Consider the following 72,089-nt stretch of genomic DNA (forward strand, 5'->3'; position numbering starts at 1 on the left):
GGGTAGTTTGTGTGTGGAATGAACTTCCTGAGGAAGTGGTGGATGCAGGTACAATTACAATGTTTAAAAGACATTTGGGAAAGTACATGGTTAGGAAAGGTTTGAACGGATATGGGCTAGGAGCAGGCAGGTGGGACTAGTTTAGGTTGGGATTGTGGTCAGTATGGTTGGACCGAAGGGTCTGTTTCCATGCTAGATGACTATGTGACTCTATGGTGTTCTTTTATTGGGCAGATGTCTCCTATTCATTTCTCTTGGCAAATGTTGGCTACCCTGTGAAGAGCATAGACTCAAGAAGAATGGAACCACGCCCTTCGGCCCAACGCATTCATGCCGACCAGGTTTCCTAAACTGAACTAGTTGCATTTGCCTCTGCTTGGCCCATATCTTTATAAACCCTTTCAATCCATGTCTCTATCTAAATGTCTTTCAAATGTTGTAATTGCAATTCCTCTGGCAGCTCATTCCGTATTCACATCACCCACTGTGTGAAAAATTTTGCCTCTCAGGTCTCTTGTAAATCTTTCTCCTCTCATCTTAAACCTCCTCCCTTTAGTTTTAGACAAACCTACCCCAGGGAAAAGACCTTATCTATTTATCCTATCCATGTCCCCTTGTGATTTTATAAACCTCTATAAGGTCACTCCTCATCCTGTGACGCTCCTAAGTTTGCTTTCAAAATCTGTCACATAGCTCTGGACAAACTACCAGATACTTTCAGGATAATGTGAGCAATGGTTAAGGGAGAACCAATGAGAGGTTTAAGGGAAAGATAGATAGATATTAAAAAATATTGAGGGATATGGGGACAGTACATGCAAAGGGCATTAACCAGATTGAATTGAACGGTGATCTATTAGAGGATCAGAATGGGCTTGATGACCCAAAGATCCTGATCTTGCTCCTAATTTCTATGTTCCTAACAATATTGAGAGAGCTAGGTTGTGCAGTTAGTATGTGTATTGATTGTAACGTGGTCACCCAGGTGGATGTCATAGAATGTGAGTTCCTTGACTGGGGCTGTTAATCTGGTCCAGTCAGGAAGCCCTTGCTGTAGGATATACACAGAAGTGTCAGGGGGTTCTGTTCAGTCTGAGAGCTGACTCTGAGGGAGCTGGATCAGTGTCAAGGACTCTCCATGTGGAAATAAAGGGTGACTTGGTGATGGGATACCGGCCTCTGTGGAGTTATATCAGGGCGTACTCCTTAAGACTAGTTAGTCATATGCCTGTCACAGCTAGACCAGCTGGTGTCTGTGAATGAACTGGGGAGACAATAGAGGGAAGTAGTTAAGAACAGGACGAGAATGTAATTGAGCACAGATATGTTGTATTGATAACGGAAAAGATTATAATTGAGGGTGGAGAAATTCTTGGTGAAGGGTGCAGTGTAAAAGGAAGGGAATGTGTTTTAAGGCTGCTCAGACTTACTGAGAGTGGAAGATGTGTGTTTTCCTGGTGCCTGACATTAATCTGACATGCCTCAGAACGAGGGTGTGAAGACATGCAAGTTGATTGGTGGTTCCCCAACCTCTGGGCCAAATGATCTGCATGCAAACCCTGCCTGTCCTGGAGATATGTCATGATGTTTGGAGACAGTGAGGAAGAACGTTTCTCCCTGCCAGAACAGGCAGAGACCAGAAGGCACAGATTAGAAGTGATTGCTGCAAGGTTCCCCAGGCGACAAAAGGGAAATAAAAGACAGCGAGTGGTTATGATCTGGAATGTGCGAACTGAACAGGTGGTGAAGGTAGATTTAGTCATGGCTTTAAAAATGGAATTAGAGAAACACCGGGATGGGAAAACAATGCAGGATGACAGGAGAATGAGACTAGCTAAATTGCTCCCATTGAGAGCTAGCATGAACGCAGTCGGGCCAAGTAGCCTCCTCCTGTGCTGTATATGGTCTAAGATTCTGTTCTATGAATGACGTTGTTTAATTAGGAATCTCAGAATGGCTGGAGTATCCTGTGTGAAAGAGTCCATCAGCGATGGGCCACGTTTCCCTTGAGTTGGAAAGTGGGGTCATGAGGGTGGTGTTTTTAAGATTTTAAGCAGAGAGACATCGAGAGCTGGTCTCTGCAGCACCTTCTCCCCAAATTCTGCAGAAGCTGGACACTCTTTACAATCCCTGAGACAATTAAACTGGCTCTGCGTGGTAAACCCTGACATAACATGGTTCCAAAATCGTCAATACACACTGGCACTTTGCCCAGTCACCCTATTTTCAGTATTGTGCCAACCCTGTGGCTGATAATGGTGCTGCGGTATTGTCTCTGCTGTAGTTTCCCAGGAGTGTTGGAGGCCGAGGGGGTGACCTTATGGAGGTTTATAAAATCATGAGGAGCATGGACGGGTTAAATAGACAAGATCTTTTCCCTGAGATGGGGGAGTCCAGAACTAAAGGGCATAGGTTTAAGGTGAGAGGGGAAAGGGACCTGTGAGGCAACTTTATCACACAGAGGGTGGTGTGTCTATGGAATGATCTGTCAGAGGAAGTGGTGGAGGCTAGTACAATTACAGCGTTTAAGAGGGCAGTTGGATGGGTATATGAATAGGAAGGGTTTAGAGGCATATGGGCCAAGTGCTGGAAAATGGGACTAGATTAGGTTAGGATATCTGGTCGGCATGGACGAGTTGAACTGAAGGGTCCGTTTCCCTGCTGTACATCTCTATGACTCTATTAGTGTAGTTTTCTGCTGGCCTAGCCTAATGGCCAGGCAGTGTTGATTCAACTCCCACCACACTAGTTATTGGAATTTAAATTTATTTAACAAAATCTGTCATGGTGACCATGAACTTGCATAAATTGTTGCAAAGACCCATGTCCTTTAGGGAAGGAAATCTGCCTTCCTTACTTGGGGTGGCCTGCATTTTTCTTTTTCACTCAAAGGATGTGGATCTCACTGGCTCGGCCAGCATTTATTGCGCATCCCTAATTGCTCAGAGAACAGTTAAGAGTCAACACATTGTTGGGGGTTTGGAGTCACATGTAGACCAGACCAGGAAAGGGCATTAGTGAACCAGATGGGTATTTCTGACAGGCAAAAGTGAGGACTGCAGATGCTAGAAATCAGAGTTTAGATCAGTGTGGTGCTGGAAAAGCACAGCAGGTCAGGCAGCATCCAAGGAGCAGGAAAATCAATGTTTCGGGCAAAAGCCTTTCATCACGAATAGAGGCAGGAAGCCTCCAGGGTGGAGAGTTAAAGTGGGTTGGGGGTGGGGGGGAGCTAGGGAGAAGGTAGCAAAGAGTACAATAGGTGAATGGGGGTGGGGATGGAGGTGATAGTTCGGAAAGGAGGTTGGGGGAAGGTAGCAAAGAGTACAATAGGGAATGGAGGTGGGGATGAAGGTGATAGGTCAGAGGGAAGGGTGGAGTGGATAGGTGGGAAGGGAGATTGGCCGGTAGGACAGGTCATGAGGATGGTGCTGAGTTGGAAGGTTGGAACCGAGGTAAGGTGGGGAGAGGGGAAATGAGGAAACTGGTGATGTCCACATTGATGCCCTGGGGTTGAAGTTTTCCGAGGCAGACGATGAGGCGTTCTTCCTCGAGGCATTGGGTGGTGAGGGAGCAGCGATGGAGGAGGCCTGGAACCTGCATGACCTCGGCAGAGTTGAAATGTTGGGCCACGGGGCAATGGGGTTGATTGGTGGCATTTGGGGTATTTCTGACAGTCAACAATGATTTGGCCCTTCATTCCTGAGCTTGTTTTCAAATTGAATTCAAACTCCACCATCTGCTGTGGTGGGATTTGAACCCAAGTTCCCAGAACATCAGCTGAATTTCTGGATTTATAGTCTAGCGCTGATACCCCTAAGCCACCACCTCCTGCTTGGCATTTGACTGCAGACCCATAGCAATATGGTTGACTCTGAACTGCCCTTTTCACACAGTTCAGGACACAATTCAGGATGGGCATCAAATGCTGACCTTACCAGCAACACCCACACCCCATGAAAGATTAAAGGAAAAATAAATACGAGTCTTGAATTGGAGATTTCCTGTTTTTGAGTCCTGTTCATATCTGTTTCCTGATACACTAAAGGAGGAAATATAAAGAGAAGCTAAGGGCAAGACCGTCACAAACAAATATGCACATTGCTTTCATAACCTCAGAATGTCCTAAAGTGCTTAATGCCAGTAAAGTATTTGTGAAATCACAGTCACTGTTGAAATTTGGCAGGAATGAGAGAGGGATGGAAGGACTCTTAGATTGAGATAGAGACTGATTGACAGAGAAGGAGAGATACAGTAACTGTGGTAGACAAAGAGAAATGGAAGAAAGTGAGCCCTGCAGATACTGGAGATCAGTGTGGAAACATGTGGCGCTAGAAAAGCACAGCCAGTCAGGCAGCATCCGAGGAGCAGGAGAATCAACGTTTCGATCATTAGCTCTGCATCAGGAATGAAGAGCTGATGAAGAAACGCTTGAAACAGTGACTCTCCTGCTCCTCAGATGCTGCCTGACCGGCTGTGCTTTCCCAACACCGCACTTTTCAATGAAAGACAAATAGAAGGATGGAGCCAGAGAAAGTATAGAGCAATAGAACATTACTCAAACCTTTTCTATCCTTTTGTGTGATGTGGCTGTCACCGTCATGCCCATCCCTAACTGCCCTTCAGAAGTTGGTGCTCGGCCGATCATCACCTTCTTGAATTATTGCAATCCACATGGTGTAGGGTTTGCACAGTGCTGTTAGGCAGGGTGTTCCAAGATTTTGACATAATGACAGTGAAAGAATTACCGGTCAGGATGGTGTATGGCTCGGAGGGGAACTCACAAGTAATCGTGTTCCCACAACTCTGCTCTCCTTGTCCTTGATGAAGAGGTTGCAGTTTTGGAAGGCGCTGTTGAGATGGTGAACTTCTGCAGTGCATCTTGTAGAGGGTGTACCCTGCTGTTAGTGGATGCTGGTGACAGAGAATTAACATTGAAGATGGTGGTCGGTGTGCCAATTAAGTGGGCCTCTTTGTCCTGGATGGCGTCAAACTTCTTGAGTGTTGTTGGAACTGCAAGTGGAGAATGAATTAAAGAGAAAAGGCGAGCAACCAACTCTAAATTGATTAATTTTGTGGATTGCAAATAGAAAATCTTTTAGTTAATGTCTATTCTGACTTCTTTCTAAAAAATATTACCAAGCCTGATCATCTGTTCTGTCATTAAGTCCTTTATTTTCTCCCACACTTTTCTAAGCAATTTGTAAGATGTTCAAAGAAGCTAAGAAAATGGCACTTAAACTCTGGATTCCCTCTGAGGGTTAAGGTGTGAAGAGACTGATGGGGACCAGCAGTCCTTGCAGTTGGGGTGAGTGGTCTGCTTCTGTCTCATGTGTACGATGTCTTTACTCCCAGTGATGAGCAACCAGCTCTGATTTCTGTGTTTGCTCAGATTCTCCCCTTTTGTGTGAAACAGTTGGCTGTATATTTTACATGTGGCATTCTATATCGATGTAAGTTGTTGCTGAAGAGTTTGTTAGTTGGCAAGCCAGCAATATAAAAGCGCTTTCCTTGCTTCAATTATTTGACATGATACTTGAGAAAGATTGCAAATCAGTAACTCTGCAAGGAAATTAAATTGATTAATTATGTGGATTGCAAATAGAAAATCTTTAATTTTATGTCTGTTCCAACTTCTTTCTGAAAAATATTACCAAGCCTGATCATCTGTTCTGTCATTAAGTCCTTTATTTTCTCCCACACTTTTCTAAGCAATTAGTAAGATGTTCAAAGAAGCTAAGAAAATGGCACTTAAACTCTGGATTCCCTCTGAGGGTTAAGGTGGGGACCAGAGGCATTTGCAGTTGGGGTAAGTGGCCTGTTTCTGTCTCATGTGTACGATGTCTTTACTCCCAGTGATGATCACAGTAAAATCAAAGATTAGATTACTTACAGTGAGGAAACAGGCCCTTCAGCCCAACAAGTCCACACCGACCCACCACCCACCCATACTCCTACATTTATCCCTTCGCCTAACACTAAGGGCAATTTAGCACGGCCAATTCACCTGACCCGCACATCTTTGGACTGTGGGAGGAAACCGGAGCACCCGGAGGAAACCCACGCAGACACGGGGAGAACGTGCAAACTCCACACAGTCAGTCGCCTGAGTTGGGAATTGAACCCAGGCCTCTGGCGCTGTGAGGCAGCAGTGCTAACCACTGTGCCACCGTGCCGCCCACAAAGAGATCCACCTGCAGTTCATGGATACTCAGGAGCAGTGATAGATTCACAAAGATCTGCAGCACAGAGAAAGGACCTTCGGCCCATTGAGTCTGTGCTGGTCCGAGAGGAGCATCTAATGATTCTAATCCCATGTTCCAGCACTTGGCTCATAACCTTATATGCCTTGGCACTGCAAGTGCACACAAAAATCCTTCTTAAACATTCGGATAGTTTCTGCCTTCATAGACAGAGAATTCCAGATTCCCACCATCCTCTGAGTGTAAAATATTTTCCTCCCATCCCCCTCTTATCCTTCCCTTAAATCCTATTCATTAATCCCTCCACCAAGATGGAAGTTCCATCCTGACTCTCCTACCTCATCATTTTATACATCTCAATCAGGTCCCCTTTCTGCTCCAAAGAAAATAATTCCAATCTGCTCAACCTCCCTTCATAACTGAAACTCTCCAGCCCTGGCAACGTCCTGGTAAATCTCCTCTGTATCCTCTCCAGTGCTTAATGTGAATCCAGCCTATAATGTGAATTCAAGAACTGCACACAATACTCTACCAGTGGCCCAACAAAACGTTTTATGCAGTCCCAGCATAACTTCCACGCTCTTAGACTTTCGACTCATAAAGGCAAATAGTCCATATGCCTTCCTGACCAATTTATTATTTTGTCCCAAATCCCCTGACCACCCTGCAACCTTCCCCCACTTCAGGGGCCCAAGCATCAAATTCAGGAATATGCTTCCTACACCTCATTTCCAACTCACTTACCATCTTTAAGACACAATATGACCCAATATCTCCTTATGTGCTGCAGAGTCATACTATGTCCTTGTGAGGGTCCCTGAGATGTTTCCTTATGTACATCCACACTGAGGACCCGCTGAGCCTTGCTGCTTCCTAAGGTCTTACTGTGTATCCTCTTGCCTGGTTTGTCCTGCCCGAGTGCATCTCCTCACTTATCTGAGTTGAATTCCATTTGTCCATCCCATCAGCCCATCTGAGTAGCCCGTGTTTATCCTCCTGAACGCTGGAGAGTTGGGAACCCTAGGCCTGAGACCTAAGCCTTGGGCCTTCTTGGTAGCTTCCGAATGGTTGCCGAGCTCAGCTCACCCCTCCTTAGTGGCTCAAATTAATTTCCAACCTCCTTTTTTAATACATCACCCTATGCTGAAATTTAATTTTAAACACGAGCTGGGAATAATCAGAGGTAGTAAATATTATCGGTCTGTGTTCAGGGTAACAGAAACCAATCAATTAAAACTCGATCTACCCAAACTAGATCTGCCCAACCCACCGACGGAAATAGATCTAAAGATCTGACAAAAAAAATTGAATCTCAGAATGCCAGTTAATGTAAAGGTCGACCTGTGCTAAAATTATCAGATTTGGTTATGATTTATTTTCTTGAATAGTTAAGCCTAGGGAATGGGGATACATTTAAAGGTCAATAGACTTATCTTCTGATTGTATTTAAAAATATAACACACACCGATGCCCTGGCATACTCCTGACATGGGAATTTGGATCTAAAATTGGTCTGTGTTGTGTCTGTTTTGCACCAGTTTTGGGACCATCACCAAAATCCCAATTTAAATTAAGGTCCCCATCTTTTCCTTCAGGGAGTGTACTTCTGTCTCACTTGAATAAAAGCGAAAAATTGTGAATCTGGAACTCTGAAGCAAGAGCAATGAGTGCTGGAGTAACTCAGCCCAGGGCTGACAGCGTCGATGGAGAGAGACATAGAGCTAAGGATTTGTCCAGTGATCCTTCTTCAGAACTTTTCTGAACAAGAGTCAGACTGGACTTGAAACGTTACCTCTGTTTCTGTCTCCACAGAGGCTGCCAGACCTGCTGAGTTTCTCTAGCATTCTCTGTGTTTGTCATAAATCTGTCTGAAATCTACCTTCTGCTGAAATCCTCACTCTCATGCCTTTGTTACCTCAAGTCTCAAGTTTTCCAGTGGGCTCTGGATTTGTCTCCTACATCCTGTCCTACATGAACCTGAGACCATCCCAGACTCTGCTATCCATGTCTTAACTCACAATACCTCATTCCGCTGGCATCCATAAGCTTGTTGACCCTCATTGGCTCCTGGTCCAGGTATGGCTTGACTTTAAACTTCTCATGCTTGTTTCCAAATCCCCTGAGTGACCAACCCCCACTCCCCCCAACCCTCATCCCTCCCTACCTCCTCCAGCCTCCCAACCCTCTGAGATATCAGCACCAATCCATTGGCTTCTTGTGTTTCCCCAGTTTTAATTGCTTCACCACTGGTCTACATACCCTAGAATATGCTTCCTACAACTCATTTCCATCTTGCTTTCCTCCCAAAACCTACCCCATGGACCAAATATTTCCCTGAGATGACCTGATATCTCCTTATGTGATTCAGAGTCACGCATTTTTTATTTACCTTACCTCAAGCGCACATATAAATACAGATTGGTGTTGCTTATGGCACCATTTGAGGTGGAGCAGAAGAACGTAGGCCATTCAGTCCATCAAGCCTGCCCCACCACTCAACTAGATCATGACTGATCGCCGCTTTCAATAATGTTTTTCAATACTAGCTCTGGATGCTTTGATACCTTTTAATATCTAAAAAAATGTATTTATCTCTGTCTTAAATGTTCTCAATGGCTGAGCCAGACTTCTGGGGGAGAGAATTCCAAAGATTTACTGTCCTCTGTGTGAAGAAATTTCTCCTCAGCTCAGTCCTAAATGATCCACCCTTTGTTATAGATCAGAGTGGTGCTGGAAAAGCACAGCAGGTCAGGCAGCATCCGAGGAGCAGGAAAATCGATGTTTCGGGCAAAAGCCCTTCATCAGGAAGCTGTTTTTGATGAAGGGCTTTTGCCCGAAACGTCAATTTTCCTGCTCCTCGGATGCTGCCTGACCTGCTGTGCTTTTCCAGCACCACTCTGATCTAAACTCTGGTTTCCAGCATCTGCAGTCCTCACTTTTGCCTACTTATTTCCACCCTTTGTTATAGACAAGACCAGACTCCCCCCCCCCCCCAAAATATTTTAAGAAGATAGCCCACACCTTAACTTATTTTAAAGGTAGGTGTGAAGTGCGTGTTCCAGATGTGATGTGACTAGCCAAACTACTTAACATGAAGCAAACACAATTTATTTTAACACTATAGTTAAAATACAAACAAAAGAAAGAGGAACTGAGAATAATCTAACTATTGGAAAGCCTAACTGAATAATAGATGCAGTACCTATTACTAGTTAACTGCTCCCAATATGTTGATAGGAAGAGAAGGGCTTATGCCCGAAACGCCGATTCTCCTGTTCCTTGGATGCTGCCTGACCTGCTGCGCTTTTTCAGCAACACATTTTCAGCACCAATATGTTGATACCCCATAAACACACAGCTTGGCAAAAAAGCAAACTCAGACACAGCTTCTCACATGCAATTCTCTAATCCGGGAGAATAAACCATCAAGAGAACTTCTAGAGAAAGTAGCAGCAAGGAATCATTCACTGAGGCTCCCAACTCTTATGGGACTCCAAACAGCTTCTGACTGCTGGAAAAACAAAACTCACAAATCCTGATCTGAGAGCTGGCCACACCATTCAGGCTGTTTAAAAAAAAGCCCAAGACCTCTCAGATTGTTTCTCTTGTGGACTGCTCGGTGCCTCTGCCTTCATCCTTTCTTCAAAATGAAACCAGGACAAAATAATCGCTTAAAGTGACAGCATTATCAAACCTTCGTTCTGTATCCCCGAGCAGGCTAAACTCCGTCTGTGCTTCCGTGCCCTATAATAATGTTGTATGCTGCACTGAGATCACCTCTTATTCTTTGAAACTCCAGAGAACAAGAGCTCAGGCTCCTCAACCTCTCTTCAAAGAATAATCCCCCATCCCCCAGATCAGCCTGGTGAACCTTTGTTGGACTCCCTCTATGGCAAGTATATCCTACCTTTGTAAAGAAATTAAAACCATGCAGTACTCAAGGTGTGGTCTTCACCAAGGCTCTTTGTACAAATCTCTACTCTTGTACTGAAATCCCCTTGCAATAAGTGCCAACTTAATATTTGCAGAACAGCCTGGGCGTACATTAATCCTGCAACCAAAACTACCAGAAACAGAGTAAGGCTTTTAGGATGTGAGTTGGCACAAAATGGCTGCCGCATTGCAGGGATTTCAACGGTAATTGTCCATCAGGTTCTTTGGACACCGTTAGGATGAGGAAGTCACTATATGAGTGCAAGAGAAGAAATTAAAAACAAGAAAATTGAAGCAGAGAGTAATACCAATTGGGGTGTCTTACAAATTTAGATTAGAGTAGAAACTAATCTGACTGTGTTATATAAACCATGAGCTAATGGGGTAAATTGAATGAGATGAGAGTATGAGTTAGTGTGCTCAGATTCCATCTCAGTAGGCAGATTTTCCAATGCGAAACAATAGGATAATGAGCAGGTGCCTGTAGAAGTGATTTTGCTGCCTGTTCAGTCCAGTTTGGGAAACAGCTTGTTTGAAACAATATTCTGCTCATTTGTCAATGTGTTTGTATCAGAATATTAGGAGCTGTGTTAAATAGTCAACTCTCAGAGGGACTTTGTAATGCAAATAGAAGGGTAAAACATGTACAGATGTTATTTCTGTGTGGATCAGTGTTTTATTAACCTTAGCAGTATTCTGCCTGTCAAACAATGCATTATATCACAGTATTGCTGAATAAACAGCACACTCTGTTTTGATATATTGTCTGTGTTTTTACAGTTACTTCATGGAATGTGGTTATTGTTAACTAAGGGAACATTTTATTAACCTTCCCTCGATCACATTTAGGCCAGACTTGGTATGAGTGGAGATTATGAACCAGATGGGTTTTTACAATTATTGGCATTGGCTTCATAATCATTACTTAAACTAGCTTTTGAATTTCAAATGTTTATCGAATTCAAATTTTAGCCACTTGCCCTGATGGGATTTGAACCCAAGTTCTAGATACATGAGCCTTGCATTCTGAATTACTAGTTTAATCATATTACTATACTACCACCCCCTTGTGTATATATAATACATAAATATTATACCTATTTAGTTAAATTTGTTATATATAGTACGATATTATACTTATTGAAATACAGCAGAGTGGACTGGGGTGTAGCAACGTACACGTTTTGTGTTAGATCTGTAAAGGTTAAGTCATGTCTGATGAAAATGTGATTAAAGTGGTAGATTGCCTATGGAAGTAACTTTTAGGGACTTCCAGAAATGCATGTGATAAAGTCCCTCATAAGAAACCATTGACGCTTCACCACATATCGAGCTGCTCAGGAGGTGAACTGAGTGGCAAGAGACAGAGGTTCCTGAGCAGTGACTCTCAGCCTGCAGGATACGATAAGCAGTGTCCCACGAGAATATTCGGGAACACGTCTTCACCACGTTTACTGGGACAGGAAGCCACATATCTAAATTGCTGATGGTACAAAGACCAGTCACATTGCAAACCATATAAATGGAACCATAGGTTGATGAAGGGATATGTTGATGGTTAAACTGTGACAGGTGCATTTCATTGTTGAAAGATGTGAGGTCATTCACTGAACTTAGAAAAGGTCAAACAAAGTGATGATTAGATTACTTACTTACAGTGTGTAAACAGGCCCTTTGGCCCAACAAGTCCACACCGACCCTTCGAAGAGCAACCCACCCAGACCCATTCCCCTACACCATAGCCAATTCACCTAACCTGCACATTTTTTGGATTGTGGGAGGAAACTGGAGCGCACCCACGCAGACACGGGGAGAATGGGCAAACTCCACACAGACAGTTGCCTGAGATGGGAATTGAACCTGGGCCTCTGGCACTGTAAGGCAGCAGTGCTAGTGGCAGCTCAAAAAGAGAATATGGAGATGATGTGGCGATGATGGTGTTGGATTGGGGTGGGCAAGGTCAGAAGTCATACAACACCAGGTTACCATCCAACAGGTTTATTTGAAATCACAAGCTTTCTTAGCGCTGCTCCTTTGTCAGGTGGAGTGAGAGGAAGCACTGAGGGACAGAGTTTATCGGCAGAGAGATCAAAAGATTGTACAAATGGTGTTAGTGTGCCCTGTCATCCTCAAATGTACATCACTGAATTGTTATGGACTAGGCCAGACCACTCAAAACATTCTTAAGCAGGCAGCCCCACACCGTAACTTTGCAATTTGTTTTGGTAAATGTACAGCGAGAATTACCCAGAGTAAGTTAGCGAGGTTGACTACTAGATTTTAAAACAGACAAAAATGTATTCACAAAATTACACAATGAAACACAAAGAATAGAATAAAGAACCGCATACAGAACTCAACGTATCCAACTAGACTTAATTATGCAGTTCTGAACATACACAACAGTCCCAGTAAGCAAACTCCCTTTAAAACCCAGTATAAGTGGAGCACGTGCTTACAGGTTGAAGTTGAAGGGCAGAAAAGAGAGAGAATGTCCGCACAGCTCCCTGTGTGGAAAACTGCTCAGTTCAGCTAGAGAGCTGACCACTTCTCTTTCTTTATAAAGGTCACTTCTAAACCACTTTGGCCTGAAGTCTCATCTGTTTACAAATAAACAAAAGGCCTCTGAAAATCCTTTTCACCTCTGTACTAAACCAGACCGATTGGAGCCCGGCCCGCTTTATTACCCCTCTGAAAAAAATCAAGGACAGAGTCTCCTTGAGGCAAGGAACAACTTTTAGAAAAAAAAGGACGAGTCCTGTGACAGAATGCAAATTGCCTCGCTATTAGCACACATGAGCTGTTTGTGGGACCATACTATACATAACTTTGCTTGAATGTTTCTAATATATTAACTGTGATTACACTTGATTGGTAGTGACGCACTTTAGAGCATGCTGTGATCCTGAATGATGCAATATAAATGCAGAGTTTTAGTTCTTCATGTTCGTTTTGAATATCACAAAATATCACACTGTCAAACTTCCATTGCTTTGTTCTATTAGTCACATTTACATCTAAAACATCTAAAGATTAAAGTGGTCAACACAAAAACAGTGCAGTTGTTCAGCAGGATAAGCTATTCACAGCAACATCTGATACACAGATTTATCAAGACACTATATAAACTGGCTTGTAGTTTCTCTGTAACTGGGAAGAGTCTATTTGAATTAGCTTTGTCTAAACTGTGGGTCATATGCATCCTGACAATCCAATATAGACATGTTGTAACTTATATTTTTCAACCTTTGGATCAACTTGATGCAATTTTGCAAACCTAAACATTTGGAAAGGGCTTTTCGCACAGAGAATTACAGCAGAGACAAGGCATTCAACCATACAGGACCATGCCAATGTTGACTCTCTACATAAACCTGCCACTGCCTTACTTCATGTACCCATCAGCATATCTTTTTTCCCCTCGCGTGTTTATTGAGCATTCCTTGCATACATCAATGTTATTCGTAATTATGGGTACCAGTACCACATTCAAACTGCTCTGTGGATGTAGGAGTCCCTTAATAATTCCATTTACTTGTGACTACATGACATTTATGATCCTTTGAGCACTGTTACGACGATGGTGGGTGTGACAGTACTTTGGCTTTAAGAGGTCCTTGTTTCTTTGAGAGAGAGATTGGGGTCAGATGTTGACCGATCTATGACAAGGTAAACAACGTGAAAGCCTTGGATCTTTTTTAAGTTGGAACAATTGAATTGTATTTATCATCATGTGTACTGAGGCACAGTGAAAAGCTTTGTCTTGTGAGCAATACAGGCAGATCACAGAGTTAAGTAGCATAGATAAATAAATAATAGGTAAAAACAAAATCACAGGTACAGGTGAATGTTAAGAGTTTGTGAGTCCATTCAGTATTCTAACAACAGTAGAGTAAAAACTGTTTTGAAAACTGGTTGGTGCATGTGTTCAGGCTTCTGTACCTTCTCCCCGATGGTAGAGGTTGTAGAAAAACATCACCAGGGTGGGATGGATCTTTGAGAATGCTGGCAGCCTTTCCTTAACAGCGGGCCTGGTAGATGGATTCTATAGATGGGAGGTTGGCCTTTGTGATTGCCCAGGCTGAGTTTACCACTCTCTGTGACCGTCTCCGACCTTGAATAGTGCAGTTGCCATACCAGGTAGTGATACATCCAGACAGAATGTTCTCGATTGCGTACCTATAAAGGTTGGCATGGGTATTCATCATCATGCTAAGTTTCCTCAGCTAGCTGAGGAAGAAAAGACATTGTTGGGCCTTTGTAACCAGTACATCCACATGAAGAGTCCAAGAAAGCTTGTTGTGGATGACCACGCCCAGGCGCTTGACACTCTCCACTCGTTCCACCTCTATGCTGTTCATGTGTAGGGGGACATGAGTAACTTCCCGCCAAAAGTCAACAATGAGTTCCTTGGTTTTGCCGGCATTGAGAGCTAGGTTGTTCTCAGTGCACCATTTTTCCAGGTCTTCCACCTCCTGTCTGTAGTCTGTTTCGTCGCCATCTGAGATTCAACCGACTATGGTGGTGTCATCAGCGAACTTGTAAATGGCATTAGTCTGGTATTTGGTGACGCAGTCATTAGTATATGGTGAGTACAGTCGGGGGCTGAGTACACACCCCTGGGGGGAGATCCAATATTGAGTGTTAGTGAGGATGAAATATTGTCCCCAGTCTTCACAGCCTGAACGGGTGTGGCCAAACTCCCACAGAATCAGGATCTTTAGTTTACCTTTCAGCAGTTGCTGTTGGGGTCATGAAATAGAAACTATTCTTTCCCAGTCTCAGCTACAGCTGTATTGGAACAGTTAATTAGTAATATTTTCTGTATCTATTATTCTGTTAAGTTTTCCAATAGAGTTAAGTTATTCCAAGTCATTGTTGCTGTTTTTGTATTTTAACTATAATATTTGAACTAGTTGTATTTTGCTTAATATCGAGTAATTTGACCAATCGAATTGCATCTCGAACTTAGCACCTCACATTTACCTTTAAAGTAAGAAAAATTTAGGTCTAGGCTACCTTTATAATATATTTTGAGGGGGTTTGGTCTGGTCAGTAACAGTTGGGTAAGTCCTAGATCAGATATGCAGTTGGGTTTTAAAATTGGTTAAATATTTGAGAGAAGACTGAAAGCGCTTGCATTGCTATAGCACATATCACATACCAAAGTTGTCCCAAAGTGCTTTGCAATCATTGAACTGTCTAGAAATGAAAACGTTGTTGCATTTCAGGTAGAAGTAGGAGGCTAAAAACTCCCATATATATGCGATAATGACCAGCCAGTCTGGTTTGGGAATATTGGAAAGAAAGAAGAACTTTCACAGCCCCAGGATATCTCAGAGTGCCCTGACATCTAGCCAGCAATGTGAAAAATTGCCCAGATAAGGTCTACACACAAAGAGCAGATCAGATCTAACCTGACCAATTACCGCCCCTTCGGTCTCCTCTCAGTCATCTAGACAGTGATGGAAGAGGTCATCAACAGTGCTCTCAAGCAGCACTTGCTTAGCAATAACCTGCTCACTGATGCACACTTTGGGTTCCTCCAGAGCCACTCAGCTCCTGACCTCATTGGAACCTTAGTTTAAACATGAGCAAAAGAGCTGAACTTCAGAGGTGAGAGTCACAGTCCTTGACATGAAGGCTACAATTCACTGAGTGTGGCATCAAGGAGTCCTAGCAAAGCTCGTGACTGACAAACTCTCTGTTAGTTGTAGATATACCTGGCACATAGGAAGATGCTTGTTGAAGTGGTTGATGGAGACCAGTCATTTCACCTCAAGAACATCTCTGCAAGGGATGTCCATCCTAGGCCCAACCATCTTTAGCTGCTTCATCAATGACCTTCCCTCCATCATAAGGTCAGAAGTGGGGATTTTCGCTGATGATTGCACAGCGTTCAGCACTATTCGTGACTCCCCAAATACTGAAACAGTCCATGTTAACATGCAGAAAACCCTGGGCAATATCCAGGCTTGAGCTGACAAGTGGCAAGTAACATCGCACAAATGCCAGCAATGAGCATCTCCAACCACCACTCATTGACATCATTGTCATTACCATTATTGAATTCCCTCCTATCAGCAGCCCTGGGCTGATTAACCAGAAGCTGAATGATTAGCCAGATAAACACTGTGGCCACAAGAATAGGTCAGAGGCTCCTACAGCAAGTAACTCACCCCCTGACTCCCCAAACCTGTTGACCATCTATAAGGCACAAATCAGGAATGTGATGGAAGGAGCTTCCAAACCCCTGGCTGCTACTATCTGCCAGGCCAAGGGTAGCAGATACATGGCAGCATCAATTCTTGCAAGCTCCTCTCCAAGCCACTCACCATCCTGACTTGGAAATGTATCACTATTCCTTCAGTGTGGCTGGATCACTATTCTGTAACTCTCTCCCCAAAAGCATATTGCATCTACCTGCATCAAATGGACTCAAGAAAGCAGTTTAGCACCATTTTCTCAGGGGCAATTAGAAACATGCAATAAATACTGGCCCAGCCAGTGATGGCCATATCTTACAAATGATTGAAAGTAATTTTGAAATATAATCACTGTTATAGGAGACATGATTATCAATTTGTGCGCAGCATGCTTCAGTAACAGCAATTTAGAAATGTGTTACTAATCGGCAAGGGAAGAGGGACAAAAATACGCAGATTGGTATTTCCCTGTTGTATAAACTGAGGAGCCAAAATTTGCTTCCAAATCAACCGTGCAAATAATACTTCAGAAAGAAAAACATTTGTGAAAATAAAAGGAATCCAACTTGTTTCATGCTGTTGAAAGGCAAAGTTAATCTTTCTGATAAATCCTGTAAGTTTTTTTTGTTTTGTTTTCTCAGGATCCTATGACCATGAACCTCTTGTGGGTCCAAGGAGATCTTTTCTCAAAGTTGCAACTGAGGGATTGAACAGTTAACGACAAAAGCGGCTTTGGATCATTCGTTTTCCCAAATTGAAAAGACCACAGGAATATAGATGAAAAACTTGACCGTTTCCTCCTTACCCAACTCTTCTGTCTTTTTGTGGCTAAGTGCTTCCATAAAGAGCAATGAAAACAGAGGTGACTAGAACTGGCGTGCAATTGCTGGTTGCATTTGAAACTAATGGCAGCTACTAGTCACTCCTAGACACTTTGCCAAGGTCAGCGACTGCGCCTGGAATAATAATGTCCCGTGTCAGCCTTTGGGCAACGATCGTTCTGCTGGCCCAGCTGGGAAAGGTCTGTGGGGATTGTTGGCTGATCGAGGGGGAGAAAGGCTACGTTTGGCTAGCCATCTGCAGCCAGAACCAGCCCCCTTACGAGGCCATCCCTCAGCACATCAACAGCACCGTGCTGGATCTCCGGCTCAACGAGAACAAGCTCAAACTCCTCCTGTACAGCTCCCTCAGCCGCTTCGGTAACCTGACCGACCTGAACCTGACGAAAAATGAGATCAGCTACATCGAAGACGGCGCCTTTTTGGTTCAGTCGAACCTGCGCGTGCTGCAGCTGGGCTACAACAGGTTGACCAACTTGACCGAGAATATGCTCCGGGGCCTCACCAGGCTGGAGTACATGTACGTCCAGCACAACCTGATCGAGAGCATCTCGGTCAACAGTTTCTGGGAGTGCCCCAACCTCATCAGTATTGACCTGTCTGCCAACCGGTTGGCGAAGCTGGAGAGCAACACCTTCACCAGTCTCAGTGGCCTTATGGTGTGCGAGCTGGCGGGTAATCCTTTCAATTGCTCCTGCGACTTGGTCGGTTTCTTGAATTGGCTCGCCGAGTTCAACAACGTCACCAAAACCTACGACAGACTTCAGTGCGAGAGCCCGGCGGAGTACGCTGGCTTCCCTCTCCTGAGCCCGAGGCCCAACAGCAACCTCAACGCCATCAGTCTCCTCGCTTCCTCCTGTCGGAATGGTGTGAAGGTCGTCCCGTTTTCCACGCCCATGGCTTCCAAAGATCCCGAAGCCTACTCGTCGGGAATCAACCCGGCGGAATTTTCCTCCACCGAGCCCATCACGGCGTACACCCTGGACACGTCGAATAGCCCCACCATTAAGCTGCACCACGTGACCATCACCGGGGCAACGCTGGTGGTTCAGATCCCCTCCCCCTACAGCAGGATGTACATTCTGGTGCAGTACAACAACAGCTACGTTTCTGATGTGACAAATCTCCGCAACAGGAAGGAATACATTAAGCTGGAGAAGCTAAAGGCGCACACGGATTACACCTTCTGCGTGGCTTCCATCCAGAAGTCCCAGAGGTTCAACCACACCTGCTTGACCTTTGCGACAAGAGGGCGTATGATAACCCAACCGTCCAACTCTTCCACCACCACCCATTACATTATGACGATCCTGGGCTGCTTGTTTGGCATGGTCATTGTCCTGGGCGTGGTTTATTACTGCTTGCGCAAGCGAAGAATTCAGGAGGAGAAGCAGAAGTCTATCAATGTCAAGAAGACCATCTTGGAGATGAGGTATGGGCCAGAGTCAGAAACGAGCAGTATGATTCACTCAATGCAGAAGTTCCACGAGCAACCTATATCAGTGTCTCGGATGTCCTCGCTCCCCTCTGTGTCTGGGGAGAAGGCACAGTTCAAGCCGCTGGAAGTCAACGAGACACCGAAAGCCACCAAGGGCAACTATATCGAAGTCCGCACAGGGGAGGCTGCTGACCGCAAAGAGGAGGAAGCAAAGCAGGCAGATAATGGAGATGGCTCAACAGCGGAAATCTCCACCATCGCCAAAGAGGTGGACAAAGTCAACCAGATCATCAACAACTGCATCGACGCCTTGAAGTTGGATTCTGCGGCTTTCATCGGCGCCGACTCCGAGATGTCGATCGACCGCCAAATCACGCCGAGCACGTCGTCCTCCCAGCTGGAGAGGCCGGGCTTCCTGTCGCCGACTTACAAAGAAGGAGGTTACCCGTTGCAGCGGCAGAGCAGCGTGGACACCACCAAGAAACGCTGCAGCATCTCGTCCAGTGGTTCGGGCAAGAGCACCCGTGTCTACAGCCTTGACCTGCCCGACCAGGTGTCCAAGACAGAGGCCAAGTACATCGAGAAGAGCATCCCCACCCCTACGCCTTTAAAGCGTCTTCCGTCAGTGGCCCAGGGAGAAATTCATCGTCTGGAGGTACAGCAAACCTACCACTGCAGTGAACATCGCCACTCCTTCCCTGCTTTGTACTATGAAGAACACGGGGACACTGTAAGCCAGAGGTCCACACTGTTAAAGCCACTCTCCCGTTCCAAAAGGGACTCCGCCTACTCCCAGCTCTCCCCCAGGCACCAGTTCTCCGGATATTCCTCCAGCCCGGAGTATTCGTCGGAAAACAGTCACAAGATCTGGGAGAGGTTCCGCCCCTATAAAAAGCACCCTCGGGAGGAGGTGTACCTGGCTGCTGGCCACGCCTTGCGAAAAAAAGTCCAGTTTGCTAAAGATGAAGACTTGCACGATATTTTAGATTACTGGAAAGGTGTTTCTGCTCAGCAAAAGTTGTGACTGAGCTTAAGACTGAATTGATAAGTTTACAAAAAAAAAGAACAAACAAAACAAAAAAGGATTAATGGGTCCTTTTCATTTATTAAACATTTATAACGTCCCATTTTATAAGCCACAGTCCAGAAATCACCCTTAAAATGTTTCATTACCAGTTCTTGATCTCTCCCTCCCACCCATCATTCCCCTCAGTATCCTCCTATTAATCCAGTCATACTTTTTACACTATAATATTTAATTCACTTGATAATGTTAATAAAGCGTTACAAATTGAGGAGGATTTTTAGCCCTCACTGAACAGGCGTGACCGAGGTAATGAGAATTAAATCAGGAATCTGTTTGTTTTTTTGGGAGAGGCCTTCCTTTGGGGGTATGAAAAAAACCCCTCATTTCTGTCAGCCAGTGAAAGCTAGGACATGTTTCTGGGGAATTTCCTGATCAGTATAATATTAGCAGGTTCTCTTCACATTCCTCTCTACATTGTGTTAGCAGAGACATTAATTGGGATGAGTACATTGTTAAAGCAATGACCATCAGGCTTCCATAACCTGTTGATCTACCAATATTCCAGCACCACATTTGCAGCCTGTTGATCTTGTGATCTTGGGTGAACATGTCCCTTGCCATTCTGTCAGAGATGGCTTGACCACATTCTGGCCACCCCTTCCAGAAAGCGCCTGTTTTTGTTGACTTCCATTGACTTAATGGCCAACCTTACAGGATAAACAATGGTGTAGCTGTAATATAACTGGGCTTGTACTATCAGGGGCAAGAGTTCAAATCCCACCATGCCATCTGGTGGAATGCAAATTCATAAATAAAGATGAAATAAATGCGTCTGAAATTGGAAACTTATCTCAGTGATGGCCACAATGGCAATCTATTGTTGAGTGATGTTGAGCCCATCACTTATGTCCTTTGGGGAAGGAGACCCACTATCCTTACTTGGTCTGACCTCTGGGTGACCCCATATCAATGGTTGACTTTTAACGTCTTCATGCAACAGTCCACAAAACCATTCAGTTCAAGGGTAGTTAGGAGATGGGGCATAAATGCCCCATGCCCTGTGAAAGAATCAAAGAAAAATCTACAAGTTAAATGACTATCCACATTTCAGGCTGAATTTGACAGCAAAAAGTCCCAGTCAACAAGTGAGACACCTAAGGCATGGTTAATAGAACTCTCTCCTTAAGATAACCTCGAACTGAGTTAGTTTTAAATCCTGTCTGATTTTATTCTCCATTGCAGAAAGAGGTAAATATTGGGTCATTGTAAAACAGGTGTTCTACTCAATCCCGTTTGGGCTCCCACTTGGTCAGTTAGACTAAAATAGCCTCTATTATCTTAGGTTGATGAGCACCCTCCCCACCAATTCCTGACAACATTCCAGCCCTGAGCATCTTAATAAAATCTATTGATGGTCGCCAAACTGAGATTTCCATTTGCTGTCCAAAAACATTCATTAAATGCATTTCTCAAAAACGTTAACACAAAACTTACTCTTGGACTTGTTCCTTAACGCAGTGTTAAGCCAGATGTTTGTAGATTCAAGGTCCATTCCTCATCTTCAGCACGTGGTTTAGGTTGACAATTCAGTTCCAAAGGAATGCTACATAATGGAATTCTGGATGAGGTATCAAATTGAAATCCCATGTAAAGTGGATGTAAACATTCCTGTGACACTTTTTGAGGAAGTACAGAGTAAACTCTGGACCTTTCCCTTCGTAATAACATTTGGAACGGTTTGGATTCCATTGTCTACTCTTGGCAAAAAAATGCCAGGATATTAATACCCCTTTTCAGATCCATATTTGGACCCTGCCGCTGTTCCTATGTTGTTCACATAGGCATTGTGCAGTGGAATGCTCCACTGGGGTGCTGGCCAAGAGGTGTGAGGTGGGGAAAGGGTTAGGAAAATCTCATATTCGTCTCACATCAAAGAAAGCATATCTCCTGTTGCCCATCTATATGCTCATTTGCAATCCCCCCCTTACAACTGATAGGAAAGGTGGCAACCAATATTTTTATACTTGTAATTTTTTTCCCGTAAAATTGTAATAAAATAATAAAGTTACTATATAAAATGCAATGTAAATATAGCTTTCTAAAAATCACATATGTATATCATTTTGATGTTCTAATACCATGGAAGGTATCAAGCCTTCTCATCACCTGACTTGTCACTTCTTGAACCTGTTACAATGATAAAGGGCCAAAGGCCCACAGGCAAATGAAAGACCATGAAATAATTCGTAGTACAATCATAACAGTCCAGGCCAGACTGAGGGGATGAATCTTTCCACTGCCTGTTGGCTGTGAAGATCTAAGATGAAATGAAAAGACTCAACCCAGACCCTAGTAGGCATGTGCAAGAGCTACCTCTTAGTCAACGCTAATAGGTAGTAAGTTCTCAGAGAGGCCATTGAGTAATTGGCTTAAAATATAGAAAAATGACCCGCTGCTAGAGAAGTGCTCTTTTGAATTTGGGGTTGGTGCTCGTTCTTCGGGCTGATGTAGAGGGAAATTTATTCTATGGCCATACCTGTGCCTGGACATGTTTCAATGCCACCACTGGGTGCCAGAATGGGCAAGTCTTCCAAATCTCGGTCACACTATCGTCGTCTTGACTAGTAAGAGTTCACTGGGAACAAAAGTGTATGGTTTGCTAAAACATTATGCAAAATGGATTATACCAACAAATGGAATCAACGCTATTTTGTTTCTGTGTGTTTTTTTTTGCAGAAATATGAATCTTTGTAGTCTCTTTAATTTATCAATTGACCTCTCAAGATAAGGTCAACCTCAACGAACCAGAGCCTAACACTTTAGTCCAGGGCATGTCACACCTTCAATGCCCTTCACCACCAGTAAGTCAACTTAAGAATCTTACTGTATGAATGACTTCAAGGCTGTGAAGTAGTGACTGAGGAAGGAATTGAAGATTCTGTTTTGATCTCAGGGTTTTGTGAGGGATACTACAGGAACTGCAAGAATTTTGCTTTTGATTATCACCAGGAGTCTTCAAATGAATTATAATTCTCTGCCAAACAGTCATTATGTATTATAGCTATATCCTGTAGAAAGAAAGACTTTATTTCAAGATCAAACAGTCCAGTCATGGGTGTTCTGTATCTGCGTGGAAACCTTGTACATGTAACTCAATAAAGATGGTCGCCCATGTGGGAGAAATGCAGTTGTCATGGCAACAGCTGCTGCCATTTTCCTCACATTGCTAAGTTTTATTTAAACCTTTGCTATGGAGATGCATGAATAATTGGCATGAACCATTTTTCCCTATTCCCTTTTTGTCAGGCGCTGGGAAGGTTTGCACAGGGAGTAATCGGAGATTCAGCCCTACCCAATGGTAGTATTTTACTTACAAGTCAAAAACTGGTTTAGAAATCCTGAATTAAATTCCACCAATGGAAAAAAAGAAAAGAGGTGGTGATCTGTTATATCATCTGGGCACAGACTCTATAGAAGGTGCAAGTGAGAAGGAAAAGCTTGTTCCCTCTAGTCTTTTTCTGTTAACTTCCAGCTTAATGTTGAGTCTTCATTTGTAGGTCCCCCTCATGGCAGTTGACCTTTTCCCCACTTGATTTAGTCAAATAATTTTTCAGTAACTGTTGATTAACTTCTAAGAGTCCTTGTCAATTTGCTCCAACATGCTTTGATTGAGTTTAATTGGCATGTACAGTAGAACTTTGCTGGAAGTGATAAGTCCAAGGGCACCTAACTGAGCACAGCGTCTGAACAGGGAATCCCACTTGCTAAATAGGTTAAACAAATGCTCAGTCATATCTTTCTCCTAACTTGGTTGCATCAGTGTATTAAGGAGACATAGCTCTTCATTCTACACATGTCAAGGTGTTACCATGAGCTTTCAGATTCATCTTCAACTAACTTTGGATAAGGTTAACCCCCATCCTGCTGAATTTTCTCACACTGTCTACAGAGGGACTGTGTTTCTTTATAATCAGGGATTATTGACCAAATAAGATTGTAATCTATTAAATCTCTTTGCTTAGTGATATTTCATATTCCACTTTATTTTGTTCTCGCATTTCGGAATATGTTAACTGTTCACGGTACATTTCACAGTGAAGTGTCAAATCAGCACAGAACAATGTAGAGCAGTTGAAGCATCAGTCATTTATACAGAAGAATAATCCCATTTACATTACCTCGGTGTTGGCGGACAGAAGAGTAATATGGCTGGATTTGCTTAATGTTGGTATCTACGCTTGTACCTGGAAGATATACAAAGCCGCACATAAGTATTGACATTCTGTGGTAATGGATACTGAACACTTTCAAATGAGATTCACTTGTTCAATATTTTTAACAGAGATTTTAAACTAGATCTTTACCGTACAAAGTTAGGCCATTCAGTCCAGTGTATCTGTGCTGATGCATACCTGAAACAATCCAAAACTAATCTCACTACTCTATGTTTATTTGTGCCCTCCTGTCTTCCACCATTTTGAATATTTGCCCGACCTCCTCTCCACAATTTCTGCTTCAACTGCTCTCTAGGAAAACACATTGAGCAGAAGTTATGTTAGGGTTATGTAAAACCCTTGTTGGACATATTTAGGTAACGCATTCAGGTGCAGGCCTTAAGATGAATATATTGGCCTTGGAGAAAATGTAGCACACATTCACCATAATCATTTTGGGGCTAAAGGGACCAAATTATGAAGAGGTTTGCATAGAATGGGTTTCTGTTTTCTCAGGTATTGTTATAGGGTGAAAGAAGTTGTCAAGTCAAAGGCTATGGAACTAATCCCGAAAAGTCTGGAGTAGTGTGAACAGGTCTGCTCCCCTCATCTAAGGAAAGATATATTGCCATGGCAGACAGTCAAAACAAGGTTCAGTTGGTTGATTCCAAATATAGAAGGATTTTCTGATGAGGGGAAATTGGGCTTGTACTTCTTTGAGGAGAAAGTGAGGACTGCAGATGCTGGAGATATCAGAGCTGAAAATGTGTTGCTGGATTCCTGAAGAAGGGCTCAAGCCCGAAACGTCGATTCTCCTGCTCTTTGGATGCTGCCTGATCTGCTGCGCTTTTCCAGCAACACATTTTCAACCCTTGTACTCCTTTGAGTTTGGAAGAATGACAGGAGACTTTGGCGAAGCATTTGGGGGACTTGGCAGAGTTGATGTGTAAAAGTTAATTCCCCTTGTGGGAGAGCCTTAGACCAGAGAGTATCATCTCAGAGTAATGATATGGAGATGCCGGTGAAAAGCACTTGATGAAGGAGCAACGCTCTGAAAGCTAGTGCTTCCAATTAAACCTGTTGGACTATAACCTGGTGTTGTGTGATTTTTATCTCAGAGTAAGATAAAGTACATTGAAGTAAGAAATGAGGAGAATTCCTTCTCTCAAGGGTTGTGAATCTGTGGATTTCTTTACTGCAGAGTGCTGTCAAGGTTGGGTCATTGAGTAGACACTTGGCTGAAGTAGAAAGGTTTTTGGTCAGTAAGGAAATCAGAGGTTATAGGGAAAAGGTAGGAAAGTGAATTGAAGAATATCGGATCAGCCGTGATCTCAGTGAATGATAGTGCAGACCCAATAGGCATAAGGGGCAATGTCTACTCCTTCATCTTCTGGGCGATTTACAAGGGATCTACAAATCTTCTGGGATTTGACACAGTAGAGAGATTAAAATTATTCTGTTTGGTGGGATGGCCAGAACCTTAAAATTCAAGCTGGACCATTGTAGTTGCAAAGTACCTCCTCACACACAGATTGTAGAGCTATGGAAGTCTTCATTCCTAGTAAAACCTGCTAAAGCTGGGAATCTATGAAACATTTCAGAGCTAAGTTTGGTAGATTTTTTTTTGCCGGGCAGAAGGATTAACATCTGCAGAACCAAAACTAGTGGATTAGGTTACGATGCTGATCAGATCATTTTACAGATTGAGAACTAGCCTTGAGGGGTGCTGTCACCTCACCCTATATAGTCCCTCTTTGTCCCTCAGCAGTCTATACTCCCAACAACTCTCTGTATAAATGCCCTTTGTAGGATGAAGATACCAATTTGTGGGCAGAACATTAACTGTTATTTTGCATAAATATACTTTTCCCATGCATTTGAGGCCAGTTCATAAAGTAAACGAGGGAAAATCCATGTTCAGGTAACACAAAAAGTCGCAAGAATATGTCATTTTTTTGATTTTCATGAGAATCAGATGTGCCTGACAAGGGTTGGTCATCATTAACTGCCCTGGAGAAATCAGTGATCAGACACCAGTATCGATTTGTCAACATTTACCAGAAAGATCCATTGCGGGTTTGTGTTTGTTTTTCTCTTAAGCCAACTGAAAGGGTCACCTACCTTAACAAAGTGACAGCAGCATGTGAGATGCTCTCCATAAATTATTAGACCCATATCGTCTGCAATTGGACCACAGTCTCTTATTGTTTGGGAAGTGTGAATTTCTTCACACCTCTTCATTCCATGTCCTCAACCCTGTTTCTGGTGAACTGTCGCATCCATCCAGCTAAGGCCTAATTGCATTGGAAATTAGAGCTACATCAAGCACTCCCAGCTTAGCTATTTCACATGTATAAATAATCCCTCCACTCTATCCCTCTACGTTCTCCTCAGAGGTGTGCAGAGTATTGTAATTTTCACCGTTACAGTGATTTTAATCCATTACCCTTCCTTTCCTCCTTTATTGTGTTTAAACACTTAACCTCAATGGTACTAGTATTTATAATTTTTGGACTGCATTGTACACAGTCTTAGTGATGGTGCATCTTTAAGTCCTAGATCAAAGCACTGCTGTTAGTTTTAAACCAGTCTTATACCTCTCCTGTGCGTTTTTCCCGCAATCTTTACTGTTCCCCTGTAGCTCTTAGATCTCGCAGCTTTCCGTGGAGAGCAAACGGAAGAAGATTCGTGATCTCCCCACTGTGTGCTCACTGGCTCTTTTAACAGCAGCAACACAAATGAAATGGACCCATGGTAATCCAAGCTATTCTTAACAATGTTTTTAACCTTGGTCTCGTTCCAATTGAACTTACGCACCGACAAACCCTGGTACAAACTAATCAAAATGTGAATTTTGTAATACAAAAGGCAGAAATGGTTTTTGGATGGGAAGGGGAGAAGGGGACGGAAATTAATTAAAGACAAAAAAAAAATGATGCCAACAGTGAAATGTTTATTGCATGATTTAATGTATTTTCAGAGCGAGTATTGTTGTGTACGTGACTGTTCGTCAACTTTGTTTACTGTAACAGGCCACCTTCTTTGTGCGTGCTTGGAGCTGAATAGGAAACAGGGATGAAGGAGAATTATAAAAAATGGCCTGTTAAGTTCTGACCTGTATTTACCCTTCACAGCCACCCCAAACAACCTAACCCTGAGTTGTCAGTTTCTGATAGTCTGTTGGATATCCCGCACTCCTATTGCAGAGAACAAGATTTCACTCTTGTTTAGTTTACCCTTGGAGAACATTAATGTGTTTGCCATTTTCCCTTTTTTTTGTGATGATGTAAATTTGCAGTCATTTAACATGTTCTGCTGGGGCGTTTGAGCTAGGTGGGCAGGGATGCTGCATTTAGCGAGAACGAAATTGCAGGGAAGTGGAGTGAACAAAGTCGAGCTTCTTGGTCTACCAGCAGCTGTGGGATTGACTCCTGAGACACCAGTGCAATTTTAAACCTGACTTTCACTTTGGTGAGGGGCAAAGGCATTCAGAAAATCCTACTGGTGGCTTCAGCACCTCTTCCATTCTCCGCAAGCAAGCTGTTACACATGTAGCATGACTGACAGTCTCAATAACATCAGTGCATTAATTACATTCTTTCAATTGATGCAGTTATGAGCCTTCCTTGCAGTCAGACAGTCAATATGGTAATCATCTATGTGCCTGGAAATTACAAGTGAATTGTTAGAATTCATGGTGTCCCGTGTCCACATTTCCAGTGAGGCTCTCCATCTGAGCTCAAAACAAGCTCTGTTGTGACTTGAATGGCTCATATGCCCATTGCTGGGTTATGCAGCAAAAAGGAAAATAGTTTGAATTTTGCGATGGAGGTGGGGTGGCGGGGGTGAGGTGGGGTTGGGGGAGGTTTGCTTCTTTGTCCAATTTCAAAGCTCTTGCTCCTGTGTCTCTCAGTCAATGAACCCTACTCGAGTAACCTTTCCACAAAGTGAGGCAACTCATTCCACCTTTCGCAAGGTCATTCTTTCTTTTCAGGAAGTCTGTTCTTCCCTGCTGCTATGTCCAAGAATGTAAAGTGTGTCAACACAAAGGCAGCCTGGTGGCTCAGTGCTGAGCACTGCTACCACACAGCACCAGGGACCTGGATCCGATTCCATCCTCAGGTGACTGTTTGTTTGGAGTTTGCACATTCTCCTTGTGCCTGCATAGGTTTCCTCTCACAGTCCAAAGATGTGCAGGTTAGGTGGCTTGGCCGTGCTAAATTGCCCACAAGTGTTCAGGAATGTGCAGGCTAGGTGGACTAGCCATGGGAAATGCAGGGTTACAGGAATTGCATAGGTCTAGGTGGGATACTCTTCAGAGAGTTGGTGTGGACTTGTTGGGCTGAATGGCCTGTTTCCACACTGTAGGGATTCTATGATACTAGTTCAAAGATGTGTAGGCTAGGTGGATTGGCCATGCTAAATTGCCCCGTAATGTCCAGGGATGTGCAACTTAGATGAACTAGCCACAGGAAGAGCAGGGTCCCAGGGATGGGATGGGCCGCTCTTCAGAGGATCATAGAACATAGATAAATACAGCGCAGTACAGGCCCTTTGACCCTCGATGTTGCGCCGATCCAAGCCCACCTAACCTACACTAGCCCACTATCCTCCATATGCCAATCCAATGCCCATTTAAATGCCCATAAAGAGGGAGAGTCCACCACTGCTACTGGCAGGGCATTCCATGAACTCACGACTCGCTGAGTAAAGAATCTACCCCTAACATCCAATGGTGGAGAACTTCAGCAGCCATTGATCCAAATAACCTTGTTCCTCCCAAGTTCACTACACTTACTCTGTCTTTCACAATGCACATACCCTGAAACAATATGTTCTAAACATTCTGTACCTCATTCACATCTGAAGAAGAAAATCAACCTCATTTGCCTTTTTGTATGACTTTGTTCTATATTGTCTTCTCACTCTCTGAAATCTTTCCGAATCAGAGAACGAGATTCAAATTCACGCTAGGTAGTTTTCCTTCTCTTTTGCTTCAGTGATTGGGTTGGAAACTATCGGAATGTTAGCGTATCTAAACCTTCTCTTCGAATTGATTTGAATAAGGAATGTGTGCCAACCTTGTGCCTTCTTTGAGCACATCAGTCAGCAGCCTTTTCTCCTGTGCTGTAAATTGTTGTGACTGTCTGACATTGAGCATGACAGCACCCATAAGACCATAAGACATAGGAATGGAAGAATTCAGTGCATCAAGTCCACTCTGCTGGTCTACATCCCTCCAAAGCCTTCCTATTCATATACCCATCCAGATGCCATTTAAATATTGCAGCTGTACCAGCTTCCACCACTTCCTCTGGCAGCTCATTCCATGAACATACCACCCTCTGTGTGAAAAAGTTGCCCCTTAGGTCCCTTTTATATCTTTCCCCTCTCACCCTAAACCCAAGCCCTCTAGTTTTGGACTTCCCCACCACAGGGAAGAGAATTTGTCTACATATCCTATCCGTGCCCCTCATGATTTTACAAAATTTTATAATTTTATGTTAGGTTCTGACGAATACAAGATGGAAAGCTTGATAACAGTAGATGTCCACTTGGCTCACCCATCTTTTACATGTTACTTTTTGCGCTCTTCCCTCATTCATGATTGTCTCATTCTCTCTTAAACATTGTGATTACCTTAGCTTTTTGTGAAAAGTTCAAATCAACTTCAATGCAGAATGAATCTTCTGCTATATTGTTCTGGTACCTATGTGGAATTTATGTCCCTTTGCTAGTTGTTCACCCACCAACCATATTAATCTTGCAAATGTTTTCCCTCCTAAATGTAGTTGAACATCTGTTACTCTGTGACTGGAATCACCCAAGCGAATTGAAATTATATCTGTTCTGTGGCTCAAATATCACATGTTTGGAGGATCTAATCTACCCTCTATGGCCTAGCTTTAATAATTTAGAATTTTAAAACTCCTACTTCTTTGGTCCCACTTGTGGTTGTCTTGATCTGCTGACCTGCTTTGAAAGATCTGTTCTTTGATATCTAGAGGATAGAACTAGTGTGCTCAAAACTGCTGGCCCATTCATTCGTCTTTTCCCTTTGTATAAAATCTGTAGACAGCTTCAGCACAGTTCTCAATATGGATGTCACAAGACCATCATGCCTGAACAACTACCTGCGGTCCAGCAAGTGTCAGTCCAAGTGCATTGGATGCATTTTGACTTCAAAGAGACTTGTGACAATGTTAACATGCGAGTTCACTGAATGTTGTGAGGTTCCAGAAAAGAATCAGTCGCGTAACACTTTCCAGGCAATCCTTTGGATGTGTCACCGCCATTGTAATGTGTGAGTCATTGTGTGTGTACAGCAAACTACATCTGACAGCAATGTGATAATGACCAGATAATCTCATTTGATAATGTTGATTGAGGAAGTAAATATTGACCAGTAAGCCAGAAAGAATCAGCGGTCCCACATTCTATTAATCAACAACCTTGCAATGTAGGTTTTAGTGACAACCTGAAGGAAGATTATGGGTAGTGCATTTATTCCTGGGCAAGTAATCTAGAGGGGTTCTGATGGAGATTTTTGATTTGATTTATTATTGTCTCATGTACTGAGATAGAGTGAGAAGTATAGTTTTGCATGCTAACCAGACAATTTGTACCTCACATAAGTCACTGGACTCGAAACATTAACTCTGCTTTCTCTCCACAGATGCTGCCAGACCTGCTGAGTTCTCCCAACAATTTCCGATTTTGTTTCTGATTTCCAGCATCTTTTGTTTCCTGTTCACTTCTGTGCAAGAACATAGAGTCATAGAGTCATACAGATGTACAACAGACCCTTCGGTCCAACTCGTCCATGCCGACCGGATATCCCAACCCAATCTAGTCCCACCTGACAGCACCCATAAGACCATAAGACATAGGAATGGAAGCAAGGCCATTCAGTTCATCAAGTCCACTCTGCTGGTCTACATCCCTCCAAAGCCTTCCTATTCATATACCCATACAGATGCCATTTAAATATTGCAGCTGTACCAGCTTCCACCACATCCTCTGGCAGCTCATTCCATGAACATACCACCCTCTGTGTGAAAACGTTGCCCCTTAGGTCCCTTTTATATCTTTCCCCTCTCACCCTAAACCCAAGCCCTCTAGTTTTGGACTTCCCTACCCCAGCGAAGAGAATTTGTCTATATATCCTATCCGTGCCCCTCATGATTTTACAAAATTCTATAAGGTCATCCCACAGCTTCCGACGCTCCAGGGAAAACAGCCCCAGCGTATTCAACCTCTCCCTAGAGCTCAATCCCTCCAACCCTGGCAACATCATTGTTAATCTTTTCGCACCCTTTCAAGTTTCAGAACATCCTTGCAATAGCAAGGAGACCATTTTGTATTGCCAGCTAGTTTAGGTACTGAGTGAATTCTAACTCGGTACCACAGTTGTCACAATGAGAATAGGTGAGGAGATTAGCTGAAAGGGGGTGGGAGGGAATATGGAGTGGGATGCCTCATGGATGGCTATTGCTTACATGTGACCTAGTGTCTGTAGCAAATGAGAAAGTAATTAAGTTTGTAGATAGTACCAAACAATGGGATTGACAAAGGCAGATTAGAAGTTGTTGGAGGAGGTACGACAAGGACGGATGTAATTTAATGCCAATGAATGGATGGAAGAATGGATGTGTAATTTTGAGAAGTAATCTGAAAGAGATTTTGGTTCTAATTGAACTTAGTGTTAAATTTATTGAACCAAAGAGGATGGGTGGACCGAAGGGTCTGTTTCCATGCTCTACCTCTCTATGACTCTATGACTCAAAGCAGATCAGCAAAATCCGTAGGGTGGTGGAATAACAAAGGAAAAATAGTATAATAAGGTCAGCATTGATATGAATCAAAATATGCACTTCTAGTCACCCAGTTATAGGAAGATATTATGGAGAGGGTTCTTAGATTCCCTACAGTATGGAAATAGGCCCTTCAGCACAACTCAACCCTCCAAAGAATAACCCACCCAGTCCCATTCCCTGACATTTATCCCTGCTTAACACACCTAACACTATGGGCAAGTTAGCATGGCCAATTCACCTAACCTGTACATCTTTGGATTGTGGGAGGAAACCCACGCAGGAGAATGTGCAAACTCCACACAGACAGTCGCCCGAGGTGGGAATCAAACCCGGGTCCCTAGCGCTGTGAGGCAGCCGTGTTAACCATTGAGACACCATGCCACTCCAAAGCAGAAGAGATTTACCAGGATGTTGCCGGGTACGGAAGGTTTGAGTTATAAAGAAAGGCTGGATAGGCTGGGACTTCGTTCAGTGAAGCGCATGATGACATGATTGGAGTTTATAAAACCATGAAGGGTATAGATAGGATTAACGGAAGGTGTCTTTTCCCTCAGATGGGGGATTTCAACATGAGGCGGCCATTTGTAAGGTGAGAGGAGAATTTCAAAAAAGGCATGGGGGCAAATGGTTTACACAGAGGGTGGTTCCGCATGTGGAATGAACTTCCTGGGGAAGTGGCGGATGCGGACACAATTGCAACATTTAAAAGACATTTGGATAAGTACATGAATAGGAAAGGTTTGGAGGGATATGGGTCAGGAACAGGCAGGTGGGACTAGTTGAGTTTGGGATTATGGTCAGCATGGACTGGTTGGGCCGAAGGGTCTGTTTCCCATGCTGTACGACTCTATGAGATAGGGTTGATAGAAGGTGTCATTTCCCTAGGATGGGGGATTTCAAAATTAGGAGGTGTATTTTTAAGGTGAAAGGAGAGAGGCTTAAGGAAGGCACAAGGAACAAACTTCTTTTGCAAGGGAGTGGTTTGAGAGCAAGAGAGTAGAGTGGACTTCCTTAGGAGGTGATAGATGTGGGCATAGTTACAGAGTTTAAAAGGTACTCAGATAAGTACATGGATAGGAAAGGTTTGGAGGGATATGGGCCAGGAGCAGGCAGGTGGAACTAGTTTAGTTTGGGATTATGTTTGGCATGGACCGGTTGGACTGAAGGGTCTGTTTCTATGCTGTATGACTTTATGATTATGACACTGACTGTATCTTCAGCACTATATCAACTTCTGGTCTCCGCGAAATCAGAGAGAGACAATCGAGTGTTGGAGTCACCTTGAGGAAGAGTTTGATCTGTACGGGGTGTAGGAGAGCAGGAGCAATATAAGCTTTTCATTGTGGTAAGGAGCATCTAAGGTGAAATCTAAGTGATCGAAGATTGTTAAGGGAATGGAACAAGCAAGGAAGCACCAGATCCAACTGTTAATAGAATGCTATAGGAACAGGAGTAGGCCATTCAGCCCCTCGAGCCTATTCTGCTATTCAAGGAGATCTTGGCTGTGGCCTAATTCCATATACCTGCCCTCCTATTGCTTAGTGAAAATTTATCTCCCTCAGATTTAAAATTAACAACTGACCCAGCATCCACTGCCATTTGTGGAAGGAAGTTCCAAAGCTCTATCACCCTTTGTGACCCTAATTTTTAGACTATTCAGGATTCTCAACCAGTAGAGATAGTTTGTCTGTATCTGCCCTGTTGTTTCTGATGATGGACATCTAGACAATGGCGAAATGATGCACTGGAATAAAAAGTCCTGTAATATGGTGGTTAGTAGCTTCTTTCAGAGAGTGATACAGCTTTTGTGAGTGTAACAGTGATCTTTGTTGTGCTGCTTTGGGTAGGCGAGTGTATCGCACACTGAAGTAATGAACTATAACATTCACTGAAGCATAGAGAATAGGTGGCTGGAGCTTTGCAATGTTATTGAAACAATTAATGGATTAAAATGTCTCAGACTGTAAACACAGACCTCGGCTGTCCTGCGAATGTGTCTGAACCATTAGATTCTCTGACAGACTTGTTACACGTTCGATGTCTTTCACCGTCAATTTGTTTCGCTTTTGAGAATAATCTTAAGTGGTTTTTTTTAACAACCTCTTGGCTTGATGACAGTGCACATTGCTTTATTTCCAGAGTTGCAGTTGTATCAAGAAGAGGAGACATTTGAATTTTGCTAAGAAAAAGGCTCATTTTGTTAAACCTTTCTCATCTTGCACTCAGCAGGACAATTTGCGATGATTCGCAAGAACTGATGCATTATCCATGGCAACGCTTCAACCCACCAATGAGAATGGGTTGCCAACGAACCAACATTCTCCCCTCATAAATGTTGGTTTTATCCTTAAATTGATATTCTTGCAAATTATCCTGATGAGAGCAAGACAAAAGGTTTTGACAAATTGTATATTTTTTCGAGATAAGGAATGTTAGTACTGAGGAATGGACAACACTCGACCCCACTCAATGGTTATAATGTTTAGACCTTTAACCTGTCATCCTTACCTGGTCTGGCCTGCATATGACTCCAGACCTACAGCAATGTGATGTATTCCTGATGAAGGGCTTTTGCCCGAAACGTCGATTTTACTGCTCCTCGGATGCTGCCTGAACTGCTGTGCTCTTCCAGCACCACTAATCCACTAGAGCAATGTGGTCGACTCTTAAACTGCCCTCTGGGCAATTAGGGATGGACAATAGATGCTGACCTAGCTGGTAATGCCCTCATCCTGTGAATGAATTTTTTAAAAAGTTCATCCTTTGCTATTTCTCAACAAAGTGCCCATTGTGCCTAATAGTGCACCCCTCTCCCACCAGTGAAGCATCTATTGATCAACCAATGTTGCCATTTTGTGTCATCTCAAACAATTCATCTCTGACTTTATTCTCTGAATAAATTCCTCATTCTTCCTGATATTAATCTTAAACTAATCAAGAAAAGCTTTTGCTTCCCGAAATCATCATAAATGCTTGAAATTGTCCAGAAAACAGGAACATGAGCGAATATGATCATTCAAAATGTCATGTCATTGTATTTGGAGAGTTAGTGTGCTGGAGGAATTATCTTTATTGACCTCCTTGACTGGTTTATTTCCAAAAGTGTCTCAGATCTTAAGATTTTAAGGCCGGGAGTAGACCATTTAGCCCTGAAGCCTGTCAAAGAAAACCTATGACCTAACTCCATTTTCTCAGGTTTTCCACATACCCATCAATAAATTTGCTGAGCAAAAGCACAGAGATGTTACAGCACTCAAGGAGGCTATTTGATCTTCTGTGCCAGCCTTGACTCCCTGAATGAATAATTCAACTAGAGCAATTCTCCCTGTGACCCTGCACATTTTTCCTTTTCGGGTAACAGCCTAATCCCATTTTGAATATTTCCACTGAACAAGCAATGTATTTCAGACCATAACCCTCACTGCAAGGAAAGGATTTTCCTCATCGTTTCTGAGGAAGTTTCAGATTTAGAATTTTAAAAATTACCTGGCATCAACTACCATTTGCAGAAGAGAATTCCAAAATTCTATCCTTTTTCTCATATAGTGGGGTTTCCTTGTTTCACTCCTAACTTTCATTTGTCGACAATCCAATCGTACTGGACCTGCTAACCAGTGGAAACATTTCTCTCGCTCTCTCAATCTTACACACACACACACACACACACACTCACACACAAACACACACACAGACACACACACACACGCACAGACAGACACACACACACACACACACTCTCTCTCTCTCTCTCTCTCTACCTGTTCCTTCTCTTGATCCACCTCCATTTAGAGATTATTAACATGAAGGAGAAATGCCGTCATTCTGTAACTGATTAAAAGAAAGCGTGTCCCTTACTTTTTCTCAACAATGTTAATTGTTGAACCCTTCTTATGGAATCACTTGTGGAATGGAATGCGGGCAATTGCTCTTGGAATTGAAAGTAATTTTGCTGAAAAGTAACCATTTGATCAAATACCATATTCTTGACAGTGTGTATTCAATACCACACTGGTCCTTGGAGAGATTTTGTGTTGCCATAGTCTTACCAGACCATAGGGGCTGCTCTCTCATTCAAGGGAGAAGTGACTTAACCTGAGGGCCAGCAGACCCCAGCAAGGGAAGTGGTTGAGAAGGAGAGCCCTTCATGGCAACCTCAAACTGGTGATAGGAACTGAACCCACACTGCTCTGTAAACCAACAATCCAGCCAACTGAGCTAAATTAATTCCTCTAGAATGTTGTTGAACTGAGTGTCCTGTCATTCCCTGTTTAAATCCCTTCAAATTTGTTTCTGTACAGCATATCAGTCAATGATAAGTTGTCAGCTGGGTTTCAATTGAGAACACTTTCGCCTCTGAAGTCAGAATGTGCTGGGTTCAAATCCCACCTCCAGGGCCTGATTACAAAAAACAAGACAATGCTCCAGTGCAGTGCTGAGGGAGTGCTGCACTGTCAGCATTGATGTCTTTTGGATCCATTGCTGAACTGAGGCCCTGCCTGCTCTTTCAGGCAGATGTAAAAATCCCCCAGCACCACTTTGAAAGACAGCATGGGAGCTATCATGGTGTTTTATTTGTAAATATGTATGTTTCAACCATTTATCACAAAAACTGGTCATTATCACATGTTGGAGGTTGCTGTGCACAAAGTGGCGACCATATTTCTGGCATCACTGGCTGAAAAGCACTTTGAAACCTCCTGCGGTTGTGAAAGGTGCTACATCAATGCAAATGTTTTTTGTCTCTTTGCATACTATAGAACTTGTGGAGATTTTATGAAACATTGTTACAGTGGTGTATCTGCACTGAAGTGACAAGTCAACATAGCCCCACTCTCTCATTAGAGGGAGATGTGATGGATTAACCTGAGGGTCACCATACCTCTTGTAGGGGGGTGGATGGGGAGGAGAGTCATTCATGGTAGCCACAGCCAGTGCAGGAATTGAACCAACACTCCTAGCATCACTCTGCATTGCAAACCAGCGAACAGAGCTAACCAGTCTCTAGACTAACAAGCAAGCAGTTGTTAAAGATATACTTGAAGCATGTGGATCATTTGTGGACATTTTATAACATTCCTGAAGAAGGGCTCATGCCTGAAACATCGATTCTCCTGCTCCTTGGATGCTGCCTGACCTGCTGCGCTTTTCCAGCAACACATTTTCAGCTCTGATCTCCAGCATCTGCAGTCCTCACTTTCTCCATTTTGCAACTTTGGCTGGCTGTACTTTCATGGGCCCCGGAAAGCGAAGGAGGAGGGCGTTCCGATCGCTGGGATTCAATTGGCATCCAGTGGGGCTACTCATTCTTCTCGAAGGGAGTCCTGAGGCTGGCTAAGAGTGGCCCACCTGAAAACGGACTTTGTTACAGAAATGAATCCGAAGGGCAATTTAATGAACGAGTGAAAGAAAACGTATCCAAAGCCAGGGGGACATTGAAACGATGACGATGAGGTGACATTGGGATTCTGGTTGCTGCCTCGGTAAACCTTTCCCATGTGGTCTCGCCAGGGTGAGAAGGAAGATGTCGTGGTATAGCCTGAAGAGAACAGGCAAACTAACCAATTCGTCAGCTACAAAGCCATCTCGCCTCACTTCCTAGCTCCTTTCCAGAGACCATCTGCAGCCTGCTCTGGAAAAAAGCACACAACGATGTCCAGTTACAGTGACTTCCGCAAATTTCCCGAAACAAGGTTGGCATCCTCAACATCTTCAGCAATGGAATGAGCTTACTGGCAGTCACAATGGTCTTTAAGTAATGACCCAACTCAAAGTTAGGGCACTTTCAGCACCAGAAGTTTCACTGAATTGTCCAAACTGATCTGATCCCAAATGTTTTTAGTGAGATTAACACCTGTGGTATCGGATGGGAGTCACTCCTGTACCAACCCTTGCTTCACTTCTGATGGAGTCCTGACCCTCCCAGTGTTTGGAAAACTGGCCTGTTCCCTGTCACATGTTGCACAGGGCAGACCCACTGTTTATTAGTGAAAGCCAGGAGGATGGAAGGACAATGCTAATGTCTATGTGAGTAATATTTTAACAGTTACCTTACTGGCCTCAGAATCCTCTTGTCTTTCTCTGTTACCCCTCCACCTGCCCCTCAAAAGTGTCAGCCTTGGTTCAGTGACCACACCTGCAAGTTAAGAGAATTCAGGGCTGAAGTACCACTTGACAGAGTTGGTCATTCTTGTACTTGGTACCACAAGGGAGTAACTGAGGCAAATAGAATTGATTCTTTCAAAAGGCAGCTGGGAACTGGCTTCCAGAGAAAAGAGCCAATGGTTAGGGTGGCTCAGTGGCTCAGTGGTCAGCATGGCTGCCTCACAGTGCCAGGGACCTGGGTTCGATACCACTCTCAGGCAACTGTCTATGTGGAGTTTGCACATTCTCCCTATGTCGCTATGAGTTTCCTCCCACAGGCCAAAGGTGTGCAGCTTGGGTGGATTGGCCATGGGAAATTGGGGAAATTTCTGGCAGTCACAATGGTCTTTAAGTAATGACCTAACTCAAAGTTAGGGCACCTGCAGCACCAGAAGTTTCACTGAATTGTCCAAACTGATCTGATCCCAAACGTTTTTAGTGAGATCCAGGGGAAATTGCCCCATAGTGTACAGGGATATGCAGGCTAAGTGGGTTAGCCATGGGAAATACAGGGTCATAGGGGATGGCCTGTTTCTACACTGTAAGGGTTCCGTGATATACTGACATGGTTAGTTGCTAAAAGGCAGCAGGATGCCTTTGTAGAGAATTAACACTGACTTGGACCAGTCTGTGTCTTTAGTTGGAAATACTTCACATTCAGACTCATCAGGGGAAAAAAATGAAACATAAACAGCACTTATCTTTGGAACTTTCCTACAAAACAGCTCATCCGGGCCCTACAAGGAAAGAGATACACCTCTCCCTCTCTCATTCTCATCCGATCTCCCAGCCTTGGGAGCGTCAAAGGAGTGCTGCACTGTTGGAAGTTTCAGCATTGAGATGGCAACAATGCATCAAGCTGCCATCCAACTCCAGTCAAAATAAAGCAGAAACGCTCTATTCATACAAGATGAGCTATTCAAAGAAGATCAGCAGCTTTCTCATATCTTAGTGAACATTTATCACTCAATCAATGGAATGGATGTTTCAATCGTTTATCTACATGTTACCTGAGGCATCTGGCTGAATCAAATTTATTGTCACCCTCAACTAAGTAACAAAGTAGTTGCTCTTCAAAAATTATTGATTGGTTATAAATTGGTCTTTCTCTTTAGCAGTCCCTTGAAGTGTGAAAGACACTTGCCACAAAACCTGTGGCGAGAACCTAACTCGAAGGTCTTTTAACATTAGGAGACTGTGGAATTGAAGCAATTCACAGTTCTGGTTGACCAGAAAACACTCCCAGCTCTGACCACCATTATATCGGGAGGATACACCGCCTTTAATCAACCTATTCAACTATGTTATGAATCTACCTCCCTGAGCCATCAAGTGCTGGGATGAGACTCAAAACTTCTGGCTCAGAATGTACTGTAGGACCTTTGTATAAATTGTTCTTGAGCATCTGGGAATATAGAAGACACAGCTAAAATGCAATTTTTAAAATTTCTTTAAAGACACTCTAAAATTTATATTTTGTGTCTTTCAATTTCCACAGTCCTTTAAGAATTTGACAGCATTAACAAATTTGACCATTTTGAGTTTCTAGTCTGAGTCATTTGATATAAATGTGGGAATTTACTGGGTCAGTAAATTTGCAGATGATACGAAGATTGGTGGAGTTGTGGACAGTGAGGAGGGCTGTTGTCGGCTGCAAAGGGACTTAGATATGATGCAGAGCTGGGCTGAGGAGTGGCAGATGGAGTTCAACCCTGCCAAGTGTGAGGTTGTCCATTTTGGAAGAACAAATAAGAATGCAGAATACAGGGTTAATGGTAGGGTTCTTAGTCAGGTGGAGGAACAGAGGGATCTTGGGGTCTATGTACATAGATCTTTGAAAGTTGCCACTCAGGTGGATAGAGCTTGTAAGAAGGCCGATGGTGTATTAGCGTTCATTAGCAGAGGCATTGAATTCAAGAATCGTGAAGTGATGTTGCAGCTGTACAGGACTTTGGTTAGGCCACATTTGGAGTACTGTGTGTAGTTCTGGTCGCCTCACTTTAGGAAAGATGTGGAAGCTTTGGAGAGGGTGCAGAGAAGATTTACCAGGATGTTGCCTGGAATGGAGAATAGGTCGTACGAGGATAGGTTGAGAGTTCTCGGCCTTTTCTCGTTGGAACGGCGAAGGATGAGGGGTGACTTGATAGAGGTTTATAAGATGATCAGAGGAATAGATAGAGTAGACAGTCAGAAACTTTTTCCCCGGGTACAACAGAGTGTTACAAGGGGACATAAATTTAAGGTGAAGGGTGGAAGGTATAGGGGAGATGTCAGGGGTGGGTTCTTTACCCAGAGAGTGGTGGGGGCATGGAATGCGCTGCCCGTGGGAGTGGTAGAGTCAGAATCATTGGCGACCTTTAAGCGGCAATTGGATAGGTACATGGATGGGTGCTTAATCTAGGATAGATGTTCAGCACAACATCATGGGCCGAAGGGCCTGTTCTGTGCTGTATTGTTCTATGTTCTATGTTCTATGTTCTAATATTCAGGTAACTGTGACAGCACGAATTGGGAATATCCACCTTAGAATCCTGCCCTGCCTCAACTAATCCAGAACTTCCCACCCTTTCGCTGGTTTCTGAACCATTCTCTCAGCTTCTCCTTGATTCTTCCCAATTCTGATTTTGACCAACAGCCTTTAGCCCCCCGTTTCAGTTACATTTTAATTACTGAGCCTCATCCCTTGCTAACATCCCCTTTTGCTCCCAGCCCCCTCCACACCCTAATGGTTTTCACATAATTATCATGGTGAGTTCATCTCTGCAAAATTAGTAGCGATGATATGCCCACATGCGTTTAATTTCCATTGTCAATCCAGTGTTGGTTAAATAATCTTCTGGTTATAAACTCCAGAATGTTTGCTATGAATTTTCTACTACAGCTTACAACAAAGAGTTCCTTCATCCCCCCTTTGGCTTGTGTTGCCATGAGGCTGTGGCTTGGAGTTCTACATTTCGAGGAGATAGCTATCCTTGTCTTTGCTTTAGTTTGTAACGTACAAAGGTTTCCCCTTGCCTTTGTGTTGATGTCAGTTAGCTCACTTCACTAAATGATGAGAGTGTGACATTGAGTAAAGCCAACTGTGCGAGTTGAACACCCATCCTGAATGTGATAGTCCATGCCTCCTCACCTTACCTCAACTTGAGGAGTGGTCATCCTTAAACACTACATAACAAATTGACTCCAGCTGGCTCTGAGAGACAGATGCCTATGCCCCTCTATGTACTATGGTTACTTACCTTGCTTAGAGCGACGGTTACATAAGAGTAGAAATAGGCCATTCAGCCCATCAAGTCTGCTCTATCATTCAGTTAGATCATGGCTCATCGGATCATCGTCAACTTTTCTCTCCTGCCTTTTCCCCATAACCCTTAATCTCCTTACTGTTTAAAAATCCATCTGACCTTTGAATATACTTAACGACCTTAGCCTCAAAAACTCTCTGTAGTAGGGACTTCCACAGAAGGCTTCAAAAACACTTTTACTTCCATAATGCCATCCTTTGTAAGTACATCTCTCATAAGTGCAGATTATTCCATCCTTTACAGTCTCTTGCACATGATTGCTGATGTTGCTGTTACTTCGTGACATATATCTCAATATCACATCCATTGTCATTCATCTGCGATTCTTACATTGTGAGATAGTGAACATTAAAAGGACATGTCAAAACGATTATCTCAAACTGACATGATGCATTTACCATTTTCGAGATCTTATTAGAGCTTGCACTGATTGAAATGATCGTGTTCCGGTCTCGAGGGAACTGCCAATATAGAAACAAAAAAACCTACAGAATAAGAGCAGGAGTAGGCCATTCAGTCCTTCAAGCCTGTACTGTCATTCACAATGATCATGGCCCGTCATCTAATTAGTGCCTGCTTTATCCCCATACCCTTTGATCCCTTTAGCCCTAAGAACTATATCTAATTCCTTCTTGAAAACATTCAGTGTTTGGCCTCAACTGCTTTCTCTGGCTGAGAATTCTACATGGTCCTCACTCTTTGGGTGAAGACTTTTCTCCTCGTCTCAGTCCTAAAAGGCCTACCTCATATCCTCAGACTGTGACCCCTGGTTCTGGCCTCCCTGGTTGTCACTGTGTTTACCTTGTCTAGCTGCATTCGAGTTTTATAGGTTTTTATGAGGATCCCCCTTGTTCTAACTTTCCTAATTCTAATTCTCTTTCCATTTAATGTTACCTTTCTGGGAAAGGTGTTTTTGGATTTGAGATAGCATTGGTCTCTGTCTCCTGTTAATAATCACTCATAACTACAAGATAAGACATTTATCAATAAAATATCTGTATCCCCAGGTCTAATTCTGATTCTCCTCTTGCTCTGTCATTGATGGCAATGTCCTTACATGCCAAGCCTTAATCCCCAGGAATTACATTTTGGAAACCAAACCTTGTACCTTGTCCCTTAACATTCTCCTTAAAACCTTGTGCTTGACCTAAACTTTTTTTAGTCATTTTAATGTCTCATTATATTGCTGGGCATTAACCTTCATTAGACAATCATGCCATGACTTCCTTGGGAATTGACATACTTCAAGGTAATACCTAAATGCAAGTTGCTGTGGATGTAACTTTGTCAATGTTTTCCCTGAATAGTGTCCCTATCCTAATAACGAGTAGGGATCCAGGTGATATCCGATGATGTTTTGCTGATGATAAGATTAGAAAAGGCCACAAGAGGACAGGATAAATTTTGTCAGAGTTTCTTCCAATCTGTTCCTGTCATTTCAGTGGCAATTTAATGGGAATCCTGTTTGTGAGAGTAGACCAGATTTCCTCTGATAACATGGCGACAGTTCCCAAAGCAAAGTTCACCCCCTGTCACCTGCACCTCCAGGTTGTGAGACTCAGAAGCGATCCCATCTTTTGTTTTGCAAGCCCCGTCCCTGACACTTGACCTTGATTATGTTTTGGAAATCTCTCGTTTGTCACTCCAATACTGGACAGGAAGCCAGAGGCGTGGTCTCTCTAGTGCGACATCCATTGTTGGATGATAGGTCATAGAGTCATGCAGCAGGGAAACAGACACTTCAGTCCAACTAATCCATGGCTCACCAGGCCCTGGCTCCTGAACTGCAGCACGCCATGGTAGCTCACCATGAGGGCACGTGTTCATACACGGTGCATGATGGTCTGGATGGGTTTGGTTCGTAGTGCCCTTTCCTCCAAGGGCCTTTCACTATGATCACAGCGTGACACTGGGTTGCCATTAGTGACAAACATTCCATTTTCAGCTCATCCCTGTTTCCTGTTCCGTGCTCAGGAATGGATTTTCACGTGATCGTGTTTGACTTAAGGGCTCTCTGTATCACCAATGCTCCTTCTAACAACAAGAATCACCGCAGACCCAGAAGCAAAGGATCATGTTGCTTCGATCAGGGGAAACAACTCTGTGAGATCTGTTGGGATTGTTCAGTGACTGCCTAATAATCTTTACTCATTCCAAGTGATTGGTGGTTCCATATAGTCTACAGAACTGATATTTTCTTTAGAGATGAGGCAAACAGTTGAAGGAAACTTCTCTTCATCAATTCTTGTGTTGCAGACAAGTCCGGTACCCATTTCCTGAATCATTGTTGTAAAACTGTGTCACTCACTGGTCTTATCAGAGGATGGTTAGGAGTTATTTCACATAGTGGGGGTGGGGGGGTGGGGTGGGGGGAGGGAGAGGTGGGTGGGTGTGTTGGGGGGAAAGGGGCTGCACTCCAGATATCAGCCAAAATGAGTGAGGAGGGATCTGAAACCAAATTCCCATTCGCAAATGGCTGAGGCACCTTACGTATCTTCCCCCAGGTGCTGGGTCCCTGTCTCTGGAGTGCAAGTCCAGAAATGCGAACTGTACCTGAGGGTTTTCATGAGGTGGGGGCAGCAGGAAATACTCCAAAGGCAAGTGAAAAGTAGGGAAAGAAGTGCACCCAAATATAAAGGAAGCCAAGAAGCTGCTTAAGTTGGATAAGCCCCTTTGAAGAAAGGAAACCACTTGCAGATGGATTTTCCTGTTTAAAAAAAAACTGACCCTATTAACATAAAGTAGTTGTGTGGGCAGATTTGCTGTCAGCTTGCATTTCTTTTCTCTGAATTATGGTTCAACTGCGTGCTGTCACGGCCAACAGCAAATGTATTCGTGGCTTAATCTTTAAAAGCGCTTGAATTACTCGCTGTGATTTGTTTTGGCCTCAGTTCCCTTGATGATTCAGTTGGTTAAGGATGACGTGACCCACACAAATCTTGAAGCATTGCTGGTCTGAGGCACTCCTTGAGGTCTGGGTGTCACTCGAACGCATGTCCCTTTAGGATGGGGGACTGGAAATTTGTCCAGTCACTCTACCCAACCATTACTCCCCCCATCGCTGTTGAATTGGTTTCAGGGCACAAGAACGGGATGAGGCTCATCTCTGCTATCCCTCATTCTTGAAGGAAGAGTTGAATCTCCCTTTCCAGAAAAGGAGGTTGGGCTGCATTGGAGACGGAATTGGGAAAGGTTTGGAGGAGCTGATGGGGGCTGTGGGTCTGCAGGGACACTGAGGGTAGCTACTGCCTGAAAATCTTGTCCTGTCTGATCTGCAAAAAAGCTGGGGAGAAAAGAGTGATGATAAAAAAAAGATAAATGTCCAGTGTCTCAGTGCTTATGTTGGAATAGTCAATAATTTGTGCAAAATCACTGGACTTTGGTAGAGCACTTGTGAAGAGATTGATGGGCATCATGGACGGCATGGTGGCTCAGGGGTTAGCACCACTGCCTCACAGTGCCAGGGACATGGATTCGATTCCACCATCGGACAGCTGTCTGTCTGGAGTTTGCACATTCTCCCCGGGTCTGCGTGGGTTTCCTCCGGGTGCTCCAGTTTCCTCCCACAGTCCAAAGGTGTGCAGACCAAGTGAATTGGCCATGGGAAATACAGGGGTAAAGGGTGGCCCTGGTTGGGCTGCTGTTCAGAGGGTAGGTGTGGACTTGGTGGTCCAAATGGTATGCATCCACACTGTCAGGATTCTGTGCTCGTGCCCAGTCTCTGAAGGTGAGCTCTTTGATCCGAGGTGGCGTTGGCCCACTGCAGTTCATTACCAGTGGGTGAAATTCTGTACACACACAAATTCAGAAATCCTTCTTCCCCTGTCATCAGAATATTTCAAAATCAGCTAACGTCATTGCTGCACTGTGCTGTGTAAAACATTGGCTTGATAAACTCATCGGAGAGAATGAATAGATTTAATAACCGCGTTCTTACCTAACTTGATGAGGGGAAAGCAACATTGTCAAAGGCAAACGTATCAGCATCTGAGCATCTCCACTTGAAAGCAGAGAGGTAGATCCTAATGCAGTGAAGAAAAAAGATACTTATAATTTATAAATAATGAGATTGAAATTACCTATGTATATTGTTAAAATTTATTTAGGAATGTGGTTAAAAATAATCTAAATGCCTATTTTAATAAACAGAGCGAAGCCACTAAGACTTCACCTTTTCTTCAGCAAAACAATTTTAATGTATGTTAAAGAATTAGATAATATAAACACTATGAACAACGTGGTTTATAACTAGGAGCAAATCACCACAGATGCTGAAATCTGTGCTGAAAGCAAAAAATGCTAGAAATCAAAGCTCTGATGAAGAGTCATTTAGACTCGAAATGTTAGCTTGCTGTCCATGGATCCTGGGATCTCTGGGACATGTGCACGAAGCATCCCCACCGCCCTGTGGCTGAACACTTTAACTCCCCCTCCCACTCCGCCAAGAACCTGCAAGTCCTGGGCCTCCTCCGACGCCTGGACAAAGAACGTCGCATCTTCTGCCTTGGGACCCTGCAACCACATGGGATCAATGTAGATTTTACCAGTTCTCCCATTTCCCCTCCCCCCACCTTAACTCAGATCCAACCATTTCTGCACTTATCACCTTCTCCGCCAACTTCACCTACCAATCACATTTCCAGCTACCTTCCTCCTAGCCTCGCCACCTCCCATTTATATCTCAGCCCCCTTGAGCCACCGCCCCCAATTCCTGATGAAGGGATTTTGCCTGAAATGTTGATTTTCCTGCTCCTCGGATGCTGCCTGACCGGCTGTGCTTTTCCAGCACCACACTCTCGACTCTGATCTCCAGCATGTGTAGTCCTCACTTTCTCCATGCTTGCTGCCTGACCCACTGTGATTTCAAGCAAGACTCATCAATCTTAAAATTATTTACTTTTGAAGTGACTAGGGCTAAATTTTCTCAGTTCCAGCTATGTCCAGAGACAGATTTTTCATTTACCATCTCCGAACTGTTGAGGTCTTAGTCCTTTTGTTTCTTTTTCCATTATTCTAAGCTAATCTGTTGGTCAATGTCTTTTACAGAAATGCACTATGGGGCACACAGATCTTTGTATTAGCTTCAAACTAGGCAATTGTCCAGCTCTCAAACTGAGAGTTAGTGTCACCCATCATCCACTGCTGCTAATATTTTACTCTGCTTACAGTGCAGCTCTGTCTATCTGTCATTTATTCTGGCTCAGAGTTTGCAACTCACATGTGATTCAAACTATAACCTAAAAACCCTAGTCCAGCAAACACTCGATAATTTGAAACCAGACAACCTTCTTGAAGATCCACATGATGGTGTTGCATGCACTGTGTAATCCTCAAAATAATTGTTTCACTAATTGTCATTTCTCCAGTTAAGTAAACCTACCTGCTTCTCCTTTAATAGCTTCATCTCTTTTATGGCTCTACAAAACAAACATGGGTTACATTCTGACATGCCATGTTCTGAGAATCAGTAACTCCCAGCATTTAATTATCTTACCTTCATAGCAATAATCTTCGCAGAATTAAACCTTATCTTTAAAGTACATGGATCATGAATTAAACATTTGCCACATATAAGGAACAAATGAGTTTAAAACAAAGGGAGGAGGCACAGAAAATGTATACTTCTTGCTGAGAGATCGCTTATCAGGTGGAGAACATTTTTCAAAACTGATGGATACATTTTGGAGGACATGGGCTGTCCACAGTAGGCTGACAAGCAGGAACTGAATTCCTGCAGATAGTGAACATACAGCATTTTGAAATGTGCTTCATAAATGCCTTATGAAAAAGCATGTTTTATTGTTCGTTACTGAGCAGAGGAAAACTCTGCAACCATCCCTACAATGTTATATCAGCTGACAGTGCACCAAGTCCTGCAGTTTGGGGAAGCCAAGCTCACTTATATAATTACCTGGTGTCTTGGCAGAGTTGCCAACTCACACTGACCCCTCTTCCCCATCCACCCTCCTTCCAACTGTGATGCCCAAACAGCCTTGACTTACATCTCTAATATTTTGACTTTGAGCTCTCAAAAGTATTTTTTTCTCTCTTACTACAACCTGTTTGTTTTATTCTCATTTGTTGCCCTGAGCAGTATCCAAGTGGTTACTTTTCAGTTCCTGGAGACTCCAGACTAATGCTGGAGGTTCCCCAACCCTTTATGTCTTGGCATCATTGCCTGTGAGTTACCAAGGAGACCAGGGCTAGAATATCTGCTATTAGCAGAACAATGAAATTGTGGAAATTTAGGGGGCAGGTGGGAGGGGTGAGGGAGGAAGTACGAATTTGTGGAGAGAGAGAGTGGGAGTGATGATGGCGGGGTGTAGCAGTGCAGTGCGGGTGATCGACCAGTAAAGTAATTCCCTCATGAGATACTTGAATAAAGCCCAGAGACTATTAAGCAAGAGAGTGCACAGTGACCAGCAACGCCAGTTGCCCTTACTCCTGCATTGGAATGTAGTGACTATTTTGAGCACTCTGTAGGCCTCAGGCTCTTAGGCCTAGACATTTAGGAGTATGGTGTCCACCATTGTGCCAGAGGTACTAAAAGGCTCAGAATTCACTCCTGAAAAACATGATGAGGCAACAATCAGAAGAGAATCAAAATTAATGTTTAATCATGGAAATCTAGATAAATACAGGTCTGCATTTCCTAGTTGTTTTAATGCATTTGGAGATCAGCCAGTGGGAACTAATTGGGATGCTGTAAAAGGACTTTATTTTGTGGGTGCCATTACGATGCTTGACTATTTTGTTGCCTGCCTCTCAGTAAATGGCGCCGATGACACTCGATGCTTTTCCAGTTTGCAGTGTTAGGTTGGTGATGATAATGCCAACCTTCCAAGCTTCTTCTCCTTCAAGGATTGGAAAGATTTGCATTCCAGTGGTCAGTTTAGAAAGCAAAGAACAATATTGCTTAGAAAAGAAAACAAATAAAAAGCGTTTTTTTTAACATCTTTCCCCACTGGCCAATTTTGATTGGTGTGCTGAACCAACACAGTTGTCATGGCAACAGACTAAGCCTGTGACCAACATCTCCAAACTTCCCTGGCAACTCAGCAGTTTCTAGTGTATAGACTTGATGGTTCCGAGTCAGTTGTGTGGAGATTCCAACAGCCCTTAAGTCAAACACTCGTTAAAACCCAGTCCCAATAGCACGCTGAATAGACTCTGTTTAAATCATGTGTAACTGGTTGTGTATGGATTTATTTCTGTTAAAAACAAAACACTCTCTGTTTCACTTTGAACTGCAAGTAATCTTTCCTGAATTCTGTACTTAATAAATCTATTTCTATATTTGCAATAGATTTGCTATAAAACATTACCAAATGAAATGCTGTCTTTGTTTTCTTAATGTAAACAACGTTTAATTAAAAATAGGGATTAATGCGTGATTGTGTTTCAATAGAATGTTGAAATTGGATTGACTGATAGAGTTAGGAATGGTTTTCAAACCAGAAAATTGGTGAAACAACTTCATCCTCAGATATTTGAAGAGGAAGTGCTCAGTGGGCCAGAGAGGGTCTGAGGAGAAAGGAATAGAGTTTAAGGTTTCAGGCTGGTGAGCTGACATTGCATGATACCAGCTTCAGTGAGTGACCGCTTGACAGCAAATCAGGAAGATCCCATCTTGAATCCTGCACCGATCTCAGCTGCACAGGAGATGGATGTACTTGCATTTAGTTTCCGAGACCCTACTCCTGCCCACAATCTGCTGATCCCTTACAGTGGTTACAGAGCACAGATACAGGCTATTCGGTCCAACCAATCCATGCCGGTGCTTCACATTCTACTCATACACCCTCCTGCTTTTCCTCAGCTAAACCTATCAACCTCTGTTCCCTTCTCCAGCCTCTGTTTAAGGGCAATTGATTTCAAAGTGGTTCTGGTGCGGTGGTAATATCGTCACACTATTGATCCAAAGGGTATAAGGGCACAGGTTCAAAGCAGGGGGAGTGATGGCCTAATGGTATTATCAGTGGACTGGTAATCCAGAAACCTGGGTAATGTTCTGGGGTTGCAGGTTTGAAACCTGCCATGGCAGCTGGTGGAATTTGAATGTGATTTTTAAAAGAAATCTCGAATTAAGAGTCAAATAATAGCTGTGAATCCGTGCCAATTGTTGGAAGGCCTGTCTGGTTCACTAATGCCCTTTAGGGAAGGAAATCTGCCATCCTTACCTGGTCAGGCCTATATGTGTGACTCCAGACCCCCACCAAATTGGTTGACCCTCAACTGCCCTCTGGGGCAGTAAATGTAGACCTCATCCTGTAAACGGGAGAAAATAGTCCCACTAAAGCAGCCAGGTAATGAGTCTGGACTGTAATGCTAGTCTCAGTTGGTGGTGCCACAAAGCTAAACAGTGGGTGGCACAGTGACTCAGTGGTCAGCACTGCTGCCTTACAGCGCCAGGGACCCAAGTTCAATTCCAGCCTTGGGCGCCTGATCTGTGTGGAGGTTGCACATTCTCCCTATGTCTGCGTGGGTTTCCTCCCACAGTCCAATGATGTGTAGGTTAGGGTGAATTGGCCATGCTAAATTGCCCATAGTGTTAGGTGCGTTAGTCAGAGGGAAACAGATCTGGGTGGGTTACTCTTCAGAGGGTCGGTGTGGACTTGTTGGGCTGAAAAGCCTGTTTCCACACTCTAGGGAATCTAAGCTAAACCTATCTGACTCACTAATATCCTTTCGAGAAGGAAATCTGCTAAAGTTACCTGGTCTGGCCTACATGTGATGTGGGCTGAAAATGTGTTGCTGGAAAAGCGCAGCAGGTCAGGCAGCATCCAAGGAGCAGGAGATTCGACGTTTCGGGCATAAGCCCTTCTTCAGGAAGGAATCTTCAGATTCCTGAAGAAGGGCTTATGCCCGAAACGTCGAATCTCCTGCTCCTTGGATGCTGCCTGACCTGCTGCGCTTTTCCAGCAACACATTTTCAGCTCTGATCTCCAGCATCTGCAGACCTCACTTTCTCCTCCTACATGTGATGTAGCTCTATTTCCCTCCGCAGTGGACGAATGAGCATTCAGGGGCAATTAAGGCTGGGCTATCATGCCATACCCTGTGAAAGAATAAACAAAACTCCCATTCTCCAAGTAAAGGCTGGAGATAGGGAGGCTACGAAACAAAGAGCAACTCTAGGATATAACACTCCGTGGTTGGGTTCTGTATAAATAACCCACCTTCCATTTGCTGGTGCAATTGTTCTTCAGCTTGTTGAGCACACAAACAAACTACGAGAATGGGACCCCGTGGTGTATTCAAAAAATAATCAATTTTGAGGCCCTATTAAAATTCTTTTATGAGGCATAACTAGAAATGGGATGCAATCATTTCAGAATTACTGCCAGCTCTTTGAATAACTGCTGAAATGTATTCAAAGGAGAGTCAGTAACAATGTGTGCTGCATCTGTTGTGGAATTTTAGCATTCAGGCTCAGCATCCAGAACAATGTATCCCGTTTAGTTGACGCCTTCCATAACTTTGGACATCACGCCCACCTGAAACACCTGGCAGATGAGGGCGCATCGATGGTCGGGCATTCTCAAAGTCAGGAGAGACAGTGTTTGGAGAATGCCCGAGCCAGAGAGACTTGCTCCTGCAATTGGGAATGAGTGCAATCGCTACGGTCAGGTGGCACATTCCTGAGGGCACATCGGGTGCCATGAAAAGGGGTTAGTTGCCCTCTGTCTGCCAAAACGTGCCCAAAAGGAAGACCCTCCGCCACCCCACCACTGTCTCAACCGTGGAGTCCACTGGAAGGCTGCAAGGATTACCTTGACCATTTCTCTGTGGGTCCGCACAGCCCTGGGTAAACTGCAGCAACGCTGTAGTTGCACTAAACTCATTGAGACAGGCCCTTCAGCCCAACTTGTCCATGCCGACCAGGTATCCGAAACTGAACCAGTCCCATCTGCCTGTGCTTGGCCTATATCCCTCCAAACCTTTCCAATTCACGTACCAGTCCAGATGCCTTTTAAATGCTGTAATCGTACCAGCCTCCACCACTCCCTCTGGCAGCTCATTCCATACACGCACCATTCTCTGCACGAAAATGTTGCCCCTCAGGTCCTTTTTAAATCTTTCCCCTCTCACCTTAAACCTATGTCCTCTGGTTTTGGATTCCCCTACCCTGGGGAAAAGATCTTGTCTATTTACCCTATCCATGCCCCTCATGATTTTATAAACCTTTATAAGGTCACCCCTCAGCATCCGATGTTCCGGGAAAACAAATCCAAGCTTACCCAGCCTCTCTCTAGAACTCAAATCTTCCAGTCCCAGTAATATTCTGGTAAGACCTTTTTTTTGCACTCTTTCCAGTTTAATAACATTCTCTCTTTATCAGGACAACCAGAATTACATCTTTGACAAAGGGTCAGTTAGACTCGAAAGGTCAGCTCTTTTCTCTCCTTACAGATGCTACCAGCCCTGCTGAGATTTTCCAGCATTTTCTCTTTTGGAACCAGATACATGCTGTTCTCTAAATAGCGAGAGTGCATTGCGGGAAAAGCACAGCAGGTCAGGCAGTATCCGAGCAGCAGGAGAGTCGACGTTTTGGGAATAAGCCCTTCATCAGGAATATTCTCACCTTCTCCCTATTCTCGAAATGTGGCCTGTGCTAACTACAGAAAACATGGGAGCAGTTCAACAAGGTTCCTCTGGCAATGTCACTCAGAAATGCTCAGTTGCTACAAGAAGCACAAAGGAAAACGGCCCCCACTGTGTACAGGTGTCCTTCCAACTCACACACAGTACTGACTTGGGGTAAAGTTTACCAGCCCTTTTGGAACAGGGTGCCAGATGGCAAATTGGCATGGGATGGCTCCAGGAGGTGGGACAGGCCTGTGTCCTATGTGGCATGATAGGACACAGAAGGCACACCCACCCATGGTGAATTTCTCATCATTTCTGGGGCAGTGCTAGGCAAGCCCACCATTACTTGGGGAGATGGCCAGGTCAATATTTGCAGCCTTCCAGTAGGCTGGAAGGTTGAGAGGACCGGCCCTCAATGCAGGCCTCTTTTGACCAACTGAGGATCCACCTACATCTCCCCATCCACTCTTCCATGGCACCAATTGCCACCTCTGCAGGAATGTGCCACCATCCCCAATTGCTGGAGCAGATCTCTCTAGCTCTGTCATTCCCAAAACCCACTTACCAGACTTTGAGGATGCCCGGACATTGACGGGCCCTTCCTCTGCCAGATGCAACTCCAGCAATGGCCACAGTTGGTGGTGACGTGGCTAAGCTGCTCATTCTCTGCTCTTTGGTGGGCATCTCAGTTCTAGCAGTAACCTGGTAATTGGCTGACATGTGACACCAGGTCTCAGCACCCACAATGCCATCTCAACCCCTTCAGCTAGGCTGTGACAGTGGGCATCTGTCACCTCCTTTAGATCACTGCCATCTTGCTTCCTAGATTTCTGACCTGGCCACAATCCTGGAACTTTCTGCCTGATAACTGAATAGATAACTGATAACTGCCTTGGTTTAACAGGGAAGCCCACTTCCACCATGTTCTCGTGGTCAACTAATAATGAGGACCAGGCCTCTGCTTTGGGGTTAGGGGTTCAATGGGCATCAAGGGAAATGTAAAGTTATCCCCAGTTATTAGAGGAACAAATTTCTCTTGATTGTTACAAAACCCCATCTGGATTACTAATGTCCTGTAGGGAAAGGAAATCTGCCTTACTTACTTGGGCTGGTCTACACGTGACCCATAGGAAACTAAATGACTGTCCTCTCAAATGGCTTAGTAAACCTCTAAGTTCATGGGCAATTAGAGATGGGCAGTAAATGATGCCCTCGCCAGAGTCAACAACATGCAGTGAGAGAATAAAGACAAGTGGGTGATGCTCGTATCTCAAACCTGAAATAACAATGAAGAGGGACAATGGAGGCATGGCATGGCAGAGCTTAATCTATACTCAATACTCCAACCTGTTTCATTTTAACTGGAATGGTCAAGGTTGGTATTACAAAGGAAATTTCAAAGCACTTGATCTTAGAATCCATACAGTGTCAACACAAGCCCAACAAATCCACACCGACCCTCCGAAGAGCAATCTACCCAGACCCAGTCCCCTAACCTATTATCTCTATTTACCCTGACCGGTGCATCTAACCTACACATCCCTGAACACTATGGAGCAATTTCCCATGGCCAATTTACCTAACCTGCACATCTTTGGACTGTGGGAGGAAACCAGAGCAAACCCACACAGACGAGGGGAGGGGATGTGCAAACTCCACACAGACAATTGCTCGAGGCTGGAATCGAACCCAGGGTTGCTGGTGCTGTGAGGCAGCAGTGCTAATCACTGAGCCACCACACTGAACCAAGCCACAAGTGAATGATATAATTCTAAGTTTGGGTTTTTAAAACAGTACTGAAAAGAAGACCAATAATATAGTAAGGTTAAAAATCAGGCAACACCAGGTTATAGTGTAACAGGTTTATTTGGAAGGACTAACTTTCGGAGCGCCGCTCCTTCATCAGGTGGTTCATCAGGCGCTCCGAAAGCTAGTGCTTCCAAATAAACCTGTTGGACTATAATCTAGTGTTGCGGGGTTTTTAACCTTGTCCACGCCAGTCCAGCACCAGCACCTCCAAGTCAGTAATATCGTAAGGAATAAAATCTGCAGTTTTGTATCTCCAGGAAACAGAGCAGGTTAGACTACAGCTTCCCAAACCTGCTTTTGTTGTGATCCCCGTTTTGTCGATTGATAGCTGCCTTTGAGAGTGGGAGAAGCTGGAAAAGTTTTTATTCAACCACAGGATTTTCATGCCAAGACTCCTTGTTTGATCATTTGAGGGCAGGACTCAGGCCTACACAACCAGGCAATGAGGGCGCTTCTACTGTTGAAAAGACGGCGAGATTTGAGACTGTTGGGAGCAACACAGTGGCTGTTGGAACCGATAGCCTCAGGGATTTGCCTGGTAACCCCAAATGGGAAGATCCTCAGTTTGGGAAGATCTGGGCTGGGCTATGAGACAATTCAATAAATTGAATAGCTCAAGGAGAACGAGTGGAATTTCAAGGGAAGAACTTCAGAAGGTATTGACTGGAGTTCAAATAGAGAGAGATTCGCAAAGCTAACGTGTACGCATTTATTTTCAAGCACACAATGTAAATCACATTAAATCGAATTGAGCTTGGTGGTGTGATCAAGACCCTTGACTATCAACCTTCTTAGCTCTTAACTACACTGTTCTACTCACAATCACATCGCTACAAAGGCTGCAAGAGCAAGGCAGAAGCTGGGAGCTCGGCAGAGCGTAACTCCCCCTCCTCAATCACAAAGACTTTCTAGCATCAATGTCAGCAGCAAAGTATCAACAATGTCAGGAGCGCAGACACTTCAGTTGCCTGTAAGTGGCCTGTCCTAGCAAGACTTTCGACATTCCCAGGATAAAGCAGTTCATGTGATTTGCACCTCATCCACCAACTTAAAATACACCACCAACGCACTGTGACAGAAGTGTGTACCATCTGACAAGATGCGCGCCAAGGCTTGTTTGACAGCACCCTCCCAACATGACCTCTGCCACCGAAAAGGACATAGGTAGCAGATGCTTGGGAATATCACAATAGATGATAGGGATAGGTTGCATTGGGAGGACAGAAAAGAGGAGAGACATAGAGGTGGAGAGGCAGAGAGGTTTAGGAAGGGAATTTCTGTAGACAGCAGCCAACGATGCGTGTTCAAGGGGCTGAAATTGGAGAGACCATGGAGAGGTACAGACATATGGAATAAGAGTGAGAGTTTTAAAGAGAAGCATTGTTAGACCATGTGTCAAGGTTGGTCAGTAAGCATAGGTTGATGGGGATTGGAACGAGTTCGGTTAGAAGGTATAGATTTTCAGCTGAGTCGATGTTAGGGAGGATGGGAGTTGGGAAACTGGTTTGTCATGTGTAAGGATGACCAAGTTATAAAGGTGAGGCATTCAGTTACAGTGGAAGGGGAAGAATTGGACAATGCTTTGCTTGTTTAATTTTGGATAGATGAGCAAAGATTGGCCAAATGGCCTTCCTGGTCCCTTATCCAGCTTGCAATCTTCTAATAATACCCACTTAATAAATCAAGTGTTATATTTTTGTTTTCCATTCCTTGTATTTGGAAATCCATATAGTCATATACATAGCTCATGTCAATACTGCTTATTCACGGTGTCCCCCAGTTGAAAATTAAAAGCCTTATTTGATTATCCAGATGAATTAGTGCCAATCATGTTCCACTGTGCTCATCTGATTATGGTCGCCTGCAAACTTCAGTCCAATCTCTGTTCTATTTGATATGTCAGGGTATTATTTTCATTTAAGTGAGGGCACAAGAGATTGGAGCTAATATGGGCCAGCAGCAAAACTTGTCATCTCTTGTCATGTCTAAAGGTAGAGAGGGAGAGAGCAGGATGGGGGCCTAATAGGTTAGATACGAAGAGATTACAGGAGAGTCTATGACCAGAGGGAGTAACCTCAGCAAAAGGAGTTTCCCAGGTAAGACAGTGATGAGAAGACATGTCCTTTCTCGGAAGATAGTAAATCTGTGGAATTCTGTACTACTGGAGCTGTAAAGGCTGGGTTACTCAAGGCTGAGATAGACTGATTAATAATCAATAAGGGAATTGAGGATCATGGGGAAAAGGCAAGAAAGTGGAGTTGAGGGTTAGCAGGTCAACCATGATCTCATTAAATGGTGGAGACACACTTGAAGGGCCGAATGGCCTAACTCTGCGTCTTGCAGCCTGAGGATTAAGAATGGTTTCTGAGGCTGGCATCACAGATTTAAAAAAGTTGCTCGAAAATTCCATAAGCTTGCTGGAGAAATGGTCCACAAGGTGCAGCCATTATGCTCTGCCCCCTAGTGGACCGTAACTCTAAAGCATGACATTCTCTTGCATGTTCATATGGAACGGGAGCTGAGGTGACTGCACACACCCTTATCGTCATCTCCTCTGAGGTGGCCCGAGATTGAGATCTGAGTGGGAGAGAGTGAGGACTGCAGGTGCTGGAGATCAGAGACAAAGAGTGTGGTGCTGGAAAAAACACAGCGGGTCAGGCAGCATCTGAGGAGCAGGAGAGTCACTATTTTGAGCATAAGCTCTAAGATCTGAGTCCCCACCCAGCACTTATAGGAATCTGTCCAACATTGACCACCCCGCGTAATGTCAATCCAATGTATACAACAATGAATAAGATCAATCCACCCATTTATCTGCAATTATCTAGTCAGCTATCAGACACTGTTTAGCTCTAGTTTTATTCTTAATTTTAAAAAATGTGCATTTGCTGATGAGGCCAGTATTAATTGCCTCTTCTGAATTGCCCTGCAGAACCCTGTGATGTGTCCTTTCCTTGCTCCACTGGAGTCTGTGTGGCGTAGAGATGTCCACACTGTGTTCAAGGAGGGAGTTCCAAGATTTTGACCCAGTGATAATGACTGAACGATTACATATTTCCAACTCAACCTGACTTGGAAGGGCATTTGCGTCTGGTGACACCTGCTGCCGGTGCCCTGCTGGGACGTAGAGGTTGTGGGTGTGGATGGTGCTGCTGAACCAATAAAGTCACCCCCTCAACCTCCTACGCTCCAGTGAAAAGAGTTCCAGTCTAGTTTTATAAAATAAAACCCCTCCGTTCCTGGTAAATCTTTTCTGAATCCTCTCCAGCTTAACAATTAGATTACTTACAGTGTGGAAACAGGCCCTTCGGCCCAACAAGTATACACCGACCCGCCAAAGCGCAACCCACCCAGACCCATTCCCCTACATTTATCCCTTCGCCTAACACTACGGGCAATTTAGCATGGCCAATTCACCTGACCAGCACATCTTTGGACTGTGGGAGGAAACCGGAGCACCCGGAGGAAACCCACGCAGACACGGGGAGAATGTGCAACCTCCACACAGCCTGAGGTTTGAAGTGAACACGGGTCTCTGGCACTGTGAGGCAGCAGTGCTAACCACTGTGCCACCGTGCCGCCATGGTGCTGTTATATCCTTCCTATAACAGGGCAACCAGAACTGGACACAGTACTCCAGAAGAGGACTCACCAATGTCCTGTACAACCCCAGCATGATATCTCAACTCTTATACTCAAAAGGTCTGAGCAATGAAGGCAAGCATGTTAAACACCTCCTTAACTACCCTGTCTACCTATATATATATTTGCCTTGTTCATATGTATACACTTACCACTATTTCTCTATTTGTCTGTCTATAAAACCATCTCTGTCTGAATTGTTATATTTGTCAATCTGACTATCTCTGTCTATCATTGCCTGTCTGTCTATTCATCCATTTGTCTGTTTCGGCCTACCTTCCCATATTAATCTAGCCCTCAGTCTGTCCATCTATCTAAAATATAGATAGGCATCTTTATTGAATCAGGCAGGTATAAAATAATTAAAGTTGAAGCCTCCACATATAGCCAATGATGGGAAATCTTCCTCCAGGGCACTGTAGTACGAAAAATAAGCACTAACTATTGCCTTGACAAACATGCAGTAAGATAATTCCTTTATTGTTAAATCAGATTCAAACAGCAGAACTACAATTCGCAACATCAGTGTTAAAAGCTGGAAAATTGGTTTAGACTGGAAATTAACATTTGCAAGGAGGAAGCCTGTCTAATAGAATAATGCCAGTTCCAGAACATTTCCATCTGCCAGCTGCTGAAATGGTACATGGTACATTTTTAGTGAGTCCACCTCTGTGGCATTTGAGTGACAGCGGGCATGGATTATTTTGCCAAGTGACTCTCAGTAATGAAGTGCACCTTCCCAGGTAATCTGTGCCTTTCATAGCTTTCCGAGTTCCAACTATGATACAATGCCTTGCTCTTGTACCTCGCATCCTTCATCTACAATCCATACAATCATCAGAAATCGGAAGAGGATTAGGCCATTCGGCCCTCTAGGTCTGCCCCACCATGGAGGACCTGATACTCCTCGCATCCACTTCCCTCCATAACCCGAGATTCCCCTCGGAGGTTTGTAAACTTGCCTATGGAACATGGCTTCGTTGGCTTCTGATGTTGAGAACCTCTTGCCTTTATCTAATTGGGCCATTAATATAACTACCAAGTGGGGGTGCGATGGTGAGATGGGAGGTGTCACTGCGTCTGAGCCAGAACCTCCAGGTTGAAGTCCTATTCCAAGATATAAAGACCAAGGATGTTGAACATCAACGTGGAACTCTTTCCAACACATGCAGGCCGGTACCTAGTCTCCAGGACACACTGGTACCTAGTCTCCAGTCCAATCCGGTACCTAGTCCCCAGTACACACCAGGACCTAGACTCAAGTCCATGATGGGACCTCGTCTCCAGTCCACACTGTTAACATCTCTCCAGTCCAGACCGGCAACTTGTCTCCAGTGCACACTGGTACCTAGTCTCCAGTCCACATCTGTACCTAGTCTCCAGTCCATGATGGTGCGTATTCTCTCGTCCACACCGGTCCCTAGTCTCCAGTGCACACCGGTACCTAGTGTCCAGTGCACCCTGATGCCTAGTCTCCAGCCCAATCGGTACCTAGTCCCCAGTCCGCACCGGTACCTAGTCTCTAGTGCACGCTGGTACCTAGTCTCCAGTCTGCGATGGTACCTAGACTCCAGTACATGATGGTACCTAGTCTCCAGTAAACCCCAGTTCCTAGTCTCCACTGCACACTGATACCTAGGCTCCAGAGCACACCGGTGCCTAGTCTCCAGTGCACGCCAGTACCTAGTCTCCAGTCCACACGGGTACCTAGTCACCAGTCAACACCGGTACCTAGTCACCAGTGCAAACCGGTACCTAGTCTCCAGTCCACACCGGTACCTAGTCACCAGTCAACACCGGTACCTAGTCACCAGTCTACAATGGTACCTCGTCTCCAGTCCTAGACGGCACCTGCTCTCAAGTCCACACCGGTACCTAGTCTCCAGTGCACACTGATACCTAGTCTCCAGTCCACGACGGTACCTAGTCTCCAGTGCATACCAGTACTTAGTCTCCAGTGCACGCTGGCACCTAGTCTCCAAGCCACACCGGTACCTAGTCTCCAGGCCACACCGGTACCTAGTCTCCAGTGCACACCGGCACCTAGTCTCCAGTGCACACTAACACCTCGTCTCCAGAGTACACCGGTACCTATTCTCCTGTCCACGCTGGCACCTAGTCTCCAGTACACATCGTTACCTAGTCTCCAGTCCAGACCTGTACCTAGTCTCCTGTGCACACTGGTACCTAGTCTCCAGTCCACGCCGGTACCTAGTCTCCAGTGCACGCTGGTACCTAGTCTCCAGTGCACATTGGTACCTAGACTCCATTCCACACCGGTACCTGGTCTCCATTCCACACCGGTACCTGGTCTCCAGTCCACACCGGTACCTGGTCTCCAGTACGCACCGGTACCTAGTCTCCAGTCCACACCGGTACCTAGTCTCCAGTACACACCGATACCTAGTCTGTAGTCCACGCCGGTACCAAGTCTCCAATCCATACCGGTGACTTGTTTCCAGGCCACAACGGTACCTCATCTGCATTGCACGGTACTGATGGTGCCCAATCTCCAGTCCACACCGGTACCTAGTCACCAGTCCACACCATCACCTAATATCTAGTCCACATCGGTACCTAAACTCCAGTGCTCAACAGTACCTAATCTCCAGTGCACACCGTTACCTAGTCTCCAGTCCATACCTGTACCTAGTCTCCAGTGCACACTGATACCTCATCTCCAGTGCACACCAGTACCTAGTCTCCAGTCCACGCTGGTACCTAGTCTCCAGTCCACATTGGTACCTAGTCTCCAGTCCACATTGGTACTTAGTCTCCAGTCCACATTGGTATCTAGTTTGCAGGCCACACCGTTACCTAGTCTCCAGTCCATACCGATAACTCGTCACCAGGCCACACCACTACCTAGTCTCCAGTGCAACCCGGTACCTAGTCTCCAGTGCACACTGACACCTAGTCTCCAGTGCACACTGGTATCTAGTCTACAGTCCAATACATCACCTAGTCTCCAGTCCACGCCGGCACCTAGTCTCCAATGCATGCCGGTACCTAGTCTCCAGTCCATGGTGGTACTTAGTCTCCAATCCACACCGGCACCTAGTTTGCAGTGCACACTGGTACCTAGTCTCCAGTGCACATTGGTAGCTAGTCTCGAGTCCACGCCGGTACCTAGTCTCCAGTGCACACTGGTACCTAGTCTCCAGTCCACGCCGGTACCTAGTCTCCAGTGCACACTGGTACCTAGTCTCCAGTCCACACCAGTACCTAGTCTCCAGTGCACGCTGGTACCTAGTCTCCAGTGCACGCTGGTACCTAGTCTCCAGTCCACGCAGGTACCTAGTCTCCTGTGTATGCTGGTATCAAGTCTCAAGTCCACGCTGGTAACTAGTCTCCAGTCCACACTGGTACCTTGTCTCCAATCCACACCAGTACCTAGTCTCTAGTCCACACCAGCATCTAGTCTCCAGTCCACAACATTACCTAATATCCAGGCCACGCTGCTACCTAGTCTCCAGTGCACACCGGTACCTAGTCTCCAGTACACACTGGTTCCTAGTCTCCAGTCCATGCCGGTACCTAGTCTCCAATGCATGCTGGAACCTAGTCTCCAGTCCATGAGGGTACCTAGTTTCCAGTCCACACTGGTAACTAGTCACCAGGCCACACTGGTACCTAGTCTCCAGTCCACACCAGTACCTAGTCTCCAGTGCACATTGGTAGCTAGTCTCCAGTGCACGCTGGTACCTAGTCTCCAGTGCACGCTGGTACCTAGTCTCCAGTCCACGCAGGTACCTAGTCTCCTGTGTATGCTGGTATCAAGTCTCAAGTCCACGCTGGTACCTCGTCTCCAATCCACACCAGTACCTAGTCTCTAGTCCACACCGGCACCTAGTCTCCAGTCCACAACATTACCTAATATCCAGGCCACGCTGCTACCTAGTCTCCAGTGCACACCGGTACCTAGTCTCCCGTACACACTGGTTCCTAGTCTCCAGCCCAGGTTGGAATCTACTCTCACGTCCACACTAGTACCTATTCTCCAGTCCACACCATTACCTAATATTAAGGCCACACCGCTACCTAGACTCCAGTGCACACCGGTACCTAGTCTCCAGTGCACACTGGTTCCTAGTCTCCAGTCCACGCCGGTACCTAGTCTCCAATGCACGCTGGAACCTAGTCTCCAGTCCTTGAGGGTACCTAGTCTCCAGTCCACACTGGTAACTAGTCACCAGGCCACACCAGTACCTAGTCACCAGTGCACACCAGTACCTAGTCTCCAGTGCACACTGGCACCTAGTCTCCAGCGCACACTGGTACCTAGTCTCCAGTCCATGATGGTACCTATTCTTGTGTCCACACTGTTAACTAGTCTCTAGTCCACAGTGGTACCTAGTTTCCAGTCTACACCAGTACCTAGTCTCCAGGCCATGACGGTACCTAGTCTCCAGGCCATGATGGTACATAATCTCCAGTGCATACCGGCACCTAGTCTCCAGTCCACGGCTGTACCTAGTCTCCAATTCATGCTGGTGTGTAGTCTCCAGTGCACACCGGACCCTAGTCTCCAGTGCACACCGGTACCTAGTGTCCAGTGCACCCTGGTGCCTAGTCTCCAGCCCAATCCGGTACCTAGTCCCCATCCGCACCGGTACCTAGTCTCCAGTGCACGCTGGTACCTAGTCTCCAGTCTACGACGGTACCTAGATTCCAGTCCACAATGGTACCTAGTCTCCAGTAAGCCCCAGTTCCTAGTCTCCACTGCACACCGATACCTAGGCTCCAGAGCACAGCGGTGCCTAGTCTCCAGTGAACGCCGGCACCTAGTCTCCAGTCCACACTGGTATCTAGTCTCCAGTGCACGCTGGTAGTCTCCAGTGCACACCGGAACCTAGTCACCAGTGCACACTGACACCTCGTCTCCAGAGTACACCGATACCTATTCTCCTGTTCACGCCGGCACCTGGTCTCCAGTACACATCATTACCTAGTCTCCAGTCCAGACCTGTACCTAGTCTCCAGTGCACACTGGTACCTAGTCTCCAGTGCACACTGGTACCTAGTCTCCAGTCCACGCCGGTACCTAGTCTTCAGTGCACGCTGGTACCTAGTCTCCAGTGCACGTTGGTACCTAGACTCCATTCCACACCGGTACCTGGTCTCCAGTACGCACCGGTACCTAGTCTCCAGTCCACACCGGTACCTAGTCTCCAGTACACACCGATACCTAGTCTGTAGTCCACGTCGGTACCAAGTCTCCAATCCATACCGGTGACTTGTTTCCAGGCCACAACGGTACCTCATCTGCATTGCACGGTACTGATGGTGCCCAATCTCCAGTCCACACCGGTACCTAGTCACCAGTCCACACCAGTACCTAATATCTAGTCCACATCGGTACCTAAACTCCAGTGATCACCAGTACCTAATCTCCAGTGCACACTGGTACCTAGTCTCCAGTGCACATCGGTACCTAATCTCATGTCCACGCCGGCACCTAGTCTCCAGTCCATACCTGTACCTAGTTTCCAGTGCACACTGATACCTCATCTCCTGTGCACACCAGTACCTAGTCTCCAGTCCACGCTGGTACCTAGTCTCCTGTGCATGCTGGTACCTAGTCTACAGTCCACGGAGGTACCTAGTCTCCAGTCCACACTGGTACCTAGTCTCCAATCCACACCAGCACCTAGTCTCCAGTCCACGCCGGGACCTAGTCTCCTATGTATGCTAGTACCTAGTCTCCAGTCCACATTGTTACCTAGTCTCCAGTACACGTCAGTACCTAGTTTGCAGCCCACACCGTTACCAGTCTGCACCGGTAACTCATCTCCAGGCCACACTGGTACCTAGTCTCCAGTGCACACCAGTACCTAGTCTCCAGGCCAAGACGGTATGTAATCTCCGGGACACACCGGTACCTAGTCTCCAGTCCACGCCTGTAACTAGTCTCCAGACCAAACGGGTACCTATTCTCTAGTCCACACTGGTACCTAATCTCCAGTTCACACCATTACCAAGTCTCCAGTGCGCCATGGTACCTAGTCTCCAGTATACATCGGCACTTAGTCTCCAGTGCACACCGGTACATGGTCTCCAGACCACACCGGTACCTAGTCACCAGTCAACACCGGTACCTAGTCACCAGTCTACAATGGTACCTCGTCTCCAGTCCTAGACGGCACCTTCTCTCAAGTCCACACCGGTACCTAGTCTCCAGTGCACACTGATACCTAGTCTCCAGTGCACACTAGTACCTAGTCTCCAGTCCGCGACGGTACCTAGTCTCCAGGCCACACCGGTACCTAGTCTCCAGTGCACACCGGCACCTAGTCTCCAGTCCACACTGGTATCTAGTCTCCAGTGCACGCTGGTACCTAGTCTCCAGTGCACACCGGTACCTAGTCACCAGTGCACACTGACACCTCGTCTCCAGAGTACACGGGTACCTATTCTCCTGTCCACGCTGGCACCTAGTCTCCAGTGCACACTGGTACCTAGTCTCCAGTGCACGTTGGTACCTAGACTCCAGTCCAAACCGGTACCTGGTCTCCAGTACACATCGTTACCTAGTCTCCAGTCCAGACCTGTACCTAGTCTCCAGTGCACACTGGTACCTAGTCTCCAGTGCACACTGGTACCTAGTCTCCAGTCCTCGCCGGTACCTAGTCTCCAGTGCACGCTGGTACCTAGTCTCCAGTGCACGTTGGTACCTGGACTCCAGTCCACACCGGTACCTGGTCTCCAGTACACACCGGTACCTAGTCTCCAGTCCACACCGGTACCTAGTCTCCAGTACACACCGATACCTAGTCTGTAGTCCACGTCGGTACCAAGTCTCCAATCCATACCGGTGACTTGTTTCCAGGCCACAACGGTACCTCATCTGCAGTGCACGGTACTGATGGTGCCCAATCTCCAGTCCACACCGGTACCTAGTCACCAGTCCACACCGTTACCTAATATCTAGTCCACATCGGTACCTAAACTCCAGTGCTCACCAGTACCTAATCTCCAGTCCATACTGGTACCTAGTCTCCAGTCCACATTGGTACCTAGTCTCCAGTCCACATTGGTACCTAGTTTGCAGGCCACACCGTTACCTAGTCTCCAGTCCATACTGATAACTCGTCACCAGGCCACACCACTACCTAGTCTCCAGTGCACCCCGGTACCTAGTCTCCAGTGCACACTGACACCTCGTCTCCAGTGTACACTGGTATCTAGTCTACAGTCCAATACATTACCTAGTCTCCAGTCCACGCCGGCACCTAGTCTCCAATGCACGCCGGTACCTAGTCTCCAGTCCATGAGGGTACTTAGTCTCCAATCCACACCGGCACCTAGTTTGCAGTGCACACTGGTACCTAGTCTCCAGTGCACATTGGTAGCTAGTCTCCAGTCCACGCCGGTACCTAGTCTCCAGTGCACATTGGTACCTAGTCTCCAGTCCACGCCGGTACCTAGTCTCCAGTGCACGCTGGTACCTAGTCTCCAGTGCACGCTAGTACCTAGTCTCCAGTCCACGCAGGTACCTAGTCTCCTGTGTATGCTGGTATCAAGTCTCCAGTCCACGCTGGTAACTAGTCTCCAGTCCACACTGGTACCTCGTCTCCAATCCACACCAGTACCTAGTCTCCAGTGCACACTGGTACCTAGTCTCCAGTCCACGCTGGTACCTAGTCTCCAGTACACGTCAGTACCTAGTTTGCAGCCCACACCGTTACTTAGACTCCAGTCTGCACCGGTAACTCATCTCCAGGCCACACTGGTACCTAGTCTCCAGTGCATGCTGGTACCTAGTCTCCAGTCCACACCTGTAACTAGTCTCCATTGTACGCTGGCACCTAATCTCCAGTTCACACCATTACCAAGTCTCCAGTGCGCCATGGTACCTAGTCTCCAGTATACATCGGCACTTAGTCCCCAGTGCACACCGGTACCTAGTCTCCAGTCCACACTGGTACCTAGTCTCCAGTGCATGCTGGTACCTAGTTCCCAGTCCACGCCGGTAACTAGTCTCCAGTGTACGCTGGTACCTTGTCTCCAATCCACACTGGTACCTAGTCTCCAGTCCACACTGGCACCTAGTCTCCAGTCCACAACATTACCTAATATCCAGGCCACGCTGCTACCTAGTCTCCAGTGCACACCGGTACCTAGTCTCCAGTACACACTGGCTCCTAGTCTCCAGCCCAGGTTGGAACCTACTCTCACGTCCACACTGGTACCTAGTCTCCAGTCCACACCATTACCTAATATTAAGGTCACACCGGTACCTAGTCTCCAGTGCACACTGGTTCCTAGTCTCCAGACCACGCCGGTACCTAGTCTCCAGTCCATGAGGGTACCTAGTCTCCAGTCCACACTGGTAACTAGTCACCAGGCCACACTGGTACCTAGTCACCAGTGCACACCAGTACCTAGTCTCCAGTGCACACTGGTACCTAGTCTCCAGTGCACACTGGTACCTAGTTTCCAGTCCATGGTGGTACCCATTCTTGTGTCCACACTGTTAACTAGTCTCTAGTCCACAGTGGTACCTAGTTTCCAGTCTACGACGGTACCTAGTCTCCAGGCCATGACGGTACCTAGTCTCCAGGCCATGATGGTACATAATCTCCAGTGCATATCGGCACCTAGTCTCCAGTGCACACCGGTACCTAGTCTCCAGTCCACGGCTGTACCTAGTCTCCAATTCATGCTGGTGCGTAGTCTCCAGTGCACACCGGTCCCTAGTCTCCAGTGCACACCGGTACCTAGTGTCCAGTGCACCCTGATGCCTAGTCTCCAGCCCAATCCGGTACCTAGTCCCCATCCGCACCGGTACCTAGTCTCCAGTGCACGCTGGTACCTAGTCTCCAGTCTACGATGGTACCTAGATTCCAGTCAACGATGGTACCTAGTCTCCAGTAAACCCCAGTTCCTAGTCTCCACTGCACACCGATACCTAGGCTCCAGAGCACAGCGGTGCCTAGTCTCCAGTGCACACTGACACCTCGTCTCCAGAGTACACCGATACCTATTCTCCTGTTCACGCCGGCACCTAGTCTCCAGTACACATCATTACCTAGTCTCCAGTCTCCAATGTATGCTAGTACCTAGTCTCCAGTCCACATTGTTACCTAGTCTCCAGTACACGTCAGTACCTAGTTTGCAGCCCACACCGTTACTTAGACTCCTGTCTGCACCGGTAGCTCATCTCCAGGCCACACTGGTACCTAGTCTCCAGTGCATGCTGGTACCTAGTCTCCAGTCCACACCTGTAACTAGTCTCCATTGTACGCTGGCACCTAATCTCCAGTTCACACCATTACCAAGTCTCCAGTGTGCCATGGTACCTAGTCTCCAGTATACATTGGCACTTAGTCTCCAGTGCACACCGGTACCTAGTCTCCAGTCCACACTGGAACCTAGTCTCCAGTGCATGCTGGTACCTAGTTCCCAGTCCACGCCGGTAACTAGTCTCCAGTGTACGCTGGTACCTAGTCTCCAGTCCATGCCGGTATCTAGTCTCCAGACCACACCGGCACCTTGTCTCCAATCCACACTGGTACCTAGTCTCCAGGCCACACTGGCACCTAGTCTCCAGTCCACAACATTACCTAATATCCAGGCCACACTGCTACCTAGTCTCCAGTGCACACCGGTACCTAGTCTCCAGTACACACTGGCTCCTAGTCTCCAGCCCAGGTTGGAACCTACTCTCACGTCCACACTAGTACCTAGTCTCCAGTCCACACCATTACCTAATATTAAGGTCACACCGCTACCTAGACTCCAGTGCACACCAGTACCTAGTCTCCAGTGCACACTGGTTCCTAGTCTCCAGTCCACGCCGGTACCTAGTCTCCAGTCCATGAGGGTACCTAGTCTCCAGTCCACACTGGTAACTAGTCACCAGGCCACACTGGTACCTAGTCACCAGTGCACACCAGTACCTAGTCTCCAGTGCACACTGGTACCTAGTGTCCAGTGCACACTGGTACCTAGTCTCCAGCCCAATCCGGTACCTAGTCCCCATCCGCACCGGTACCTAATCTCCAGTGCACGCTGGTACCTAGTCTCCAGTCTACGACGGTACCTAGATTCCAGTCCACAATGGTACCTAGTCTCCAGTAAACCCCAGTTCCTAGTCTCCACTGCACACCGATACCTAGGCTCCAGAGCACAGCGGTGCCTAGTCTCCAGTGCACACTAACACCTCGTCTCCAGAGTACACCGGTACCTATTCTCCTGTCCACGCCGGCACCTGGTCTCCAGTACACATCGTTACCTAGTCTCCAGTCCAGACCTGTACCTAGTCTCCAGTGCACACTGGTACCTAGTCTCCAGTCCACGCCGGTACCTAGTCTCCAGTGCACGCTGGTACCAAGTCTCCAGTGCACGTTGGTACCTAGACTCCATTCCACACCGGTACCTGGTCTCCAGTACGCACCGGTACCTAGTCTCCAGTCCACACCGATACCTAGTCTCCAGTACACACCGATACCTAGTCTGTAGTCCACGCCGGTACCAAGTCTCCAATCCATACCGGTGACTTGTTTCCAGGCCACAACGGTACCTCATCTGCATTGCACGGTACTGATGGTGCCCAATCTCCAGTCCACACCGGTACCTAGTCACCAGTCCACACCGTCACCTAATATCTAGTCCACATCGGTACCTAAACTCCAGTGCTCAACAGTACCTAATCTCCAGTGCACACCGTTACCTAGTCTCCAGTCCATACCTGTACCTAGTCTCCAGTGCACACTGATACCTCATCTCCAGTGCACACCAGTACCTAGTCTCCAGTCCACGCTGGTACCTAGTCTCCAGTCCACATTGGTACCTAGTCTCCAGTCCACATTGGTACTTAGTCTCCAGTCCACATTGGTATCTAGTTTGCAGGCCACACCGTTACCTAGTCTCCAGTCCATACCGATAACTCGTCACCAGGCCACACCACTACCTAGTCTCCAGTGCAACCCGGTACCTAGTCTCCAGTGCACACTGACACCTAGTCTCCAGTGCACACTGGTATCTAGTCTACAGTCCAATACATCACCTAGTCTCCAGTCCACGCCGGCACCTAGTCTCCAATGCATGCCGGTACCTAGTCTCCAGTCCATGGTGGTACTTAGTCTCCAATCCACACCGGCACCTAGTTTGCAGTGCACACTGGTACCTAGTCTCCAGTGCACATTGGTAGCTAGTCTCGAGTCCACGCCGGTACCTAGTCTCCAGTGCACACTGGTACCTAGTCTCCAGTCCACGCCGGTACCTAGTCTCCAGTGCACACTGGTACCTAGTCTCCAGTCCACACCAGTACCTAGTCTCCAGTGCACGCTGGTACCTAGTCTCCAGTGCACGCTGGTACCTAGTCTCCAGTCCACGCAGGTACCTAGTCTCCTGTGTATGCTGGTATCAAGTCTCAAGTCCACGCTGGTAACTAGTCTCCAGTCCACACTGGTACCTTGTCTCCAATCCACACCAGTACCTAGTCTCTAGTCCACACCAGCACCTAGTCTCCAGTCCACAACATTACCTAATATCCAGGCCACGCTGCTACCTAGTCTCCAGTGCACACCGGTACCTAGTCTCCAGTACACACTGGTTCCTAGTCTCCAGTCCATGCCGGTACCTAGTCTCCAATGCATGCTGGAACCTAGTCTCCAGTCCATGAGGGTACCTAGTTTCCAGTCCACACTGGTAACTAGTCACCAGGCCACACTGGTACCTAGTCTCCAGTCCACACCAGTACCTAGTCTCCAGTGCACATTGGTAGCTAGTCTCCAGTGCACGCTGGTACCTAGTCTCCAGTGCACGCTGGTACCTAGTCTCCAGTCCACGCAGGTACCTAGTCTCCTGTGTATGCTGGTATCAAGTCTCAAGTCCACGCTGGTACCTCGTCTCCAATCCACACCAGTACCTAGTCTCCAGTCCACACTGGCACCTAGTCTCCAGTCCACAACATTACCTAATATCCAGGCCATGCTGCTACCTAGTCTCCAGTGCACACCGGTACCTAGTCTCCCGTACACACTGGTTCCTAGTCTCCAGCCCAGGTTGGAATCTACTCTCACGTCCACACTAATACCTATTCTCCAGTCCACACCATTACCTAATATTAAGGCCACACCGCTACCTAGACTCCAGTGCACACCGGTACCTAGTCTCCAGTGCATACTGGTTCCTAGTCTCCAGTCCACGCCGGTACCTAGTCTCCAATGCACGCTGGAACCTAGTCTCCAGTCCTTGAGGGTACCTAGTCTCCAGTCCACACTGGTAACTAGTCACCAGGCCACACCAGTACCTAGTCACCAGTGCACACCAGTACCTAGTCTCCAGTGCACACTGGCACCTAGTCTCCAGCGCACACTGGTACCTAGTCTCCAGTCCATGATGGTACCTATTCTTGTGTCCACACTGTTAACTAGTCTCTAGTCCACAGTGGTACCTAGTTTCCAGTCTACACCGGTACCTAGTCTCCAGGCCATGACGGTACCTAGTCTCCAGGCCATGATGGTACATAATCTCCAGTGCATACCGGCACCTAGTCTCCAGTCCACGGCTGTACCTAGTCTCCAATTCATGCTGGTGTGTAGTCTCCAGTGCACACCGGACCCTAGTCTCCAGTGCACACCGGTACCTGGTGTCCAGTGCACCCTGGTGCCTAGTCTCCAGCCCAATCCGGTACCTAGTCCCCATCCGCACCGGTACCTAGTCTCCAGTGCATGCTGGTACCTAGTCCCCAGTCTACGACGGTACCTAGATTCCAGTCCACAATGGTACCTAGTCTCCAGTAAGCCCCAGTTCCTAGTCTCCACTGCACACCGATACCTAGGCTCCAGAGCACAGCGGTGCCTAGTCTCCAGTGAACGCCGGCACCTAGTCTCCAGTCCACACTGGTATCTAGTCTCCAGTGCACGCTGGTAGTCTCCAGTGCACACCGGAACCTAGTCACCAGTGCACACTGACACCTCGTCTCCAGAGTACACCGATACCTATTCTCCTGTTCACGCCGGCACCTGGTCTCCAGTACACATCATTACCTAGTCTCCAGTCCAGACCTGTACCTAGTCTCCAGTGCACACTGGTACCTAGTCTCCAGTCCACGCCGGTACCTAGTCTTCAGTGCACGCTGGTACCTAGTCTCCAGTGCACGTTGGTACCTAGACTCCATTCCACACCGGTACCTGGTCTCCTGTACGCACCGGTACCTAGTCTCCAGTCCACACCGGTACCTAGTCTCCAGTACACACCGATACCTAGTCTGTAGTCCACGTCGGTACCAAGTCTCCAATCCATACCTGTGACTTGTTTCCAGGCCACAACGGTACCTCATCTGCAGTGCACGGTACTGATGGTGCCCAATCTCCAGTCCACACCGGTACCTAGTCACCAGTCCACACCGGTACCTAATATCTAGTCCACATCGGTACCTAAACTCCAGTGATCACCAGTACCTAATCTCCAGTGCACACTGGTACCTAGTCTTCAGTGCACATCGGTACCTAGTCTCATGTCCACGCCGGCACCTAGTCTCCAGTCCATACCTGTACCTAGTTTCCAGTGCACACTGATACCTCATCTCCTGTGCACACCAGTACCTAGTCTCCAGTCCACGCTGGCACCTAGTCTCCTGTGCATGCTGGTACCTAGTCTACAGTCCACGCTGGCACCTAGTCTCCAGTCCACATTGGTACCTAGTCTCCAGTCCACATTGGTACCTAGTTTGCAGGCCACACCGTTACCTAGTCTCCAGTCCAAACCGATAACTCGTCACCAGGCCACACCACTACCTAGTCTACAGTGCACCCCGGTACTTAGTCTCCAGTGCACACTGATACCTAGTCTCCAGTGCACACCGGTACCTAGTCTCCAGTGCACACTGACACCTAGTCTCCAGTGCACACTGGTATCTAGTCTACAGTCCAATACATTACCTAGTCTCCAGTCCACGCCGGCACCTAGTCTCCAATGCACGCCGGTACCTAGTCTCTAGTCCATGAGGGTACTTAGTCTCCAATCCACACCGGCACCTAGTGTGCAGTGCACACTGGTACCTAGTCTCCAGTGCACATAGGTAGCTAGTCTCCAGTCCACGCCGGTACCTAGTCTCCAGCCCATGCCGGTAGCTAGTCTCCATTGTGCGCCATGGTACCTAATCTCCAGTTCACACCATTACCAAGTCTCCAGTGCGCCATGGTACCTAGTCTCCAGTATACATCGCCACTTAGTCTCCAGTGCACACTGGTACCTAGTCTCCAGTCCACACTGGTACCTAGTCTCCAGTCCACACCAGTACCTAGTCTCCAGTGCACATTGGTAGCTAGTCTCCAGTGCACGCTGGTACCTAGTCTCCAGTCCACACCTGTACCTAGTCTACAGTCCACGGAGGTACCTAGTCTCCAGTCCACACTGGTACCTCGTCTCCAATCCACACCAGCACCTAGTCTCCAGTGCACACTGGTAGCTAGTCTCCAGTCCACGCCGGGACCTAGTCTCCTATGTATGCTAGTACCTAGTCTCCAGTCCACATTGTTACCTAGTCTCCAGTACACGTCAGTACCTAGTTTGCAGCCCACACCATTACCAGTCTGCACCGGTAACTCATCTCCAGGCCACACTGGTACCTAGTCTCCAGTGCACACCAGTACCTAGTCTCCAGGCCAAGACGGTATGTAATCTCCGGGACACACCGGTACCTAGTCTCCAGTCCACGCCTGTAACTAGTCTCCAGACCAAACGGGTACCTATTCTCTAGTCCACACTGGTACCTAATCTCCAGTTCACACCATTACCAAGTCTCCAGTGCGCCATGGTACCTAGTCTCCAGTATACATCGGCACTTAGTCTCCAGTGCACACCGGTACATGGTCTCCAGTCCACACCGGTACCTAGTCACCAGTCAACACCGGTACCTAGTCACCAGTCTACAATGGTACCTCGTCTCCAGTCCTAGACGGCACCTTCTCTCAA

At 45.8% G+C, this 72,089-nt stretch overlaps 1 protein-coding gene across 1 annotated transcript; it reads left to right on the plus strand.

Moving 5' to 3' along the window:
• Nucleotides 1-17,306: 17,306 nt before the first annotated feature.
• LOC132831428 (protein phosphatase 1 regulatory subunit 29-like) lies at nt 17,307-19,640 on the plus strand. Its single transcript, XM_060849576.1, has one exon. The coding sequence runs from the start codon at nt 17,307-17,309 to the stop codon at nt 19,638-19,640; it is 2,334 nt and encodes a 777-aa protein (XP_060705559.1).
• Nucleotides 19,641-72,089: the final 52,449 nt, after the last annotated feature.

Source organism: Hemiscyllium ocellatum, chromosome 33 (genome assembly GCF_020745735.1).
Source record: "Hemiscyllium ocellatum isolate sHemOce1 chromosome 33, sHemOce1.pat.X.cur, whole genome shotgun sequence".
Lineage (NCBI taxonomy): Eukaryota > Metazoa > Chordata > Chondrichthyes > Orectolobiformes > Hemiscylliidae > Hemiscyllium > Hemiscyllium ocellatum.

Bases quoted from the DNA above. Each gene is read 5' to 3' on its own strand.
- LOC132831428 (XM_060849576.1), top strand. From the start codon at position 17,307: ATGTCCCGTGTCAGCCTTTGGGCAACGATCGTTCTGCTGGCCCAGCTG.